Source organism: Sciurus vulgaris (genome assembly GCF_902686455.1).
Source record: "Sciurus vulgaris genome assembly, chromosome: 6".
In the NCBI taxonomy this organism is placed as follows: Eukaryota; Metazoa; Chordata; class Mammalia; order Rodentia; family Sciuridae; genus Sciurus; species Sciurus vulgaris.
The window spans coordinates 51,898,217-51,970,305 of NC_136466.1; positions in this window are offsets into that span (position 1 = coordinate 51,898,217).

The window sequence follows — 72,089 nt, forward strand, 5'->3', positions numbered from 1 at the left end:
AGATTGGGCGATGGCTGACAAAACCCAGAAGAAGAGAGGCATGTGGATTAGACCACTTTGAGCAGCCAATGGGTAGAATCAGCCAGAGGAAGCTCAGTGTGTGGTGTGCCTTGTTCTCTTTCAGGTCTCCTAAGGCAACCCAAGGAGGCAGAGGACAAAGAAAATTAGCACTGTTATATTGTCCATAAAGGTTTCCGAGATCAGAGACCATGTTGGAGAAAAGGGAGAGGAAAACTGGGAAAAAATGGAACATATCCAGTACTATGAGTGAAAATAATTGAAAGAAATTTAGTATGAATAAAATACAGCAATTGAGGGGAGCAGTGCTACACATGAGGGTGGTTAGACAGAGAAGAATTACTCGGAAGCACAAAAGGGATTTAGATCTTATTCTAAATGTTCTGAAAGTCACTGGAGGGTTTTTGAGAAAAGAATGATGTGGAACATTTTGTGCTTTAACAGACTGCTCTGCCTAGTAAGTGAAGAATAGGTTGGAATGGCTTGAATGGAAACACAGACACCCAGATGGAAGTTGTGGGAAAATTCTGGACGAAAAGTTTGATGGCATCCTGGATTGGGATGAGAACAGTAGAGATGAAGAAAAGCAGGCATGTTCAAGTTCAGGGTAGAACTGACAGTTCCCTCTCATGGTTTTTGATGTCAGGGTAACAGAAAGGGAGAGATAGATCTCCAGGTTGGAGGATGTGCTGAATATTGCTCTGTTTGGGTAAGACCGTTCAGGAACAGATTGGGAAGATAAGGAACTCAATCTTAGATATGACTCTATGACATCAGGCTAAGATGTGAAGTAAACAATAAAATACTAAACCTTTTGTGAAAGAAAATTACTGGAAACAGAGTCCTTAGAATATGGTGACAATTAATACCATGCCAAGAAAATTGATGAGATCACCCAGAGTACTGTGTGGTGAGGGATTATCTCTGATTTATTTAGACCATTTTCAAATAAATCAATTGGATTTAAAATACAAACACTTATGTTTTCCGCCATAGACCTCTTTGGTGGTCTGATGCAATATGAACCCCATCTCATAATAATATTTCTTAACACATAAATTAAAATACATAAGATAACAAAATAAACCAGTTATTTCAAAGTGCACATATGAAAATATAAAAATTTATATCTGAGAGTCAGAGGCTTATTTATTTTTAATGCATTAAAGAACAATAAGTAAGTCTAGTAACTACCATAATTTCAAAGTAGTATTGAGCTCAAAAGATGTTTTGTGATACCTCTGAAAACTGTCATTTTTGTCAAATATATTCTGAGTATATTAAGTGTATTTCTACACTACAATTGAAGGAAATATACATAAGTAATGAAGATGTTTTACCCACAAGAAGACCAGAGTCTTAGCTTGGCACAGTGGCACACACCTGTGATCTCAAGGACTTGGGAGGCTGAAGCAAGAGGATTGCCAGGTTCAAGGCCAGTTTAGGAAACTTAGGAAGACTTTGTCTCAGAACAAAAAATAAAAGGATTGCCGATATAAGTCAGTGGTAAAGCACCCCTGGGTTCAATCCCTACTATAAAAACAAGAAAGAAAAGAAAGAAAGAGCACCACAGTATTGATAGACTCTGTAGTATTGGTAGAGCAAGTGTGTGGAGAAGACTAAACCATTAGACTATTTCACTGTGGTGGGAAGACATTTGTTGAAAAGGATCTTCACTGAGTGCTGAGTGGTGAGACTTTCAAAGATGTCAGGTGTGTTTTTGGCATGTCAAACAAATAGTAACATGAGAATGTATATGAAACCTGAAATAGTAATGAAAAACAATAACAACAGTTACTCAGTGCACTGTATTTATCTTCTGCATTATTTTTTTCTCAGAAAAGCAGAGAAATTTCAGATATCTTTAAACTTCTAATTTTTTTCCACTCAGCATCCTGAATTGACAATAGAAGCAGGTTTAAATTATCCTTTGAATTTCCTACTCATTCCATTAAAAGCCTACTTCCCTGGACTGATGCACAGGTTGACTCTTCATTTCATTCAAGTCTCTGCTCAAATTCACCTTACCAATGAGTCCTTCAGTCACTGCCCAACATATAATAGCCATTCCCTCCATCACTGTCTACCCACTTTTTTTTTTTTTTCATAGCACTTAACCACTACCTGAAATTAAATTCTGAGGCAAGGATACTAGTTTCCTGTCAAACTACACCATCACAAGGTAAACCTCATAAACCCTGTGGCTTTGTCTTGTTCAAAACTGTTTCCACAGTTTATGAGTGATTGTGACACAGTAAGAATAATATTCATTAAGTAAATTAGTTAATCTATTATGCAATAAGGATTTGTTTGTCCTTGCAGTTGTAGCCATGATATGCAACCTTGACTCACCTCTATGTCCCTCAATATCCTTGTTTTTCATGTGACATATATCCTTTGTCCTTGTATATGCTACAGAAAATATCCCTTGCCGCTACCTTATCCTACTCCATTTCTATCTTCTTGAAGAGTTCTGCCTTTATTCACTGAAAAGTTAACAGTAAGAAGTAGAAATTACCTTTAATTATCACACTCTGGCATAATATCCTGCATTTCCATGAGATTGTGATGTCATCACACTCTCCCCCCCCCCCCCACCAGTTCACAGTGTAACACTGTCTTACCATGCTACTGACAATGTGCCTGAAGAGTCATTTGGAGACACTAACACAGGGCCTCACAATACCACCAGATCCCTGTCCTCTGTTTCTGTTTTTGCTCACAACTGATTCCTTCTTTCTCCTTCAATCATATCTTCCTTCTCTGGGGTCTAACATTTAAATTCCTTTATCTTTTTCACTTTGGAATTTCTGTGAATAGTTTATATAAGTAAGAATTCCAAGGTCATGACAACTGATGTATGAATTGAGTATGAATTCCAAAAAATATTTAGGAGGTGAGATAACAGCAAATCAAAGGTTTCTGATTGAGAAAGAAAAAAAGAAAAGAAAATAGGGTGTGGAATTTGTGGCACAGGAAAATTAGAATACAGACAGCAGGGTATTGAACAGGGAACTCTAAACCGTTGACAGTAGAGTTATGATTTTTTTTTTTGTTATGACATTTCAGTTTTGTGTAATAGAGTGAATGATCTCTGGAGAAGAAAAGGAAAAAATGAAGTTGATTTAGGATGGTTACCATTATTATTTTTACCCTCAAGGTTGTTTCTGTAAAATAGTATGCCTACTGAAGGGGTATAGCACCTTTTTTAAAAAGTCACTAATGGAAGAAATGACTACATAAAAAGGGCTGGGAACTACCAAGGCAAACTGTGCCTCCGTCGAATGAGTATTTTGACATCAATATTTGTGTTATGTTCTATTCTGGTTAACCTCTTTAAAATATTTTCAGCATTTGTTCTGGATCATCTCTAAATTCACCAGCCTTAGCCTTGAAAGAAAGTATCTATAAAACACATTTATCAATTTTTGATTAAACAACCCCTTTTGAATTGTGGATTTATTACCAAAATCCTTTTGCAGCTTTAGGTTTTCATTTTCTAACTTCGTGGTGCTTTTTAACCTTAAACTAACTTAAGAGGTGAATTGTTGAATAAAGAAATGAGTTTAGTTAGTAAAAGAATTAATATGACCTGACAAGAACATAATTTAGTATTATTACTAAACAGTTTTAATCAGTTAGTTTAAACTTGTAGAAAAGCTAATAAAAATAAAATTCTTACATAGAATACATTCTGTCCATCATTAAAAGCTGCGGAGAGTTTATTGCTATTATTATAATTAATACTTATATTACTCTTGAGAAATGTGTAAGCATATAGATCAATTCTCTTCTATGCAACAAGCTACTCAAGACAACCAAAGATTCAGTTCAATTTCCTAAACTATAAATAGAATCCAACACTTGACCACACTGCCTGTCTCTGGAAAAGGCTATAACAAGGTCCAATGAGTATAATGACAGGAGAGTTTCTATGAATTTGAACCATTTACAGAAATCTTTATGATGGAAGCTTGCATTTGTGCTTCTAATTACCATACATTTGGCAGCCATATTCAGGCAAATATTTCTGGCATTCTATTTATGGGAAATGCTAATTTGCACTAACACAATTTGTTCTTTTAATTAACGAACTAATTGGTTTTTATTATAATGCTTTAAAGATTTTCCTGGGAATTCAGCTAGTAATTTGGGAGTTCTCTATAGTTTATGTATTCACAGCAAAACTTGTAAAGTTGCAATCTGAAAGATGAAAATTCGTAAATGAGAGAGGAAGGATACACCAACCTTTGACTGAAGATGAGAGAGTTTATTAAAACTCCCAATTAGAAGGTGCTTCTTAGGGAACATGCCTGGGACAATTGGTCGAGGGTGTAGTTCAAGAAAAAGAGCACTAAAATGCATGTTTATAACAGGCCCTTGCTACCCATTGACAATAAGGACCTCCACTTGTAACAGATGAGCACTATAGCCCCTGGCACAAGGGACAATCCAACTGTTAAAATTTTTACCAGCAGTAAACAGGAAGGTTATGCAAGTGAAAGGAAGCACTTTAGTTGATGCACTGTGACAAGCATCTTTAAAATAAGAGACAAATAGCAACTGTAAGGGTCATGCAATTACTAAGAACAATTGATGGCCTAAGAAAATACAAAGCAAATCTCAGAGCCATTAGTCACCCACTGAGAGTTAAACCTGAAAGCCTGAAGCCTCTCTGTTAGCTCACAAAGAGTTGCTAATTCTTTCATAGGAAAAGAAAGATAAGCATCAGGTCCAAGACTGAGTAGTTAGTGTATCTAACTCCTAGATGGTTAAACCCTTAACCAAGGCAGTTCCACTTGGTTAAGATAGGAGAAATGTTTGTGAGAGAATGAGGCCATAAGCTTTTATGAACTCAGAGCAGGAAGGACCTCACTGCAAACAGAAGATGCAAGATAAGCAACTCAGTTCCTTAAGCAAACAACTGGCAAATGCAAGCTGTAAGAGGCTATAGTGATGGAAAAGATGGTAGGTCCAATTTTTGAAAAACCATAATGGGAGAATCACAGTGCAAACTGGAGGCCTTTAGCAATGTGGAGACACTTGTAGCTTAAATTATATACCTTCTGAAATGCACCACCGGGTATGGTGCCAAGAAAGCCCACCCATCGGTCACTAAGTGATCATGTGGTCATATCTACCCACCATGACTTGGATATTTTCAGGTCCATAAAGTCATTTGAATAGTCTAAGAAAAATCTATCCTGAGATGGGAATGGTAACTCCAGGATGCAGCACAAGCAGAACTAGAGATCATAAGCCACCAAGCATGTAGCCCACATATCATTGTCATTCGTGTCACACCAGTAATTTTCCCTCAGCTAATACCTGGCCATGTGAGAATCTTCTTACAACTTGCTGACCAAGGAAGAAAAGCCTAATCTTGGTTCGGAGCCAGCTTAGCTTGGTGTAGAGATGCAAGTCAAAAGTGGACAGCAGTTTTCCTGTCTGCACTCAGGGAGACTTGCAAGACAGTGGTGAGGGAAACCTTCCATTGTGCAAACTTTTGCATTGCATTCAGTTATTCGCTTTGTGTGAAAACAAAAGTGGCCTGAGAGAAAATTTAAATAAGCCCCCCCAAGCAACATTGAATCACATGCTTTGATTAAGTCAAATTAGCATATTCCCTCTGTTTTTATAATTAGAGATATGTGATAAATCATGTCTTCAATCTGGTGAGGAGGGACCCTAAGAACTTAGAGCTAAATTTAAAGACCTATTGTGACATCTTTCCTGGGTTATATGGTTAGCATAATTGTGTTGTTTAAATAGGATCTTGATTTTCTACAAATACATGCTTTATGCTTTTCTTTGGTTCTAATTCCCTATTTAGATTTCTTTTAAAATTTAATGCTTTATTTTGTCTTTCCAGTACGCTTTATTGAAAAGCAACTAGATAACTGATCTTCGATAAATCGACAGACAGGTATTAACATTTTATTTATTTATTTTTTATTTTATTTGTTCTAATTAGTAGTACATGACAGTAGAATGCATTTATACATTTTGATAGATCATACATAGAGTATAATATTTCATTTTTCTGATTATATATATTGCAGGGTCACATTGGTCATGCAGTAACACATGTATATGAGGTGCTAATGTCTGTTTCGCTCTACTATCATTTCTTCCCTCATACCCCTAACACAAACCCTAAGGTACAACTACAAATTGGGATAACATCTCTCTGGGCGATCTCCTAGATTCAGAACAGTCTCATCTCTGCTTTTCTTTTCCATCTCCACCTGAGAGTCTTTCTTATTTTTTTGTCATGAAATTATGGATTCAGTCAACGCTCAGCAAAGATGCTCATCAATAATGCCTTAGGAGTTACTCTTTCCTGGATCGATTTCATTTTAGTAGAAAAATTTAAAGACGAACAGGCTTAAAGCCCCCAGGAATGTTTTCACGTGATTGAATTTAACATATGCAGAGGAATATTTAGTCACCTTATCTCAATTGTATCATCCTCTGTATTTGGAGGATGATGATTATGTCATGTAAAAAAAATCAAAATTGCTTTGTCTAACTGACATATCTTGACAAATTTTGTTTTATTAAGCCCAAGAAGACACAGCAGAAGAGGCAAATATTTTGTAATTACATTATCATTTCCCTCCTCCATTAAAATAATTAGTTTGTTTTTCTCCTGTAATTTTTTTTAATGACATCAAATAATATTTTGAGTAAAAGAAAGTAACTGTATAGGTCACTACATGAACACAACAATTTTCACTTTCAAAATTTTTACTTGCGCATTTGCATAATTGAAAATATGTTGCATAGCTCTCATCTCAGTTGCAAACACTTTTTTCATCTGTTGCTTTTTGCTACTTTTAAAATACAGTTCCCCATGCTTTGATATGGTTTTCATGGCTATTCACCTTAATAACTGAATAACTTTTCATTAAGTTAAGGTAATACCATTTTTTTTTCCCCCCCTGAGGGTACTTCTAACATTTAAATCTTTTTAAAGATTGCATTTTGATTCATTGTACACAAATGGGGTACAACTTTTCATTTCTGTCGTTGTACCTGATGTAGAGTCACACCATTCGTGTAATCATACGTGTACACAGGGTAATGATGTCTGTCTCAGTCCACCATCTTTTAGACCCCTGCCCCGTCCCTGCTCCCATTTCCCTCTATGTAATCCAAAGTTCCTCCATTCTTCTCGTACCCCGCACCCAGTCAAGGTTCTTCCAATGTGTTATTTTTTTCTCTTGCATATAGCACTTTAATGAGCATTAACACAGTTTTATACTATTATTGAATCATTTCTGCAAAGTTAAATATCAGAAGTAGGTATTTTAGTCCAGAAGTGATTATGTGTTTCTTTATTGATTATAATTATTATCTTTTTATATGTACTCTCTAAAATATTTATATTAATTATAAAATAAGTCATTTTAACAGATCATTATGTCATTAAGAAATGAAATAACTTTCCAAAAGCATAGTATTGGTAACACAGCAGGTATTAAAATGCTGTCTCTTGACTTTCTGACTATTAATTACCTAGTTGTGCATCCAATAAAAAAAAAAAAAAAAATGAGTTTAGTTTGCCAACAAAATGTATATAGATTTCACTGAATTCCAAGGATAATAGGAACTTCATTTGATGATGTTGTCTGAGCATTATTACTTTTTTCTGAATTCTTTCCTTAGAATTTTTTTTTTTTTTTTTTTTTAATACTCAGGATTGAATTCAGCGGCACTCAACCACTAAGCCACATTTCCAGGCCTGTTTTGTATTTTCTCTAGAGACAGCATTTCACTGAGTTGCTTAGTACCTCTTTGTTGCTGAGGCTGGCTTTGAATTTGAGATTCTCCTGCCTCAGCCTCTCAAGCCATTGGGATTACAGGTGTGTGCCACCACATGAAATTTCTGCTCATTTTTCTTTAAAACAACTTAAATTTTACTTTAAGAAGTCTTTCCTCATTTCCAGATAATATTAGGTTTCCTATTAAACATTGTCATTATTCCAAATATACATTTCTTTTGGAATCTATTATAACTATAATTAAATCATTAATATTTAATTTAAGCAGGACTAAATTACACTCATTGAAAATACTATTATCTCTGTTTTATCTAGGAGCGTACAAATAAATTTCCAGTTCAAGATCATGAATGTTCCTATACAGTTTCCAAAAATCACAGTAGAATGATAGTAAAGTACACTGTAAATAATATAATGCAACAACTTTGAAAATAGAAAATGTGACATTAAGGAGGAAAAATTTAGAGGATGAAAGAATGTATATGAGAGTGTAATGGCAGACAAATTAGACTAGAGGAAATTCACAACTCAAAGGCTAATTCAGGGGCAGGACCTTTCCACCTGTCCATATCCAGCGAAAGTTTCAAGTTTGGAGCCAGCAACATAGAAAATACAAATATGGTGCAGAGAAGGCATTGGGTATTAATTGTATGATCACTGATAGAATACCTGGATATGGTAACAGCTAGGTCCATAAAGGAGAAATAGACTTGAAAATATTTACCATTCAGATTGAAAAAACAATTATCTTTGGAAAAGCAACCATTATAAGAATTAGAGAGGGCTCATATATGCTAAGCACTAGCATAGTGTTTGGCATGTACCTGATGTACAATTTTTAGGAGCTAGAATTTTATATTATAATTGTGTCTAATACTTAATATGAAAAGGTGTTAAGATATCAATAAGCTACTCTGATTCTTAAAGTGAGTTCATTCAAAAGGTTCTGGGAATGTGCTCTATGCAAGACAATGTGTTCAATGCTATGTAAGGAAAGAATAAAGGGTGACTTGTGCCTCCAACCTGTTGTAAATGTGGTATTGAATAGGGACAGAGGAAGACTTTGCTATAACTAACACTACATGAATTTGGTTGTGACTTTTGTGACTGAATGAATAAAAAGGAAAGTCCTGTGCATTCTGGATGTGTTGGCATGTGTGAGGCAAGTAGCAAACTTTTTCTGTAGTTTTTAAAATTTTTTCAATCATAGAAGGTATAATATAAAGGAAAATATATCTAGGATCTTTGTCCCCTCCTGACATAGAGTTCCTGAATTCCTTATTATTTTCTGAGTTATGAGGGTGGTAAGAACATTTTTGTTCTATTGAGGTGACTCTTGTTGAGGCTCTAAATAGTTTCAGACAGGGGTTAGTCACCAGAAAGACCAATAAATGATTATATTGCTGAAACTTTCAATCTTCCAACCTAGGGTCAATGATTCAATAATCGCACCAACAGTAATGCTCTCTCCCTAAAATTCAGGGCTGAGGGTGTTTCTGGGTAGGTGAATACATGGAAGTGTTAGAAAAGTGGCAACTCCATACCCCTACCTCTGCCCTTTCCCTGCGTATCTTTCCACTTTTCTTTTGCTGAGTTCTCCTTTTTATAAGAAACCATGTTATTAAGTAAAGATTTTTCTGAAGACCTGTTAATCACATTCTTCTCACAAGGTTCAAACCTGAGGCAAAGGTTAGTAGAACTCCCAACTATAGTTAGTAAGACTACAGGTAGAAATTGGGCACTTAGAAATAATGTCTGAAGTTGGGAGGAACTTTGGAGGTTAAGGAATTGAGTCCTTTACCTGGGAGGTTTGTGTTATTTCTGAGTAATTAGTGTAGAAATTAATTGAATACTAAGACATCCAATTATTGTTCAGAGAGTGAGTTGGAGACTTAGTTGATGTGGGAGTAAACCTCCACACAGCTTATATCAGGACCATTGACAGGAAAGGAGTTAGACCGTGACTCGTGTGTGTGTGTGTGTGTGTGTGTGTGTGTGTGTGTGTGTGTGTGTGTCTGTCCGTCTGTCTTGAGGGAGACTACTGGGCAGATATTTCAGGTGATTTCTAATACTTTAAAAGAAAAGAAATACTGCAGAGACAATAGAATTCCAAAACAATTTGGCAAACAGAGCAGAAAATGATGCTTTTCAAATGACTTGTTTAGTCAAGGAAGTTCAATGTGCTTTCAAGTCTCAAAAGGGTTTAGGTGTAGGGAGAGATGTTACTCATGTAAATCTTAGAGTTTTGAGATGAGACTAGATTCACCAATTTCCTTCTTCATTCTTAAAAATTGAAGAATGCAATTCACAGACAATAAAGAAAGGGAAGAGTGAATGGAATACGATTTATTTAAGTGAGAATAGAGGAAACTCCTGCCATGTGCGAGGGGGTCTGATTGCAGAAAAACCCATTTTAGTGTGATAGTTTAGGTTCTGGATAGAACACAGCAAAATCTATGTTAAATAGGTGTTGAAAAAGGCTGTATCCTTTAGCCCAAGTTTTAATCTTTCCTCCAACTACCATCTGGGTTCACTCCCACCTTCCATTGTTCCCTATCTCCTTGAGACAAAGGAGTTGCTGAAGTGTTCCCAGAGGTGAACCTTGGTCCTTTACGTTTGAAATAGGTCTTGATGGTGCCCATTAATATTTTACAGGTTATCCTCCTGGTGTAGTTTCTGCATTTGAACAGGACACCCACTGGGGTCCATCACTTGGATTGATGACCCTTGACTATTGATCCACAAAGACAAAGGATACCAGTGAAAGAATGGACATTTTTTTAAGCTGTCTGTTTTATCTCAACTCCCTAAGGTTTCCCTCCCAGTAATGGGAACAAAGCCCTTAAAGCTGTTCTCTGTTCCCAAACAGAGAGTAAAAGAGTAAATTGAGCCTGATAGCCAGATAGTGCTCAAACAGTAGGATTACCAGAAACTATTGACCAGAATCTACAGCCTGTTGTAAAACATTGTGAAACATGTTGTCAGCAAACCCAGACCCCCTTTGAAATTTCCTTTGTTCCCCCTTTTCCCCCTTTCATGTGTGACCCCTCCCGATGTGTGGTTTCTGCCTTTATAAACCTACAAGATTTTCTGCTAGGGACTCGACTCCTGGAGTTGGGTCCCAGCGCGCTGGAATAAACACCTCTTGCGGTTTGCATCAAGTGACGCCTCCTGCGGTTGATTGGGGTTGCCGTCCATCCATGGGACAGAGTTGGGGTTTCCTTTTTGGGGGCCTTACACCAGCTAATGTTTAGACCAAAGAAATGTTGAATTTTTATCTAGGGTTCTGTGTACATTTCAGTCTTGCCCCTTGTAATATAGTTTCAATGTGTACATCTGTATGTATATAATCAGTCTTTAAAAACCACACTGGTTTGTGCTTACCCTAAGCACTGCCAAGAACCTTCAGCCTTTGTAGGACTAGGTGAGCAAAGCTTACTTTGAAAACACTGCAAATGTCACAAGGAGTAATGTGAGGAATAGTAAAAGGGATAGGACTATTTGTCTGGAGAATAAGCATTTGCCTAGTCAGATCTTTAAAAGATTTATTTTAATTTAATAATCATAAAACAACAGACTTTAATTGCATCTGAAATCATTTTAAAGACAAAAAACTTAAGAGATGTCCTCTTATCATTTTGTAGAGAAATTGCACAGGGCTTGAAAAATGTAGAGATTAAACTACTTCTGGTATTTCCTGACACATTCAGGCATTTCACATTTATCTAATTAATACATAAGACATGCCAATACATCAAAACACAGGATACTCCCATTAACTAATCCGTCATATATTACAGTAAGTAGCAGTAGCAAAAGTCTGACCCATAGATAGATCAAAGATTATAGAGCAGTTTTTCAAGGATTTTTTAACACAAGTAGAAGAACAGTAAAGGTGAGTATTCCTAGAAATTCATGGTTTTTTGTCCTGGAATTGGGTCCACTGCAGGATTTCTCAGGCTGTTCAGACATTTGTAGCCCTTGCTGCAGCGGAGTCACGGGTAAGAACCACATCATTGCCCAATTGAGCAAGGAAGTCAAAAAGTGCTTTTGTCCAGGAAGTGATTAATTTTTACATCTGCTCTAAAACCAAGAATATGCAGATAGAAAATGAATTTTACTATGTATTTCCAATATCTAAATCTATAACTTCTAGAAATTTCTTCTTCCATAAGATTACCAGAAGATCAGATTAATTTGAATTTATGAGCCTGAGAGTGCACCTTGATGTGAATCTATGATGGATGGCAAAACCAGTCCCAGTTGTAAAATGTAATTATAAGAACACTGTCATAAATAACTAGTGCCTGGGGAAAGGGTTAGTTCCCCGCCCCTCTGTCAGCCCTTCTTCAGGAAACCTAATTACCCATAGGCCCCTACCTTTTGGATTGTAAATAACTACCCCTAGAGGAGTCTAACCACTCCACTTTGAAGGGTAAACATCCCTGCTGAGCCTCCTGGCACAAAGGCTAGAGATTTATCAGAGGCCTGTGAGAAGAACCAACTTTTCCCCTTATCCCACTCTGCTTCTGTAAACATACTTCCCACTATGCATGGCCTTCTATCATGTAGACTAGAAATTTTACGGGACCAGATAGCCTATAAATGTTGTGAAAAACTGGGTTATGGGCTCAGATTTTAGAGATTGATCTCCTCTGGGTCTGCTGTCATAGAAATAGAGTTCTCCCACTCTAAGTGCTGATGGCCTCTTCTTGACCAGTCTGATTGTGGCAACAAAGCTAGTCATTTGACATCTGTGAGAAGAACTTGGAGGATATGGGTTTTCAGCAATGATTTCTGACATCTATGAAATTACCCTAGGGGATTTCCATGGGATTCAGTATCAGGATGCTACTGTTTCAGTTTGGGAAAGCTGAAGGATCTGTGGACCTTCACTCATGCAGTGCCCTTGAAAGAATGAACATTTTTTTAAGCTGTTTTAAAGAGTGAACATTTCTAAGCTGTAAGCTGTTCTAAAGAATGAACATTTTTTTATCTTAACTCCCTAAGGTCTCCTGCCCATTGTCTTAACTCTCTGATGTCACCCTCCTGGTTATCTTAACTCCCTGAGGTCACTCTCCCAGTTATCTTAACTCCCTGAGGTCACCCTCCCAGTGATGGGAGCAAAAGCCCCTAAAAGCTGTTCCAGGAAATAGCCCCAAACAGAGGGTAAAAGAGTAAATTGGGCTAGATGACTAAATAGTGCTCAAACAGTAGGATTACCAGAAACTATTGACCAGAATCTTACGCCCTGTTGTAAAACATTGTAAAACATGTTGTATGTTATCAGACAACTTAGACCCCCTTTGGAATTTCCCGGCAGCTTTGTTCCCCCATTTTTTCTTTTCTTTTCCCTTTTCTCCCTTTCATGTGCGACCCCTCCCGATGTGTGGTTTTCTGCCTTTATAAGCTTGTAAGATTTTCTGCTAGGGACTCGACCCTTGCACTCCTGCGTGAGTCACGAGTCGGGTCCCAGCGCGCTGGAATAAACACCTCTTGCGGTTTGCATCAAGTGACGCCTCCTGTGGTTGATTGGGGTTGCCGTCGGTCCGAGGGATAGAGTCGGGGTCTCCTTTTTGGAGGTCCTTCACCCTCTAAGACAATTCAACTCTTTCAATGGGATGGCATTTCCTTCTTTCCTGGAAGCTTCATTGGACTATTCCAGTTTAGAAGTTTCCCTCTTCTGAATTCTTAAATTTCACAACTCAAATGACAATTCAAGTGTTATCTTGTAGAACTTCATTTATTGTTGCTTTCAACTTTATATCATTATATTGTTAATTACTTTTCCTGTGTTTGTCATTTAACTATATGCATAAATTCTAAGCAGAAAAGTATCTTTTTGCTCTAATTATTTTTAATTCCTTGAAGTGAGAACATACAATGTAATGGGCTCTCAATCCATATTTGGTAATTTAGTCCCACCCGTACTTTACCAAACTGATTTTTTTTCCAACTGCATAGAACTTTTGAATTGTTCTCAAGTTAAATTTGACAAAATTCTTTACCTTAATTGCTTTTAAAATATTCATTTATAATAAAAAACTCTACCATTTAAAATCACATTTTTCTCAATATGCACTAATAGTATAAGGAAGTAATAAAAGGCAAAATCAAAGTTGCCCAATGATAATTTCAAAGTCCATCTTATAAATCAGTCAACAAAAATCTGTAGTGCAGACCTGTATCCCCAGCCACTCTGGAGGGTGAGACAGATGGATGACAAGATCGAGATTAGTGTCAGCAATTTAGCAAGACTCTGTCTCAAAATAAAAATTGAAAAGGTCTGAGAAGGTAGCTCAGTTATGAAATGCCTCTGGGTTCAATCCCCAGTGACCAAAACTAAAATAAAATACAGCAAAAATTCATGAGGTAAACATCAATTAACTTCTAATGTTGTAGAACAGGACCAGATCATACAGGGAGCCTTGGCTCCAGTAAACTGCTGCAGTTTAGTAGCACGGGGCACTCTACTTCAAAAAGAGGAAAAGAGTTGTATCTCGGCCCCTGAGCCCAAAGAGGTTGCTGGGGGCCAATCATGGAGCCAAGGTGGGCTCAGGGTCCTAACAACTGTCTGTTCTTTGCAAATGCTCAAGGAAACATTTGGAAATTGCATCAATTGGCAAGCATAAGTTTGTTGCTAAGGTAACCTGTCCCAGGAATTGTCCCTCCCTGCAAGGAGTTACAGAAGTTGTTAATTAATGCCTCCTGGGCTGCTACCTACCTGGATCACTCCATTTGGCCCTTCCCCCTGCTCATCTGTTTCTCACCTTTTGGCCATCCCATCAACATCTCCTGGGCCTAGTCACATGCAGGAAGGAGAGATATAAGGGGAAAGAGGACAGGAGAACAAAGAAAATATAAAATAACAGGGGTAGGACACTCCCACTTCTGAGAATACCAGGACACCAGCTATGACCCCATTCTCCCTCCCAGGAGAAGTCTATTGCTATTTTTTACATTAAAACTAGATTTATACACTTGTCTCAGCTGCTTCTCTTATGTTCCAACTTCAACATTTGAAAAAGAACTTGTCACTGATAACCAGCGGTTACACCTGTTACTCCCTCGTTAAGACTGATGAAACTGGCTTGCTGGATGTTTGAGATCAAAACTTGGAGACAAAAAGCAAGGAAGTAAAAGGGCCAAGGAAAAAGCGGCTAATATTTGTCCCTTGCCCTCTAACGTCAGCCAGTACCCAGAGAATGATGTGACCCCTCTAAGGGCTCTGAAACTCTTGTGGGTCTCCTGATCTGCCAATCAGGGAGATTGAGATTGTTAGGAACAGAGAACCAACTGGTGGTGCACATTCTGCAAAAAGGAGGGTCACTGGAGAGTGAAATGCCTGAAACTTCCAAAAGAAGTCACATGTGTGGTCATCAAGACCCTGACCTGACCCATCCTGGCACATGGCACCACTGGAAGAGGAAACCTAAAGGAGCCAGGAGGCCTCCCACATGTCCCTAAGAGGCATCTCAGCTGACTCTTTAGATAGGAACAAGGTCAGTTTTGACCAACTTGGTCTTAAACATCTGGCAGAAGAGTATCGCCTGAGCGCAGTTCTACATGGACATTTTAAAGGAAAAACAATCTTTTTTTAATGTAACTTAAGATGTACACTTTTGTCAGCCCTGCCAAAAGTAAGTAAAGCTGGAGGCTGTAAAGGAAGGGTTCTTGTGGGAGTGCCTGATATTTAACTATCACAAAGGACTGTAGAGACACGAGTTTGTCCTGTTTCAGAAATACTAATTGAAATACTGGTTGAAATACTAATTGCTTTTGTATTAATTGTTCACAAAAGAAAGTAATGCTTTGCTGTCTTGTTTATCGTTGTCCTAGCATGAAATTTGCCTTTTGTATACGTTGTTCAGTCTCCTGCCAAATGACATCAAGGACCTCTGGATTGCTGTGATGTTGAATGCCATTAACTTTTCAAACCCCACCTGACAGAAAACAAGGGCTTTGGGTCATTTCCACTCCCCTTCTTTGCCCTTTCTCAGCAAGAAGCAGCTTGGAAATCTCATCACCCTTTTTTCCATGGAAGTGGAATGCAGAAATTGACAGTGGGGAAATGTAACAGTGGCCCACTTCACCTTTTGCATATAGTTCTCAGGCTTATTTTTTTAAAGGGATCATTTCCTCTTTTCCCTTTCCCTCTTCCTAACCTGAGGGTGGGGAACAAGATTACCCTGAGTTATCTGTGCTTCACAGGAGAGGGATATCTGCCAGAGGATCTAGGAAGTGACTATCTCCCAAAGTAACAAGTGAATGTTAACACACCATCAGGGGCCCTGGCCCCCCCTGTCAGGGCACACCTGGAATGCAGCCTTGGAAGAGCTCCTTTAAAATCTGCCTGACTGGCAGAATCACAGCCTCTGGGACAGGAGTCCCCTCTGTTTTTCCTTTGCTAGCAAAGAAATAAAACAACTTTTTCCTTTTTTTCAAAACCATGTCCTCATTATTAAATTGCCATTAATAGGCATTAGGGACAAGGACCAGGTTTTTGGTTACAAGTTTATTTGCGAAAATAAAAATAAGAGATAATAAGTGTAGAGTATTAAAGATAGACAGGCCTGAACTTCCTCCAGAGAGAACAACTTTTTTTTACAGAGCCCAGGCCTTTTAAAGGGTCTGAAACTAGCTGAATTTGGAAACACTCAGGAGGACACAGATGGGGGCCCCAGGAAGTCTAGCTCCCTTTGATATGATAAGGAAGGCTTCAGAAATTAGGAAGGGACCAAAACTGTAAATTTTGTCTTTCTGAATCCTGAAATCTTTGGTCCACAAAAAAGGTCACACATTTTTCCTGCAGATAACAGTTTGTTTGCTGAGAATGTAGCACATCCAATTTACACAAGGCAGCAGGTAGATGCTTTTCAGAAGAATGCCTGTGGGAGTGCAGGGGTCATCTTTCTCCTAGCTGTGATCAAAAGACCTCGCAAGAACAATTAAAGGAGGAAAAGTTAATTGGGGCTCATAGTTTCAGAGATCTCAGTCCATAGATGGTCGACTCCATATCTCTGGGCCTGAGCTGAGGCAGAACATCACAGAAGGCCCAGGTGGAGGAGAGCAGCACTAGATAGCCACCAGGAAGCAGAGAAAGAGCTCCTCTCACCAGGGACAAAATATAAACCCCAGAGTCATGCCTCCAGTGACCCTCCTCCTCCAAACACTCACCACCTGACTAGGTACCACCCAAGTTAATCCATATTAATGAATGAATCTATTGATTAGGTTACAACTTTGACAATCCAACTGTTCCGCCTCTCAATGATTCTTGCATTGCCTCGCACATGAGCTTCATATCCAAACCATAGCTGGAGTAAACACAATGCACCCAGTCTACAGAATCATCTCCTTAACCCCCTGTTCCCACCACTCATGTCTGTCTATTACCTATTATTGAGAATGCCTTAAAATGTAGAAATGAGAGATTAAATATTTTATATACATGGAAATTGAAGATATATAGTGTTAATGTTTATCCTTCAAAATAATAAACCAATAACGATTTTATTGTTGTGTGCACCAGCTTTTCATTGCTGTGACCAAAATATCTGAAAAGAACAACTTAGAGAAGAAAAAATTAATTTTGGCTCATGATTTCAGAGATTCAGTCATGGTTGATCAACTCTATTGCTCTGACCTCAGGCAGAACATCATGATGGAAGGATGTGGCAGATGAAAATCATCAGTTCATGGCAGCCAGGAAGCAGAGGAGTGGGGAGAGAATGAGTGAGAGGGCAAGAGAGAGAAGTACCAGGGACAAAATATAAACACAATGCCAAAGTCATATCCCCAGTGATCTACTTCCTCCAGTCACAGCCTACAGTTACCACTCAGGTATCCATTCAAATTACTAATCCACAAAATGGATTAATCCACTGACTAGGGTTATAGCTCTCATAGTTTAATCTACACTTCTTAACACCAACACATGCCTAACATGAGCTTTCTGGGGAGACAATTCATATCCAAACCATAACAATTTTTAACTTGTTATAACAAAACAAACAGGAAGAATTTTCTCACACTCATTTAAAGAGTCAAATTCATTATAAATAATATGGTAGGAAAACCTGTGCATATGAGTGAATTAGAAAAATATTTTTGGCACATATTTATTTTGTGTCAAACAAAAGTCTTAACCACAGTTTCTAATTCCAAGGCAAGATGAATCTTCATGTGGAGTGAGGACATCCTTAGGACATGTGGCATATAAGGAGAGCTCATTACTAGTGATTTATATTTCAAAAGCTTCCATTAGTTGAAAGTGACACAGGTAGTAACAGAAGGAAATGATTTCTTTGATTAGATTAATGTAAGGGCACAGGCTCACTATTGGAGATGGTGTTCATATAATTTCATTCACTTGAAAGAATCGTGTGCTGTGATTTTCTCTTCACTGCTCTTCTCTCCCCTTGCCCTTTCCTTTTTTCCTTGTCCCCTTTCTGATTTCAATTTTCCATCTCAAAACATCCCACCTGCTATGTCAATTAAAACACTCCCTTACACAGAACTTCTTTTCAAAATATCCCCACTTCAAAGGGCAATAACAGAAATAAGACTAGGAGAGAGTATGTAATTATTATAGTTGAACAGCACTGCCTGAAAAATATCATCATAATCGTCACTTGTATAAAAGTTGAATATTAAAAAGGAAAACCACTTTAAGCATGTGTAATAAAACCCAATAATCAAAAATGTATGCAATAATAAAAGTAATATATATTTTTGGATAAATAAGAACAAATATTTTATGTACAATAAAAATTGAAATTGTATATGGTAATAGGTTGCTTAAAGATTTTACAAATATGGGTTGGGGTTGTGGCTCCATGGTAGTACACCCACTTAGCATGCTTGAGGCCCTGGATTCGATCCTCAGCACCACTTAAAAATAAAGGTATTGTGTCCACCTACAACTGAAAAACATACTTTAAAAAAAACAAGATTTTACAAATAATTAGGTGTAGTTGTGCACACCTGTAATCCCAGATACTCAGAAGGCTAAGGAGGAAAATCACAAGTTCAAGGTCTGACTGGGCAGTTTAGTGAGGACCGGTCTCAATTTTTAAAAGAAGTGGGTGGGGATGTAGCTCAGAGGTAAAACACTCCTAGTTTCAATTCCCAGTACTGCAAAAGAAGCAAAACAAAACAAAAATTATACAAAGAAAACAAAATTTTGTATTTAGCAAGAATTAATGAGGGTGTATCAAGTATTAAGTCAGCAGAAAAGATGTTAATTTTCATTATAACAAAGGAATAGTTTTCTGTTAAATATTTCAACCAAAAATAGGAGACAATTAATTTGTTAATGGACAGTACTGTATTATTAAGTGGTTTTCTCTAAAAAAAAAAAAAAAAAAAAAAAAGTGCTTTTGTTTCATTGTTTCTACATTCAAAAGAATATACAAAATGTATTTGTTTACCTAGCTCTCAGTTAACCTCAAAGACCCCTGAGTGTAAACAAAACTTCCAAAGGTTGAACACAAGAAATGATTAGATTCTCTCAACTTTATTGCAAGAAGATTTGCGAGTCTGATGTCTACCTCCCTCATAATTATTATGATTGCATCTAAGAATAGTTGAAATAGAGAGATGGGGGAAATACCAGGAATAATAAGAAAAGTAACTCCAGAAGTTGAGTTGTCACTATTTACCGTGAAGATGGCAGTGCTGATTAAAAGTGCTGAGAGTGCCATCAGACCCTGACAGTCAGGCGCATGGATTTTCAAGTCACAGAAACACCACACAGGCATTACATTTGAAGAGTGCATGTTCCAGTCCCCAGGAAATGTTTTACTAATTTATTTGCCCTGAACTCAATTCAGCTGTTTTTTTTTTTAATTGAAAAGCCATGATTTCAGGATATCTTTTACAAGAAAATGTATTATCATAGTAGTTTTACACTGAAGATCTGGGCAGTGAACCATGCATGGTGGTGCACACCTGTAATCCCAGCAGCTCAGGAGCTGAGGCAGGAGGATCGCAAGTTCAAAGCCAGCCTCATAAGCTTAGTGAGACCCAAAGCAACTTAGGGAGACTCTATCTCTAAATATAAAGGTCTGGGTATGTGACTCAGTGGGTAAGCGCCCCGGGTTCAATTCCCAGTACCTAAAAACAAACAAAACAAACAAACAAATAAATGAATTGGAACCTTCTAAGTAGCAGCATATGGTGGTTAAGTCTAAAATATGTAATAAAACCTAGTTTCAATTCACATACTGATATCACCTTTTAGCAGTGACGAGTTCTGCTCCCTCTAATGTTGAAGATTGAACACTAGAGAAGCACACCAAGGCAAGCATATTAAGCAGGTTTTATTTAAAGGAAATAATACAGACTTCTCCAGGGAGGAAGAAGGGGACCATGGCTGATGTTCTAAAGTTCCCAGAAGTGAGCACACCCTACATCTTTTATAGGTTAAAGTCTCTTTTGTGGGAGATCCAAGATGGCGGACTAGAAGGAGACTGCGTTCCTTGTTGCTCCATAATGCCGGTTTCAAGCAGAGGATATCTGTTTCTCGGTGAGGCAGTTTTTGCTGCTTATCGATCCCCTGGTGTTTACCCATTTGTCTGCTATGATGACCTGCAGTCTGCCAGCATATAGACGCCTTTTTTGAGAGCAGATTGCTCACTATCAGGTGTCTATCATCCGCCATTTGCCTGCCTCTCGCCTGTCCATTGCCTGCCTTACTCCTATCCATCACCCAACGCTCCATGTTCACCTCCCAATTGTCCGACAACAGTCAGCAAACTGATCGCCAACCGCCAGTGGAGCACCAGCTGCCTACTGCTGCCTGGAAGTTCACTGTTACAGTACCTGCAGGTTTGATTACACAAGGCTGCCACCATTTTGAAACAACAGCCAGGCCCCGTAGGACCCCTGGCCGGAATGACTGAGCCCCATCTCCAGGATCCCTCAGCCCAACCGATCACTCCCTGCCTCTGGGGACCTCACATCAACTGACTGCTCCCTGCCGCCAGGCCCCCCAGACTAACTGACTGCACACTATTACTGGAACCCCAGACCGACTGATTGCACCTGGCCTCCAGGATCCCACAACCACACCAAACACACTGGACCTCCAGGACCCCTGCCGGACCAACCGCATCCCATCTCCAGGACCTCCAGCTGACCACGTCCACCCCTGAGCTGCAGCTCCCCATTTGCCAACACATTTCGAAGCCAGAGTGGCCATCTTGGATAACCCTGTAAGCCGTAGCTCTGATCCTTGGGTGGGGCAAATCCCATCATAAGACGCCTGCTGGAGGCTTGAAGCTCATTGTGAGGTACCTCTCATGCATCAGGCTACTGAACACTGGGAGGTTTCATTAGTATATGACTGTTATACAGTAGATTTTCTTTTTTCTCCTTTTTAAAAAAAATTAAGTTTTTATTTCTTTACTTTTCTTGCTTTCTTTTCCTTTTGTTTATCTGTTCCCTCAGAGTCTCTTTCTCCCTTTTTGCATGCTAACATCCAATTTCTTTTGATTACAGTCTCTTTTGTTCTCCAGTTCTCTCACCCCCCCTTTATCTCTCCTTCCTGCCTATGTGACTTGGCCTGGTTTTACCGTGAGATGTAAAAAGTGAGAAGCGGATGGGCAGGGGGAGGACCAAAGTGATTTAGCCAGGCAAGGGTCCAGGGGGCATTAATTAGCTCCATGCTTGCAGTCCTTGATAAAGGCAGGTAAATTTGGTAATCAATGAGCTCCGGAGATCCTTGACATTCCATTCTTCCAGGGACAGTCTCCAACTTCCAGAGGCAGATGGCTTCATGGCTTCACTTCCTCGATTTGACCCAATCCCCTAATTCTACACTAACTCCCTGTCCTTATTTCTGGCTTCATTCCCCCCTTTTGCTTTAGGAACTCCTTACTGCTGTAAAGAAAAGGGGGCACTGAACGTTCTGCTGCTTCAAAGCTGGAAGTGAGCAGCGAGGGGGCAAGCAGTTTGGAGTTCCCTTTTAAAAATTGGGTCAATTGAAGGGTCCAAGGTAGAAGTCTGGTTGGTGAAGAGCAGGTTGTGAAGTCATCTGGGGGTGGGTGCTTCTATGAGAGAAGAACAAAAATACATGAGTACTGAAAAGAGATTAGTACAAAGTAAATGTTGCAGCATCTGGAACATGTCAGTGAGTATCATGAAGATGACAGAAGTCAATCTCTCACCAGGAGGTGGAAGAACTGAGAAATTGTTCCCATAATAAGGCCTAACAAAGGCTGGAGAGGACAAGGCCTTTATTTGGGGACTTTAACATTGTCCAGGTTGTCAGGAATGTAAACACAACATTTAACTCTTAATGTCATTGATGTCCCCAGAAAATATAGTTAAGCTACTTAATGTCATCTGATTTTTGTAAAATATCGCTTTATTGGTATAACCTGTGTTTAATAGAGCTGTCTATAATTCTGTTACTTAGGGCTAGGTAATCATACTAGCGGCAAACATAATACCTGTGTAAACTGACTAAAAATTTCTGACTCTGGCAGTTTCTCTTGATAGTTATCAGGCACATTTGCCTAAGAGTCTTTCATTTGTAGCTTCCAGTCTTTATTCTAGTGGGATAACACAAGTGTACATCTTAAGTTACATTTAACTATTATTTCTTTTAAATGCCCAAGAATGGCTATATTTTGGTTTTAACTGTTTTGCTGGGTGTCTAAGATCAAGCTGGTCAAATTGACCTGTTCCTGTCTGTTAAAGAGTCAGCTGAGTTCCCACGGGGGTCACTTGTAGAGAATTTAAGAGCAGCTTCTTAGCTCCATTAGTGCCATTGGTTAGGCAGGATCTCCTTGATGAGGTGGCTTCCTTTGGAAGCATCAGGGGTGTCTCCCTTTTCTATGACCCTCCTCTGCAGCAGGTGCAATGATTGGCTTTTCATCCTCTAGTGGCCTCATTAATCTCCTTGATCAGGAGGTTGTGTGACCCACCCAGAGTTGCAAGGCTCCTTAGAGAAGTCCTCTTGTTCCCTGGATTCAGGCTGACTGAGGGAGGGCAAGATTCAAATACTGGTCTATCTTGGCCTCTGTATTTAATATCAATCTCTAAGTTTGATCTTAACCATCAAGCAAGCCAGTCTCACCAGTCATAAGTAAGAGTACTGGGCTTTAACTTCAATGTCTATAACTTTACAGTTATTTACCCTTTTATTTAACTGGAGTCTGTATTAGTACTGGAAGTTATCACTATCTGTTCTATAGGTGATGGCTTATTATCACAAGTTACCTAGGTTGTGTGTTCTTGAAGCAGTTACTTTTACAAAACATTAACAGGTAACAGTTTTACAAAATGAAATTAGCAAGAGTAAAAAAATATTCAAGAATAGGTATCTTGAATTTTGACTGAGCACATTATATCCCCTATTTGAGATCACAGTACTTTTACAACAAGAACCAATCTTTTGACTATAACTTTAAATAAGCTGAAGTCTGACTCATTTTGGAGCCGTTCTAATATGCAGTAAGGTGGGAGGCAGAGTCTTATCTCAGGTAAGGCATGGCTCTTTACAAACCTTAAGTGAAGTGTTCTAATTCTGATATTGATCTTTGCTTCTTTCTTAAATGTCATTTGAAGAAGTTGACATATATTGATTCCTGAATCTATATGAACACTTGTTAACACAATTTAACATTATATCTAAAACATGAATTAAAGAAAGACTGAGAGAGCTTTTAAATTTCCTTTTGTGTGGCAAAGAGGCAAAATGCTTTTATGTTTCACAATATTAACCTTTAAACAAATCAGGCTCTAACATTTAGAAATACATTTACATTTAAAATTTTTTATCTCACTGTAAAAAGTAACAAATTTTACATATACCCTATTGATAACAGGTTCCATAATAGAACATTAAATGATAGAAATAAATCCCCAATAAAATTTACTCTTTATAAGTTTAAAATTACCGTTATAGACAAGTTTAATTTGGAGAATAGCAGCTTGATAAATTCCCTGCTTCAAAAACTTGTATACCTGGAAAATATGAACACATTTAATATACAAAGAGTGACCATTTCACAATTACCTTGACACTATTATATTACCAAATTTAGTTTTTAAAGAAAAATTTAGACTCTGTAACATAGTACAATACTCTAACAGTTGTTTAACCATAATTGTATAAATCCCAATTTTTAAGACTAATTGTTCTAAAGAACAAAACTTAATAAACACAAAGTTAAGAGTAAATTTGTGTTTCTAAGAAATCCTTGTCATTTTATCATATAGATTAAACTTTGGTTTATATCAGAACATTAGAATTTCACCTTAGGAAAAACCTTAAATAGCTTTAACTGTCTCACATACATACAACCATCTTAGTTACATGCAAATGTGTTGAAATTTGCCCTTTACATACACAGACTTTCTTAGCACTTACTTAGACCCTCATGTATCTCATCACATAAACACTTTCTTACCCAGAAAGATTTTGTTCTTCACTAAATATATTTCCATATCTAGAACCTTTTATTTTTCTCTTTCCTATCTGTTGACCCCTTTTTGTTCACATTCTGAAACAACTCTTAAGAAATTTCTGAATTTAGATAAATTACTCCATTTTAATAAGATTAAATATTTTGTTATTTATAGTACTCTAATTGAAACACAGTTGAAACTTTCGGAACCCTTTGTATATAGAATTGTACCTGTTAGGACATAACTCTTAGTAAGCTTGTTTTTAGTTTAGTGATGACACAAAGCAATTTTACACCCTTTTATTTACCAACCTATGAAAACACCAGTAATGTTTAAGTATGTTACCCCATGGAATTTAAGGAGTTAAGAGTACTCAATGTCAATTAATAATTAGCATTTTAACTTTGTAAATTAATCAGATGTCTCTACAAGCACATTTGAGTAATCCCATACATGTCAAATCTAATTTGCTTATTTTCTTAAAAAACACAAGATGTTAGACAAGTGTCCTGAACAGTATTTGCCATCTCTTTCTTGTTGAAGAAAAGTCCCAGAATCAATTGATATTAGACATTTTATTAACATCAACATTTTATTAGTTTGACCACCTAGAGACTTGCGAGTTATTTTCAAAGACATTTTACTTTTATTAGTTTACCCAATTTGAATTGAACCTTTTTACATGAATTAAAAGTATCTGGATCCATTTTTAAATTTTAATTTTAGGAGTGCTCAGTTTTGATACAGACAAAACATAACATCAGATAGCATGACATACAAATAACACAAAATCAAAGGCCTTGTAACTTTATAAGTGAATCTCCATTGCAGTGTAACAGATGTTCAAAAATTCTAGTTGAATAAAAAAAATAGAACTGATCAAAAAGTCATGAGCTCAAAAAAATATAGAATTCAAAAAAAAAGAGTCCTGGAAAAGTGATACGGCCATTAACTACTTTAGTAAAGCACCATAAAATTTACTTTTGCTGGAGTTCAGTTAAGACTTTTTACCTTTTTTTTTCATCCTTGGGTTTGAGACAGGTCTCCTACTGAGCCTTCAGGCTTTCTCTATTTACATTTCAATGTAAGCCTTGCCTGACATCTGAAAGGAGCTAACAGGTTTTAGCAGAAACTTTGTGCCTAGGGCATTTTAGCCATTTCTATCTGGACAGGCTTGAATGTCAAAGAAAATTATGAGACCTTATTTTCCATTACTTTTAAGAATGAAGCTACTATGCTAAGCTCCTCACTGAGATATGCCATTGGTTGTTGAGCTGCCTATGGCTGCCTATCCAGGATTTATTTTCCCCTCTGTGACAAACAGGTTAAATCTTGCTTCATAGTAAGCTGAGGACAGGGGATTAAAGTAAGGCCCCTTTTTGTTATTCCTGGGGCAGAATATTGTCCTATGGTGGCCATTTCCTGTAGTATTGAACCTGTTGATGGCATAATTAAGCTTTATTTTTTGAGATCTTATAATTCCTATCAGCTAAGAAGTTCAGGAGTTCTGCAATGGCCTTTTGATATTCCTCCTGGGTGGAGGCACATAAAGGATGTCATTTACATACTGGAGAACAATTACAGATGTTTTATCTCTGAATTTTGTTAAGTCCTTAGCTAAGGTTTGTTCCAGGTGAGGGCCATCTCTAAATCCTGAGGCAACACTGTCTAGGTTAGTTCAGATACAGTATCTGGTTCCTCAAAGGCAAACAGAAATTGCTATTCAGAGTCTAGCATAAACAGGAAAAGCCATCTTTTAAATCTAACATAGTAAACCAAGCAGCAGCTGGAATATCAGATAACAGAGTAAGAACTACAGGGTGGGGGAAAATTACTGCTTCATTATTCTAAGGTTTTAGACTAGGCAGTTTGCTTTTTAACTCCTAAAATGGGTGAATTGCATGGGTTGCAAGGCATTAAAAGTTTCTATCAATTTGAATGATCTTTAATAAGCCCTTTTTCTTGTCTTTATGCTCCCTTTTCTTTCTTTTTGATGTCTATTAAAAAATGGAAGATGCAAGCTGGAGAAGACCATCTGAGGATTGATCAGGGCCACGTGCCAATTTTTGTAATTTCCTCTAAATGTTTGACTGAATGATAAATTTGTACCTTAAAAGTAGGTGGACCTTTATGGATTTAGGATTCAGGGTGGTGTGTTTTCTTATTGCTTTCCTAAGTCTCTCCATGAAAATAGCAGGGCTTTCCTGAAGGCCTCATAATTGATTTTTTAGGCATCCTACTCATTATTTGAATCCCAGTTAGGATGGTTTCTGGGAACTGCCTGTGCTCTAGATGGTAAATAACATAATTTCCCAGGTGAAGTCAAATACCTGGCATAAGTTTTGAAACATCTCAATATTTATTAGGATCCTCCAAAAACCTCCCTAAATTTATTTTTGTCTGTCTTAAGTTGGGAGGGTCCCCTTGATCTTCCTCCCTTAGTAGGCAATTCCTCAAGCCTTTCTCCTCTCATGGTAGAGATTATTGACGTCAAACATGGTAACATATGAAAGGCACTTTTCTTGATCATTTGCAATTTAGCAGTATGCAGGCTAGTGGTGAACCTGGCAAAACTGTTGAGAGAGAAGCTCCCCTCTGAGTTAGAAGTATTAGGGACATCTCCCTAACTTTGAATTTCATTATAACCCATTTCTCACTACCTGGCTTTGCCAAAGTTATTTCTGGCCTTCTTCAGTAAAGTGCTGGGATCTGAGTTTGCCCTGTGCTAGAGACCCTGGGAGGATTCAGACTTAAGGGCATTACTGCTTTCCTCTCTGCCACTATAAACTCCTAATTATGAAAATAATGACAAAGGTAAAAAGTGTGCCTTTTGCCTATCTTTTTGCCCTGTAGACTAAAGGAATCTCCGGAGGGCGAGGGGACATCTGTTGGTTGTTAGGTGTATAAGGCCCTTTGCTTAGAGGGTCTCATGGGAAAGGTTTTTAAATGCCTCCCTCTTGCAGTTTAAAAAGAACACTGTGAGTACATTTAAGCACAGAAACAGTAATGGGGAGACTCTAGATATCTAGACTAGTGAAGGCTAACTATGCAAACAAAGGGAACCTGGGCATTTTCATACTAATCATCCCAGGCCTTAACCCTACAGTTTGAATTCCTAATGTCTGACCGGCAAGGGAAGGGGAGCATCCAGGAGGGAGTGGATGTGTGGAAGTGTTGTGCAGCTCATAAGGAGGCAAATGTAATTGGCTTGGCGCATTCCCTTAGTGCCATTCGTCTACTGACCACCCTGGATACCCCTTAGGGCGGTCAGGAGGGGTTCCAGAGAAGGAACATTTGGGGTCCACCCGAGAGTTGCCCGGGTCAGAGAACCCCTCAGTTGTTCCAATCTTTCCTCCTCCTCCACACATCCTGGGTAGATCAGAACTAGAGACACTGTGTACTGATGGCAATTGCTCTTCAGGCCTGGAAAGAAAAGTAGGAACCGGCTTCGGCAGAGTCCAACATGCCTGATCTGTACAGAGCAGGTGATTGGAAACTGCCTGGGCCAGGAACCTCTCACCCGAGTCTAGAAAAATGGCAGCTGCACTAACTGCGTTTAAGTAGTTGATGGGTGCCCATTTTGCCCTCCAAAAATAAAGAGACAGAAAGTGTTAGGGTCCCATTCTGACTAATCCCCGGAGAGTCAAAGTGAACACACGGTAATGCAAATCACACAACGAGGTTTTATTAAAGCAAGCTTGAGCCTGGACCTCAACCAGCCCCTCAGATCCATACAATGGCTGGGGGGAGGGAGCAGCCTCAGGTGGCGAGCAAGTGTTCTATTTAAGAGCTTTTTCCAGCATTCATACACAAAGACCTGTACATTATTGGTTAAAATTCACAAATTGGTTAAATACTTGTCCTCTTTTGGTTTGATCCCTCCACTTTATTTGAATCTTATTGGATCCCGCCAAAACTGAATGGTAAGGAGGGAGCAGGGAGGAGGGAAGGAGTGAATTATGAGGGAGAGGGGTCAGGGCTAGGTTCCCCTGTCCTTGATAGATGGGGTCTCCAGCCAGCTGCACATTCCTCAGGTAGATATCTCTGAACAGCCTTGATAAGCCCGGGGCCCAGCACATCCCATTTGACCCTTTATTGGCCCTCGAAGGTGCCGCTGTGGCTGCTGGCATCCTCAGTGCTTGCACGCCCTTTTCCTGGGGGTCCGGTTCACAAAATAGCTTGTTTATACAAGAGGGTTGCATGGATGGCACCCCGTTCTCAACAAAAGATGCACCTCAAACAGATGTGGGGTGCGTGGAGGGAGAAGCTCACTTACCTCGGCGTTAATCTCAGTGGGACCTCCAACTCTGATACCGCCATTTACCGGTGACCAGTTCTGCTCCTTCTAATGTTGAAGATTGAACTCTAGAGAAGCACGCCAAGGCAAGCATATTAAGCAGGTTTTATTTAAAGGTAATAATACAGACTTCTCCCGGGAGGAAGAAGGGGGCCAAGGCTGATGTTCTAAAGTCCCCAGAAGTGAGCGCACCCTATGTGTTTTATAGGTTAAGGGCTCTTTGGTTCTCCAGTTCTCCCCCCCCCCATCTCTCCTTCCTGCTTATGTAACTAGGCCTGGTTTTGCAGGTGAGATGTAAAAAGTGAGAAGCGGATGGGGCAGGGGAGGACCAAAGTGATTTAGCCAGGCAAGGGCCCAGGGGGCATTAATTAGCAGCTCCTTGCTTGCAGTCTTTGATAAAGGCAGGTAAATTTGGTAATCAATGGGCTCTGGAGATCCTTAACATTCTATTCTCCCTGGGGCAGGCTCCAACTTCCAAAGGCGGATGGCTTCATGGCTTCATTTCCTCAATTTGACCGGATCCCCTATTTCTACACTAACTACCTGTCCTTAATTCTGGCTTCGATACCACAAAAAGTTAATTTACTAAAGAAATCTTAGTCAATTATAAATATTAAAAATTATGTGTGCTACTAATGAAACTTTAATATTTTAACTCAGAGCATCATTAACATTGGTTTAACACTGATGAAAAGACCATTATCAAAATGTCATATTTTTTTGAAAAATTTTTTTTGTGAGGCAAGCACTCAACCAACTGAGTTATATCCCCAGACCCTGAATTTTTAAAATTCAAAATAGAATCCAAAGTACTATTACCATACATGATGTTTTTAATTAAGAATTGTGCATACAAAGCAAATATTTTTCACTGGACTCATCATTAGCTTTTATTCAGTGTTACTGTCTCACATAGTTGAAAATTCAGTATTGTGTACCTCAGTTTCTTCCTATAAAACAGATGAAAGAGTACATACTCAATAAGTTTGCTGTGAAGATTAAATGAGCTACTACATATAAAGCAGTCACTCTTGTACCAAGTAAATACTCATATGATAGTGCATATCAACACCCTAATATGGAGAAAAACACCATTTACTGTATACCCTATTATATTCTGGATACATTCCAGTAATTTTTATACATTATCACTAATAATTTAGCAACTAAAGATTGTTATGATATAATATATAGGGGAAGGGGGGACTGTTTCATAGCACCAGAAAAGGATGAGGTGATCCCCATGAATTTGTATCTGTAGCAAGCATGTGAGTGATGCCAATGCTCCTGGTCATAATGACAACCAGACTATATTGTCTCTCAGAAAAGGCAAAATAAATTGGTATGGACTGTACTGCTATTTGGGGAAACTATGCAAATCTGCAGACAAAATGAACAAAGGAGTAGATATGATATTTATAATAAATTCTATCATTCAAATACTTAGGCAAAAACGTTGGGTTTTGCATTGTATCTGGGTAAATTGCATTTCTCCTTAATGATCTGAAAACTGAATCCTCCCTCCAATACCAAAAAAAAAAAAAAAAAGTCTTAAAATCTTAAAATCCAAATCACATTTTCAGAGAAGCCTCTACATAGAAAGATTTTTTTATGGACTCTTATCTTCAAAATTAAATAACAGTACACTATGCAAATAAACACAATATTCGGTATGCTGTTGTGTCCACTACTGACACATAGCACACTCAATATACATAATGATTCAGAGGATCTAAGAAGGATTCATGTTGGATGTTTCTGTGTAAGTAGTTTTACTTAGATAAAGGCATTCATTTATTCTAGTCTTAACTACTTCCAGGAAAAGATTCGGCAAGTTTTCTGAGGGGAGCTGTTAACATTTTGTGCTATTTCTGAATATACTCTTCGACAAAGGAGCAATATAAAGGACTGGCGGTGAAAGGAAAGCATACTGTTGATTAGACAGTCCTTTCTGTGTATCTGAGATGGATGATCGTGTGTCCCCTCCAGTGTTCATGAACCCTTTCTGTGATGGAAAATTCATCAGACTCTGCCTTGTTTTTCAACAATTCCATCTGTCAGGAAGTTTTCTCTTTGGCTCTAGAGGTCCTCATTCTGGATTTCATTGACTTTCCTCCCCTAAACTAGTCCATTTGTGAACCCCAAATCCTAAGCACACATTTACATATTGTGGAAGTGTACATCTACCATCAACCTGGCCATCAACTCATAAGTTTAAGTGCCATCTAATTACCTGAGGTAGACTGCCTCCACACAATCATCCCTTCTCCTGGTGCCACTGGATTTCCTTAAGGCTCAGTAGGGCAGGTGGGAAGCGTGGGGAGGTGGTGTGGCGGTAACGTGTGGGGGAGGCCAGGATGGGATCCAGGAGCTCCCTATCCCTAAACTACACTCCCAGTCCATTTTAATTTTTTTATTTGAAGACAGGGTCTCAATAAGTTGCTGAGGCTGGCCTTAAACTTGTGATCCTCTGCCTCAGTACCACCCACGCTACCAACTCCCCATGCTCCCAGTCCTCCGCCAGGGATAACAGACATTGGCCACCACACTCTGCAATAATTTTATAATCCACAAGTTTGAAAACTTTTGGACATATCAGCTTTTCCATGAATTTGAAAGTCGACATCCAGTCCTCCCCCCAGTTGATGTCTTCTCTTTACTAAACATTTCCAATTGTCTCCACCATTCAAATTTGCTGTGTTCTCTGAGTGCTTGTGGGTTTTCTCTTCTACAGATTTGCTAGATATGTATTTTTGAGGCATATTAATAGCCACAGTGTTTTTATGAAACTCAATTTTACATAACTGATAAAACATTCGGCCTTTGGTTTTTTGGAATTGCCTTATTTCACCTAGCATGATGCTCTCCAGCTCCATCTATTTACCAGCAAACACCATAATTTTATTCTTCTTTATGACTTTATGACCACTGTAGTATGCTGATTTTAAGTCCTTTGGGTATAAAACTGAGGAGTGAGATAGCTGGGTCAAATGGTGGATCCATTCCAAGTTTTCTGAGGAATCTCCATACTGCTTTCCAGAGTGGCTGCACCAATTTGCAACTCCACAAGCAATGTATGAGTGTACCTTTTTCCCCACATTCTCGCCAACAATTATTATTGCTGGTGTTCTTGATAACGGGCATCATTCTAATTGGAGTTAGATGAAATTTAGGGTTGTTTTAATTTGCATTTGTCTAACGACTTGAGATGATGAGTACATTTTCATAAATTTGTTGATCACCTGTATATCTTCTGTGAAGTATCTGCCCAGTTACTTAGCCCATTTTATTGATTGGGTTCTTTGTCATTTTGGTGTAGCTTTTTAAGTTCTTTATAAATTTTGGACATTAGTGCTTTGTCGGAAGTGTGTGTGGGAAAGATTTTCTCCCTCTCTGTAGGCTTTCTTTTCACCTTATTGATTGTTTCCTTTGCTGAGAAAAAAAATTTCTAGTTTGAATCTATCCCATTTATTGATTCTTGCTTTTATTTCTTGCACTATGGGGGTCTTGTTAAGGAAGTCTGGTCCTAAGCCAACATGATGGAGATTCAGACCTACTTTTCTACTCTTTGGTGCAGGGTCTCAGGTCTAATTCCTAGATCCTTGATCCATTTTGAGTTGGGTTTTGTACAGGGTGAGAGATAGGGGTTTAATTTCACTTTACTGCATATGGATATCCAATTTTGCCAGCACCATTTGTTGAACAGGCTATCTTTTCTCCATTGTATATTTTTGGCACCTTTGTCTAGTATGAGATTACTGTACTTATGTGGGTTTGTCTCTGTGTCTTCTATTCTGTACCATTGGTTTGCCTGTCTATTTTGGTGCCAATAACATGATGCTTTTGTTCCTATTGCTCTATAGTAGAGTTTAAGGTCTTGTATTGTAATACCTCATGCATCACTCTAACTGCCCAGGAATGCTTTGACTATTTTGGGTCTTTTGTTCTTCCAGATGAATTTCATGATTGCTTCCTGTATCTCTATGAGAAAGTCATTGGAATTTTAATTGGAATTGCATTTACTCTGTATAGCACGATTGGAAGTATGGCCATTTCGCTATTATTAATTCTGTCTATCCAAGAACAGGAGAGATCTTTCCACCTTCTAATGTCTTCCTCAATTTCTTTCTTTAATGTTGTGTAGTTTTCATTGTAGAGGTCTTTCACCTCTTTTGTTAGATTAATTCCCAAGTATTTTTTGATTTTTTTAGGTTATTGTTAATGGAGTTGTTTTCCTCATTTCTCTTTCAGAGGATTCATCGCCTATGAATAGAAATGCATTAGATTTATGTGTGTTGATTTTATAGCCTGCTATTTTGCTGAATTCACTTATTAGCTCTACAAGTTTTCTGGTGGAGTTTTTGGATCCTCTAAATATAGAATCATGTCATTGACAAATAGTGACAACTTGAGTTCTTTTTTTCCTATTCATATTCCTTTCATTTCTTTGGTCTAATTGCTCTGGATACTACTTCAAGCACAATTTTGACTAGAAGTGGTCAAAGAGGGCATCCCTGTCTTGTTCCAGTTTTTAAAGGGAATGGTTTCAGTTTTTTTTCCATTAAGAATGATGTTGGCCATGGCCTTAGCATAAATATCCTTCGCAATGTTGAGGTATGTTCCTACTATCCCTATTTTTTCTAGTGTTTTGAGAATAAAGGGTTGTTGTGCTTTATCAAACACTTTCCCTGCATCTATTTAAATAATTATGATTCTTAAACTTAAGTCTATTGATGCAATGAATTACATTTATTGATTTCCAGATATTGAACCAAACTTGCACCCCTGGGATGAACCCCACTTGATTGTGGTGCACTATCTTCTTAATATGTTTTTGTATGCAACTTGCCAGAATTTTGTTAAGGACTTTTGTGTCTATATTCATCAGAGATATTGGTCTAAAATTTTCTTTCTTTGATGTGTCTTTGTCTGGTTTTGGTATCAGAGTGATACTAGCTTCACAAAATGAATTTGGAAGGGTTCCATTCTTTTCTATTCCATGAAATACTTTGAGGAGTATTGGTACAAATTCTTCTTTGAATGTCATGTAGAACTCAGCTGAGAATCCACCTGGTCCTGGACTTTTCTTGATTGATAGACTTTTGATGGCTTCTTCTATTTCGTTGCTTGAAATTGATCTGTTTAAGTCATGTATGTTCTCCTGGATCAGTTTGGAAGGATCATATGTCTATAAAATTTGTTCATGTTTTTGGAGATTTTCTATTTTGTTGGAGTATAGATTTTCAAAGTAGTTTCTAATTATGTTATGTATTTCAACGCTGTTTGTTGTGATATTTCCATTTTTTTTTTTTTTTTTTTTTTTACTAATTTTGGTAATTTGAAATTTTGCTCTCTTTCTCTTTGTTAGTGTGGCTAAGGGTTTATCTATTTTGTTTACTTTTTCAAAGAACAAACTTTTTGTTTTGTCAATTTTTTGAATTGTTTCTTATGTTTCAATTTAATTGATTTCAACTCTGATATTAATTATTTCCTCTTTTCTACTATTTTGGGTGATGTTCTATTCTTCTTTTTCTAGGCTTTTGAGATATAATGTTATTTCATTTAGTTGTTGACTTTTTATTCTTTTCTTGAATGCACTCCATGCTATGAATTTTCCCATTAGTACTACTTTCATAGGGTCCCAGAGATTTTGATATGTTGTATCATCATTCTTATTTAGATCTAAGAATTTTTTTACATCCTCCCTGATATTTTCTGTTATCCATGCTTCATTCACTAGCATATTACTTAGTCTCCAGATGTTGGAGTAGTTTCTGTTTTTTATTTTGTCATTTATTTCTAACGTCATTCCATTATGATCTGATAGAATACAATGTAGTATCTCTATTGTTTTGCATTTACAAAGGGCTGCTTTGTGGCATAACATATGGTTGATTTTAGAGAAGGATTCATGTGCGGCTGAGAAGAAAGTGTATTCGCTCATTGATGGAAAGAATATTCTATATATGCCTGTTAAGTCTAAGTTATTTATTATGTTATTGAGTTCTATGGTTTCTTTGTTTAGTTTTTGTTTGGAAGAACTATCCAGTGGTGACAGCGGTGTCTTAAAGTCACCCAGAATTATTGTATTGTGGTCTATTTGATTCCTGGAATTGAAAAGGATTTGTTTGATGTACATGGATGCACCATTGTTTGGGGCATAAATATTTAGGATCATTATGTCTTCCTGATTTATGGTTTCCTTAAGCAGTATGAAATGTCCTTCTTTATCCTATCTGACTAACTTGGCTTGAATTCCACTTTATCTGATATAAGAATGGAAACCCCACTTTTTTACAGAGTCCATGTGTGTGTTAGGGTTTTTCCCATTCTTTCATCTCTAGTCTGTGGATGTCCTTATCTATAAGATGAATCCCTTGAAGGCAGCATATTGTTGGGTATTTCTTTTTATTCAATCTGTCAGACTATGTCTTTTTATTGAAGAGTTTAGGCCTGTAATGTTCAGGGTTATTATTGAGACATTTGTATTCCAGTCATTTTGACTCATTTTTGTTTTTTAACTTGACTTGGTTTCTCCTTTGATTGGCTATTCCTTTAAGATAGTTCCTCCCTTTGCTGACCTACATTGTTGTTTTTCATTTCCTCCTCATGGTATATTTTGCTGAGAATGTTCTGCAGTGTGAGCTTTCTATTTGTAATTTTTTTAAACTTTTGTTTGTCATGGAAGAATTTTATTTTATCTTCAAATCTGAAGGTTAGTTTTGCTGGGTAATATTCTTGGTTGGCAACCTTGTTCTTTCAGAGCTTGAAATATGTTGTTCCATATCCTTCTAGTTTTTTGGGTCTGGGCAGTGAAATCTGCTGATATTCATATTGGTTTGCTCCTATGTGTATTCTGATGCTTTTCTCTCCCAGTCTTTAAAATCCTGTATTTATTTTGTATGTTAAGCATTTTTATTATATGGATCTGTTATAATTTTGTGCACTTGATGTTCTGTAAGTCTCTTGTAAGCCATTTCATTCTTCAGGTTTGGGAAATTTTCTGATATTATTTCATTTATAGGTAGTTCATTCCTTTAGTTTGTATCTCTGTGCCTTCCTCAATCCCAATCATTCTGGAAATTTGGTCTTTTCATGTTATCCTATAGTTCTTGGAGGTTCTGTTCATGATTTATTATCATCTTCTCTATTTGGTCAACTTTATTTTCAAGATTAAATATTTTGTCTTCATGTCTGAGGTTCTGTCTTCCAAGTGATCTAGTCTGTTGGTAATGCTTTCAATTGAGTTTTTTATTTGGTTTATTGCTTCCTTCAATTCAAGAATTTCTATTTGATTTTACTTTTTCAGAATCTCTCTTTCTTGAAATGATCTTTTGTTTCCTGCAGTTGCTCTTTCAACTGCTTATTGGAGGGATCATGCATTGCCTGCATTTTCTCTCTTATCTCATCCTTTGCCTCATGAAATATTTTTATTTATTTATTTATTTTTTTATTGTAAACAAATGGGGTACAACTTTTCTCTGATTGTACATGAAGTAGAGGCAGACCATTTGTGTAATCATACATTGACATAGGGTGATGGTGTTTGATTCAGTCTGTTACTTTTTCTTTCCCCCATACCCTTCCCACCCCTCTTTTCCTTCTACACAGTTCCACCTTCCTCCATTCTTGCCTTCCTCCCACCCCCCATTATGTATCACCATCCACTTATCAGTGAGATCATTCGTCCTTTGGTTTTTTGAGATTGTCTTATTTCAATTAGCATGATATTCTCCAATTTCATCCATTTGCCTGCAAATGCCATAATTTCATTATTCTTTATGGCTGAGTAATATTCCATTATATACATATACCACAGTTTCTTTATCCATTCATCAATTGAAGGGCATCTAGTTTGGTTCCACAATGTGGCTATTGTGAATTGAGCAGCTATGAACATTGATGTGGCTGCATCACTTTAGTATGCTGATTTTAAGTTCTTTGGGTACAGGCCAAGGAGTAGGATAGCTGGGTCAAATGGTGGTTCCATTCCAAGTTTTCTAAGGAACCTCCACACTGCTTTCCAGAGTGGCTACACTAATTTTCAATCCCAACAGCAATGTATGAGTGTACCTTTTTCCTCACATCCTCGCCAACACCTATTGTTGCTTGTGTTCTTGATAATCACCATTCTAATTGGGGTGAGATGGAATATTAGGGTAGTTTTGATTTGCATTTCTCTTATTACTAAAGATGTTGAACATTTTTTCATGTATCTGTTGATTGCTTGTAGATCTTCTGTGAAGTGTCTGTTCATTTCCTTAGCCCATTTGTTGATTGGGTTATTTTTATTCTTGGTGTAAAGTTTTTTGAGTTCTTTATATTCTGGAAATTAGTGCTCTATCTGAAGTACAAGTGGCAAAGATTTTCTCCTACTCTGTAGGCTCTCTCTTCACATTGCTGATAGTTTCCTTTGCTGAGAAAAAGCTGTTTAGTTTGAATCTATCCCAGTTATTGATTCTTGCTTTTATATTTTGTGCTTTGGGTGTCCTGTTAAGGAAATCTGATCCTAAGTTGATATGATGAAGACTTGGACCTAATTTTCTTTAAGGAGCAGGGTCTCTCATCTGATTCTGTGGTCCTTGATCCATTTTCAGTTGAGTTTTGTGCAGGGTGAGAGACAGGGGTTTAGTTTGATTCTGCTGCGTATGGTTTTCCAGTTTTCCCAGCACCATTTGTTGAACAGGCTGTCTTTTCTCCATTTCATATTTTTGGCACCTTTGTCAAGTATGAGAAAACTATTTATTTGGGTTTATCTCTGTGTCCTCTATTCTGTACCATTGATCTAGCTGTCTATTTTGGTGCCAATGCCATGCTGTTTTTGTTACTATTGCTTTGTAATATAGTTGATAGTCTTTACAATGTTGAGGAATGTTCCCACTATCCTTTTTCTTTCCAGTGTTTTGAGCATGAAGGGGTGCTATATTTTATCAAATGCTTTTTCTGCAAATATCAAAATAATCATGTGATTCTTGACTTTAAGTGTATTGATATGGTGAATTACATTTATTGATTTCCTGATGTTGAACCAACCTTGCATCCCTGGGATGAAACCTACTTGATCATGGTGCACTATCCTTTGAATATGTTTTTGAATATGATATTGGCTTCATAGAATGAGTTTGGAAGGGTTCCCATCTCTTCTATTTCATGGAATACTTTGAGGAATATTGGAATCAGCTCTTCTTTAAGATTTTGTAGAACTCGGCTGAGAACCCATCAGGTCCTGGACTTTTCTTTGTTGGTAGACTTTTGATGACTTCTTCTATTTCATTACTAGAAATTGATCTATTTAACTTGTGTATGGCCTCCTGGTTCAGCTTAGGTAATTCATATGTCTCTAGAAATCTGTTGATGTCTTCAAGATTTTCTATTTTGTTGGAGTATTGATTTTTTCAAAATAGTTTCTAATTATGTTTTTTATTTCAATTATGTCTGTTGTGGTATTTCCTTGTTCATTCTGAATTTTAGTAATTAGAATTTTCTCTCTCCTTCTCTTTGTTAGTGTGGCTAAGAGTTTATCAATTTTGTTTAATTTTTCAAAGAACCAACTTTTTATTTTGTCGATTTTTGATTGTTTCTTTTGTTTCAATTTCATTTATTTCAGCTCTGATTTTAATTATTTCATGTCTTCTACTACTTTTAGTAATCATTTTAATTATGTATATTCTGACCTCCTTTTCTGACATTTCTCCCACCCTGCTGTCATTGGATTGTATTACTATAGAATCTTGGTTTATTTGAAACACTTTCTTCCATTGTTTTTTTCTTGTTCACATATCTTCCCCTCTAGGAATGAAGATCTGGAATATTGCAGTGTCCCCCCTAGAGGCTTATAGTGACCCTGAAGGTTTCCAAACCCTTTCTTTAAAGGGGAGATCAAATATTAGCAGCACCCAGTACAGACAATATGTATCCCTAAACCAAATAGCCCCTATGAAGATGTTAACAATATTGTCATAATAAACAGAGAGGATGAGTTTAATTTTTATGTACAGTATAACTAATAGATTTGTAATAAGGTCTGAAGTTTCTAATGGAGGACAAAGAGGATGGGGAGGGGTAGGGAACATATCTATTAATGGGATAAGAAAAGTGTATATAGAAGTTCTAGATCATAGATGAGTGAAATTGTAATCAAAATAAGTTGTTTGTAAGCATAAGAGGCGAGTGAATGAGACTCTGAGGAAACAGGTAAACAAAGGGAAAATAAAGAGCAAGAAAAAGAAAACAATTTTCAAAAAGGAGAAAAAAATTTGCACTATAACAGTCATATACTATTCAAACTTCTCAGTCTTCAGTAACCTGATTCATGAGAGTTACCTACCATGAGCTTCCAGTCTCCAGCAGGCTTCTCAGGATTGGATTTACTCCACGTAATGATGGCAGCTTCCACTTTCAGGATAATCCAGGATGACCACACTGGCTTCCAAACTTTTTGGCAAATAGGGAGCTGCAGCGCAGGGTGTGGGTGCCAAGTTCATGTGGGGTGCTGTTGGTTAGACTGGAGATCCTGGCGGTGGGACACAGTTGGGCCAGGGGGGTCCTGGAGGTGGGGTGTGGTAAGTCAGGCTGCGGGTCCTGCAGGTTCTTAATGTTGTCCCAAAATGTTGGCAGCTATGGTAAACAAACCTGCAGGTACTGTAACAGTGGACCTCCAGGGAACAGCAGGCAGCTGGCGATCTGCTGGTGGTCTGTGGGCAGTCTGCAGGCTACTGGCAGATGATCGGAAGGTGGACCTCAGCAGTAGGTAATCAGTAGGTGAAAGGCAGGCAATGGGCAGGCAAAAGGCAGGCAAACAGGCAAATGGCAGAGGATAGGCGGCAGTCAGTGAGCATTCTGCACTCAAAAATTAGTGGATATGTTGGCAGGTGATTGAGGTGGGCAAATTGGGTAAAGAGCAGGGGATCGATGAGCAGCAAAGAGTTCCTCACAGAAAAACAGATTTTTCTCTGCATGAAACCTGAGTTATGAAGCAATGAGGAACCCAGCCTCCCTCTAGTCTGCCACCTTGGATCTCCTCTACATAATTTTTCTAATTGTAATTCATAACCACTATAAATGGCAATACGATTACAACATGAATTATTGTTCTGCCAATTATTTAAAACAAAAAATAAGTACTGTATTTTAAAAGAAAATTTTGTACATTCTCTGACTTTTCTATTTGGTCTCATGTTAGTTTTATCCTAGAAAACAAAAATCTTCAATTTCATAAGCATATTAGATTTTTCACTTGCTCTATGTTAACATATTTAAATGTCTTTCTTAAAATAAGATAGCCCTACAAAATGGAATAACATAAATTAAATGAGAAAAATGGGAATCCTCAAATAATTGAATTAGGCACTATTTTCCTTAACTGGAAAACTATTTTATATGTACTTTAAATATATTTCTTCCTAACTTGAAGAAACCTGTCAGCCAGCCTTCAGTGGCATTTTTTAAATTGTCTTTTCCGAATTTGCACATTGTGCTCTGAGGTTAGATGCAGTGACATATGTGAAAAAAATGGACTTGAGATGTATGTTTTAAGTACTCACACAACCGAAAGGGAAAAAATGACTCAGAGAACATAGAGGATAGAAAATAAACAAATGGGCTACGTATTGTGCTCTTCAGCTATAGTCATAGTAGCACATTGCTCATTGGGGAATCATCTATAAGACAAGGGAGAATTTGTTGTTTTTAGTATTACTTAAAGGCACTAAAAAATGAAATAAAAATATCTGCATAAAAAAGAAATAAAAGTATCTTAACTTTTCTGGTGCCTAAATATTATATAAAGGCATCAAATACTAGAAAATGTAAATAAAAATATTTTGGTTAACAATGAATCATACTTACCCATTAATACCTTAGCACATATTTCCAATAGCTCACTCCACTTAGTCTCAAAGGGACTTAAAATATGACTGAATTTTGATAGGAGTAAAAATAAAAGAGAGCAAAAATTTGTAAATGAAGATGATGGGTCAGGCTGAGAAACATGACAAGCATTTGACACCCTGAGTCATTGAAATATCCATAATGACATGAATAACAATTTCATTAAATACTATACTTACTGAGCTCTTGCGACGTGCGGATCACTGTGCTCAGTATCTTGAGTGCGTTATCTCATTAACTCCTCATAACCACCATCAGATAGGTCAGGGTTGTCAAGCTGGAACCTGGAGTCAAAGCCAACCTGCTCTCTCATGCATTTACAAATTGTCTATAGCTACTTTCATCCTACAATGACAGCTTAGAATTTGTAGCAGAACTTATATTCTACAAAACCTAAAACAGTAGCTTATCTATTCCATAAGAAAGTTCACCAGTTCCTGAAATAGATGCTGTTAGGCTTATTTTCATTTATTTCAATTGAGGAATCTGAGGTACACAGTCTGCTTTGGTAGGTGATGTTTCACAGTCATGCTTCAATCACAATAAAATCTCATGGAATTAAAGTGCATTCACCCAATGATACTCTCAGTAAGAAAATGTTTAGTCCTTTCTTCTATGACCCAAGTCTATGTAATATTGCAAACCATTAATGTGAATTTTAGAAAGTTTAAAGTAAATTATGTATGAAATTACATTTTCAAATGTGGTACTTGAAACTGATGAGGAAAAATAAGAGGCTTTTATCTTAATTATATGTAGAAAAGAACAAAAAGTTTAAATAGTTCTAAAGAGACAACATTGAGTGAAAAAAACAGTTTATTTATAAAATAAGTGATTCTAAAGCAATTATGGAATTCAAGGAAAATACTTCAATCAATTTTACAGAAAAAAAATGAAAGAGGATCACTAAATTTTAGTATATAATAACATAGTTACATGGAAACACAACTTAAACAGATAAAATAATGAAGAAATAATAAATTGTGAAAGCATGGATTTATTAAAATGAGACTCTTTGTCAATTTTGTTCGTACATAGATCCTGAATAAATAAGTAAAACAAATATGTGAAATTACTTTTTTTTTACACAATACCTTTATTTTATTTAGTTTTTTTAATATGGTGCTGGGGACGAAACCCAGTGCCTCACACAGATCAGGCAAGTGCTCCGACACTAAGCCATAATCCCAGCCCAAATTACATTTTTAAATATAATTTTTGAGACACTAATATAAAATCAGTCCATTTAGTCCAAATATTTCTAAGAGTCAGACTTTATTGAAGTTTAACAACTAGTATACTAAACCAGATAAATAATAATAACCCTGAAATGGAAAAAAATATAGGGTCAAGAGCATAAAATTCTGACTCATTAACTTGAAGCACATTATGCATAGAATGAAAATTACTAATTATGTGGACACAATTATTGAAGTCCCTAGATGAAACCTATAGTGATTTAAGTAAACTTTAATAAAAAAATTTCATAGTTGAAAGAGGGGATTATGCACGAAATACTAAATTATAGTCAATTATATGATTAGATAAGAATTGGATGAAGAAAAAAATCTTTAAATATAAATTTAAAAACCAATTTTTGTCATACTGCTTATGAGTTTAATGATTTTAAGGCACCAAAAAGTATAAGAAGCAGAACAGGCAATAAAAATATTAGAGCTCTGGTATTTTTAATATTCTAATTTTTTAATATTCCATAATAGAGTCATGGAAATTTTAAAAAATTAAAGGATTTCATGATTTAGCTTAAAAGAGTTCAGTTTGGGAATATATTTAAATAATAACAACTATGATAATATGAATCCAAAAGTCAAGTAAATCTCAAAAATATAAAGTAAAAATACATTAGTGATCACTATGCAGAATATTGGGCTATAATCAAAGACAATTTCAAAACCATTAAAATGAATTTAATTTGAAAAGCAAAAGTGGAATTCTCCTTCTGGCTATATGGCTGGATACAAGCAAAGAGGGATTTTTTGTTTCAGAAAAAAAAGAATTCAGAAAATAACACATTAATATAGTATTGTTGATCTCACGATGGTAGAAATATCTATAAGAATATCCATTTTTCAAAAACAAAAAAAATCATAAACCAAGCATCATGAGTTCATAAATTGATATAAATATAAATATTCATTAAATATAAAATATTAGTAATAATGAATAATTTGGTGGCATAACAAGGTGGATGGAAATCTTAATCTAAGTAACACTTGAACATAGTATTATTACAGTATAGATTCAGGGTAAAGTCAAAAAGAACTGCAAATAAACATTGAAATCTAGTTGGTGTGTTTGTTTTTCACAGATAAATGGATTAGAAAATGTGAAATAAGTTCATATACTAAAACTGAGGAGATAAAAAAAATTATTTTGAATAAGTAAGTTCAAGTTTCTCCTTGTTGTGGGAGTTAAAGTATAGAAAGGTGGAAAGCCTGAATTAAATTTCTGGTTTTGATTAGAAGTATCAACATAAACTCATTTTTTAATGTAAGCAAATAGAAATGTGTGTGAGTGTGTGTATCTGTGTGTGTTTGTATGTACATCCATGCATTATCTCTTTCTGCTTGCTGAGACAGCTAAGAAGGAATGAGCACATTTCTTGATTAGTAGAAAGGAGCACATTTGGAATCCAGACCTTGGTTTCTAAATGCCATACTCCATTAAAAAGAACCACTCTTTCTAGAAGAATGGGGTAATTTCAGAATGCACAAGAGTGCAGGTGAACCAGCCAGAAAGTCTCCAATAATGACAAGGATATGTTCAGAGGATACGGAACTCTACTGGAAAGAAGAAAGTAGCTTAGTCAAATATGAGACTTCAAGTTACACAATGATAGTAAATTTAAACTTCAAAATAGATAACACAGAAAAAGAATAATTATGGGTTCTGATATAAAGGAGTGAATGGATATACGATTGGGTGAATGTATGAGAAGGGAAAGCTCTCCTTAATATATTATAAGACATAATAATATTAGAAAATCACCAATTAACAGTCATTACCGTAATAATTGATTCAGGTAAGACATGCGTGGATGTTTAATACTACTGAACAAATATTTGATTAGTGACAGGATGTTTAAAATAGTTCCAAAATACATCCATGATAAAATAATTATAATTTAATCTGGTAAATATAGTAAGTTTATGACTGAAGAACCTGAGAGCCACCACTTCCAACAAGTGAGCCATATTATATCACCATAAATGCAACTTTTATAAAATGTGCTTCCAGATACGATGCACTGAGAACAATACGTCACTTTGATGGCACGCTGGACAATAATGCATAAACAGAATTTACATGAAGAAGCATCATCTGGATTCAAATTGAGGAAGAATCTCCAAAACAAACGCCTATGCTCATCTGAAATGCTATAGCCATGAAGACAACAAACATGCTTAATAAAATGGAGTCAGTCTTGCAAACAATTAGAGGAAAACTGTCTCAGTAAGCAGGGGGAAAAATACTTTCTTAACAGAATATTGCCAATCTTTAGATTTTGATTTTTTCTAGACAAAGATAAAAACCATCTTATTGTCATTCATTATTTCCAGAGCATTTGAGGATCTTTCCTCTTTTCTAGTATTAGGTTTTCTACTATTCTACTTTCTATTAATGTCTATGTCTATTTTATTACCCATTTTTTTACTGATTTATTTCTAAAATTTTTAAAATATTAAATTAAATTAAAGTTAAAAAAGTTAAGTTTTCCATACTCTGTCCCTGCTACCCAGAAGTTTCTACTGACATTGTGAATATATATTTTCTTTTTGAAAGAACTCATCTTGCTGTTTTGACTTCACGTTTCAGTTTAAATGCCACTCCTAAGAAAGTCCATCAGCCCTGACAGCCTTCTCTGAAGAACATCTCCAATCAAATATTAATCTCTTTCTATTGCATCACTGTTTATTTATTTATTAGCATTTTCCACAATATTTAGCTATCTCATTTATTTGCTAACTCGTTTTATGTCTTCTTATGTACATTTATGAATGGTTCCTGAAGACAAGGATGGCATCTGTCTAGTTCATCGCTATATCCCCAGTGCCTAGTACACTAAGTGCTCAAAAATATTTGAAGAATGACAGGAGAAAAGGAGCAGTGGGGAAAGAAGAGAGAGAATATATTATAAATATTAATATTATTTATAATATTATTTAGGAGAAAAAAATTTACCAGAGCAAGAGAATGAACATAGCTATAGAAAATGCTTGTTTCACTCTTCTATTGCTTATTATCTTGTAGAACAGAACAAAACAGAAAGGAATATTCAGAAAAAGATAAAATAAGAGATTCTTAAATAAAAAGTTGAAGAGAAGAATTTATGATGAATAACATCTTTCCTCTGAATGTTGAATGACTTTTCATATAAATAAGCCTCTGATGCATAAATTCTAGGATGAAACTATCTTACATAGTAGGAGAACATAGAATAATATGTTCTAATTTCCATTTGAAGTAAAACTACAATTTCAGGACATTAGTTTTTTAATGGTCTGACAGGAATAAATTTCCATTAAGAGCAACTAAAATGTAACTACTAAAGAGGGTGTTGGTCTAAAACAAAATGAGGAAGAGTAAAATGGTCTAATAAGTCCTGAAATTTTATGAAACTAGGAAAGAGCCCATAAATAAATAGCTGTCCCTAAATCTGAAAGGAGATTATCTTGTTTTCAAAAGTTGTCCAATTACCATTGAGCACTATATCAAACACCTTTTCATCACTGTGACAAAATAACTGAGAAAAACAACTTAAAAGGAGGAAAGATTTAGCCAGGTAGAGTTGTACATGCCTGTAATCCCAGCTACCCAGGAGTCTGAGGTAGAAAAATCACAAGTCAGAAACCAACCTCAGCAAGTTAGAGTTCACCCTCAACAAGGGAGTGAGACTCTGTCTCAAAAATAAAAAAGAAAAAATTAAAGAAAAGGGGCTAGGAATATAGCTTAGTGGTAAAGTACCCACATGTTTAATTACCATTATCACAAAAAGAAAAAGAAAAAAAGGTGGGAATATTTATTTTGGTTCACAGTTTCAGAGATTCTACTCCATAGTCAGCTGCCTCTGTATCTGGGCCTGCGATGAGGCAGTACATCTCAGCAGAAGGGCAGGGCAGAGCAAAGCTGCTCAACTTATGATAGCCAAGAAAGAAGAGAGGGAAACAGAGTGAGAGAGAAAGGGGCCAGGGACAAGATATAGTCCCCAATAGCATGACTCCCAAGGACCCAGTCCTTTCAACTAGATTCCACCTCCTACAGTTTCCACTATCTCCCAAAAGTTCTATCAGCAGATTAATCTATTGATGAGATTAGATCTCTGTGATCCAATAATATCCCCAAAATCCTAGTCTGAACATTGCTGTGTTGGGGACTAAGGCTTCAGCACATGTGTCTTTGGGCGACATCCTACATCCAAACCATAACAGGCATAATGAAAACTCACCATATGGCAGACATTGTCAGACATGGTGATACATCCTTCATTCCAGTGGTTTTGAGTTTCATGAGGAAGGCAGATAAATAAACAGTCTACTTCTGACTATAACGCTAAGAGTCAGTACAGATGCAGAGTTCTAGGAGAGGAAGACCTTGATAAACCTGTGGAAATGAATGAAGACTGCCTAAGTGATAACAAGCAAAGTCTATGAAGCAGAACTTCCTATAGAAAGGGAGTCATTCAAATATTGCTTGTGTCTGGTAGACCCTCAAAGGCAAAAAGAGGAGTGGGAAAGCTTTATAGGAAAAAAATGGGAAGGCATTCAATATGCCCAAATTGGAGGCTGTTGGCATGGGGAAGCTACAGGCAGTTAATGAAGTAGAGTGCCCTTTGTGGTTACGATGAGAAGCATATTTGACTTTCTCCAGTTGTCCTAAGTTGCAAGTAAAGAATAAAAATTTGGAAAGCTGTCAGTTATTAATCAAGTCCTGGCTGTTTTGGACTGAATAAAACCAGGCTTGCTAGTTGACATCCTGTACTGGCAATTGCAGACTAGGGGTCAGGAGTTCTACTTTTATATGTGATCTGTCTATTGTTCCTTGTATATGCACTCTCTCAAATGTCTTGATAATGATGAATATTTTGATTAAAAAACTACCTTCTAGTTTTAACTAATTCTATATTTTGCCTTCCCACATCTCTCCCTTTCTTATGAAATTATTCCAGTTTTAAAAAATGCTTCATATAAAAGGAGTCCTTTGCTAATCAAAGGTGGTTTGATTTCCAAGAAGAATGAATCATAATGTAAGATAATAAGTGCTGCTACAGAGAGAATAATAAATCAATAGTTTGGACAACTCAAAAGCTTATGACTTAAAAACTCATTATAAAAATTCTTAAAAACCTAAATAAACATGATCGTGCACAATGACTATACTGGTAAATCAAACACTTATCTTTCCAATCAAAAAATTATTAAGTACCTTCAGTTAACAAAAGCAGAATCACTATTACCACCCAAAGTGTCAAATAATTACATTCCTCATGTATCACCATTATTCTTATAATTTCCCTTTTAAATTTCTAGTCTGGAAAACATCCTTTCTAGAAGCACAATTCTGTAGTTTTTGGTTTTTATCTTTATCTTCATTCTTGGCAAGATAGCAAGTGTAAGATAAAAAAGAAGAAGAAGAAAATCCTATTCAACCACCTGAACACTACTGAAGTCCAGATGGTGAACTTGTAGAAATATGGGGGGTAATAATTGTATCACACACCCTTTTACTTGCCTCAAGATTATTGAAAATAGATATTTTGCATTTTTGTCATTGAAGACATGTTGCTGAAGGCTGATTTACAAATGACAAAAAGAATGTTCAAAATGCACTCATAATATACTTTCATGCGTGCATCTCCCTTATTGCATTTATTTGCTTTCTTCTGCTCACAGTTTTAAAATGTAAGCTACAATTTAATATAAATTCAATGTCTCATCTCCAATATAGTTTCCAAATATTACATGAATTGTTCCAGCTTTCGCTATCTTGTTTCAAATAGACTCCAGGAAATGAGTGACTTGTTACAGCTCAAGAACTTAAATAAAAGCAAATTATATTTTCTGATTCAAAGTCATACACTGCTCAGATTGCTGTAAACTCAGAGGAGAATGATCTGCTCTGCAATTTAGCAACTTTATAGGTATTTCAGCTTTTGTTAGCAAACTCTTTTTATATGTGTTGGTAAGCAATTCTGTCTCTAGATTGAGGCACTTAGTCTTTGGAAAAGTCTACCAACTACCCCAATATTTGATGAACTGGATGTGTGTTTGGATAACCTTCAGATGACTATAGCAATGCATAGTAGCTATGAATATGCAGCAACCACAAACCTTATTTCCTCAATAATCTCATTTGTTCATGGCTTATGATTCTGTAAAACAATGATTATTAACTTAAAGTTTACAGGTATTCTTCAAGAAGTTCATAAATTCTGAAATTTTATAGGAAGACTTTTTTTCCAGAAAGAGAATGTATATCTGTCAACATTCAAAAAAGGAGTCAGTGATAAAAAATAGAGATATTATCAATCTAAATTATAACTAATCAACTAAACATAAACATTTGTTATTCGCAGTAGATAAACAACCTACAAAAAACGTGTGATAATCTTCAAAGATGAACCATTAAACAGTTTTCTCAAACATCTAGTGGTGGGTCTTTCTTTCTCTCTTTCTTCTTGCCTTACCCAATCCGTGTACATTTCCTTGAGAGTTTTTTTTTTTTCACACATCTGGAATTTTCACATATCTGTGACAGATGGGATTCTTTGTTTCCAACAACAAGATCTCTTCTAAGCAGAAGATGATTTATTAAGGGCATAAGGTAGCTTAAAGAATTTGTGTCAGCCAAAGAATCAAATTGGAATGCTAAATAGCAAGGAAAATTGAAGTCAGAACAGAACTTTGGTACTGTTCCAATGAAACCTCTCCTGTGGCTGCTGTATGCCACCTATTATGCTATGAATTGAAAATTTGCTCTTGTAGATCTACCATATACCATTTCTTACTCTATTCTCTCTGCCATAAGGCTGGTCATCCAGAATCCATTAACTGATTATTGACCCCTATGGCTTCCTTTTGGCTAAATCATGAATACATTGGGAGAAAATGAGAAAAAATGAAAGACAGTGGTATTTGTTCATTTAGGATTCTCCCTCTTCTGTTAAGTTTCTTCAAGCTGGCTGATTCTTCAAGGGAGCTCGCCTTTCAACTTTTTCTCCCTCTTGATCCTACTAATTTTACCCATTTCTCATTCCTTTGGGATAGGGCTAATGGATATCTTTGTTACTTCCAGGCCAGGCAGGCCAGGATTATTGCTGTATTCATTCAGGCCTCCTACATACACCCAGCTGTTTACAATTAGCCCCTTTGCAAAGAGACAGTGTGTCCTTTATTTCCTGTTGGGACTTACATGCATCAAAACTATATAATAACTAGCTCAGAAAATTCAAAAGTCCCACTCAGCTTTATATCCTATAACTTCTTTCCAGTAAATCTGCCTGGTAGACTTCAGGTAACATTAAGAACAAAAATTGCAGGAAGTTAGAAAATTTAACTTTAGAGCTTTTCAACCTCAATATTTCAGGAAATTTATACCAGAAGGAGATCAAAGTGAATACTTCTTAAGCCAGCATACCACCACCACAACTACAAAAACAAGTAAATAATCTTGAAAAGTTGACCCACTGTGAAACGAGTAATAGTATTTCTACAATAACTGTCATGCATATGCTTTGCTGGCCTTTTTGCAGATATTTAAAATACCAACCAAAGGGAGCAACTCAATAATATTCAAAGAATTTAGACATTGATTATTAATAGTACAGTTAATCTTGAAACTTCAAGCAAATATTTGTTATTTTTGCAGTCAGAATATACATTTCCCATACTTAAAATACATATGATTAATGTTTCTCCTAGCAAATATTGTCTCAAAAATGTAGAGGTGAAACAAATTCCACTTTTCCTGTGTATTCCAATTTTTGTATACTAAAAATATTAGACTGCAGACATGGGACTGTAGTAATAAAGAATAGCTCTAGGATATGGTAGATTGTTAAATGAACCACAATTCTGTTTTTCCCATTAAGAAGTCAAGTCTATATCCAAAACCCTTGAATATATTGAGCTGTGTGAATTAGTGGAACCAATAGTATATTACCAAATTATGGCATAAGTAGAGGTTTGAAAGCATTTGCCCATTGGGACTTGTCCACTTTTCAATCTTAGGATGTATTGTGACCATTATAATATGAGTAAGTCTGAGATAACCCTGTATATGATGAAAACCACGTGACCTTGGTAATTTCATCTCCCTGTGAAATAGCAGACAAGTTTGTAAGGCCATTCTGGATCACCCGTCTCCCAAACAACTTACCAATTCACAGAAGAGGCATAAGCTAGCTCAACCAAAATGAGCCAAGCCACCTCAGATCAGAAAATTCACCACTGAGATCAATCCAAATTCCAGACCGACAGTAGTGTGAGCTAAATAAATGGTTGCTTTTCTCAATCCATTAAGATCTGGGGTGGTGGTTTTTTTTTTTTTTTTTTTTTTTTTTTTTTTTAATTAGCAGGTTAATTGATATAAAAATAGGTACCTAGAAATAGTATATTGTTGTTAAGTAACAAAAAATATGTGGCATTGAATATGACCTGCGCAGTAAATTAAAGGCAAAAAGGGAGTAAGGAAACTGCCTATGTTACACACTGGCAGAACAATTGGCGAAGTTGTCAGTACAATAACATGAAAGATAAGAAAAATTATCTTTTAAATGTGTGGACATTGACAAGATGGCTTCCAGGCAACATATTTAAGGTGCAGTTAACCTCTTTTATCCTCTAAGATGAAGTATGTGAAAAGAGAGATAAGCTAAAAAAGGAAAAGCTATGTTTGCAGGAAATATTTAAAGGGATAATAAAAGGGTTAGGACTTATTAAGCTGGAAAATTGTTTCTCATTATCAGTATCTTCAGCTAGTAAATTATTTTCAAAGTAAAGTAAGGACTGAGAACAAATTTCACTGAGAACAAAGATAAAATCAAGGATATGTCTATAAAACTGTTTGTTAAAAATCTCTGATAGATGGGATTGGGGCTGTGGCTCAGTGATAAGAGTGTTTGCCTAGTATCTTTGAGGCACTGGGTTCAAGTCTCAGCATCACATATAAATAAATGAATAAAACAAAGGTCTATCAACAACTAAAAAATATTTTAAAAAGTCTTTGATAGATCCAAGAAAGTGCTAAATGAGCTGTCTAAATGACACACACAGAATCTAAAAGTCATAAGGGCATGGTGTCATAAAAGCCTAATCTCTAAGAAAGCTTCTATTAAGTACAGAGAAAGCAGAAGATTCAAAAGCCATTGAGAGTTTGGATTTCATTGAAAATGGAAAATTGTAATCTGATAAATGGAGAGCCCACAGAATCTTTAAGGAATTTATATTAGGCAAAGGGCTATTAGCTTAGATTAAAAGGAGCTTAGATTGTTAAAATTTTTGAATATCCTCTGTATCTCAATCTCTAATGGCAGAAGCAAGCTGATAAATATACTTAGGACAAACAAAAGCATTTCAGAAAATGAAACCAAGAACCAAAGAGTGAAGTCAATATCCATGGATAATAATGGACTGAGAAACTGCTCCCAACACAGCGTTAGGAATTTTGGACTGGTAGCCACTTCTGTGGAGCAGAAAGGCCAAATCAAGAAATATTCCCTGGTCCCAGAATCAGAAATCCTAATAGTGCTTGTCCTGTGGGATTTCCAAATGTCTATGAGTCAGTGCCTATCTATTCACTTCCTATTCTTTCCTTTTTAAAATGAAAAAGTCAATTTAATTATCCTGTCCTTGTCTCATCATTGCATGTGGAGGGCAGATAATTTGTATTTTTAGTTCATAGTTTCCTTAGTTAATGGGAACAAGAGGAAACTATCCAAAGAGTTATATTCAGACTTTATTTAGATAATAAGACTCAGGACTTCTGGATGAAATCAGGAATTAAATAAGATTTTTGTGAAGTCTTGGAAAGAGAGATTTTAATCTGGAAGTAGTATGAAAGTGTATTAATTATGGTCAGAGCATTATTAAAATGTTCACAATTATGGTCAGAGCATTGTTAAAATGCTCACAAATATCACATCTCCCATGAAAAGCCAAATCTATTTTCCCACTTCTTGAAACCAGGTTGGCAATATAATTTAGCAACATGATACAAGCATAGAAAAGCTCACATTAAAGCTCACATACTTGCTGCTCCTGATAATTCTGCCACAGCCTCCATGTGAATAATCCCTCCATGTGAATAGCCTACTGGTTGATGAGAACCAGGTGGCCCTGTCACATTTATACCCCACCCAAGAGTTGGTCAACTGCCAGACATGTGAATAAAGTCAACCAAGATCAATCACCTTCCAAATGAAGGTCCATGACAGCAGAGGAATGTCCAGCACAAATTGCTAAACTAAACAAAGGTTGTTATTTTCAGACACTATAATTTCTTATGCTGGTTTGTTATGTAGCAAAGGTATATCAATATACAGGACCATGTTTATACATCCATATAAACAGTTGAATATAATACTGAAACAATGACATAAAAGTCTTCTACATCTCTTATTATAAGTCTGGAAACCTACATTGTTGAAGTTTAAATGTTTTCTTTGTTAAGACTTTTCCTTAGAGAAAGTTTAAATTCATTTTAAAAATATAACATTTTACTCTAGACTAGGTGGCAAAATATGGGAAATTAATTATAAAAATATGAACTATAATTATAAAAGTGGCTTAAAGTTGAAAGGTGTTGGTTGGTTTCTTTCCCACTAATCACTAATTACACTGATGACCCAGAATACATAAATCAACTGTTCTATTTCTCTGTTAAAAACCAATAAAAGAAATTGGATAAGATGACATCTGAGTTACTGTTGAGCTCGAAAATATTTTGATTTGATGACATCACTTCAATTTTTAAGGACCAATTTTCAGTCTGACCATTAACTAACAATCTTTCAAATAGTCGAATTTATAACTATATTCTCTGACTTACATAAGTCTGAAAGATTATATTTCAAGAAATAAAATTAAGAAATGCCTAGCTTGCTCACTCTACCTATTGAAAGGGAGAGATTTTTATTTTTTAATATTTTACAATTGAGGGTTTCACTAATTGATCCATTGAAAACTATTGATTAAACAGTTATTACATGTAAAATATCTGTGTTTGACACTTTGTAAATTACAAGAAGCATTAGACCTACATATTGCCCTCAAAGAGTTTGCCATTCATTAGAAAAGAAAGCTGTATACTATTTAAAGGCAAATTAAATGGTAAAAAAAATTACAATACATGACAAGGACCAGAGACCACATGGAGAGGGAAGTAAAATATGGTGGTAAAGTGGGGAGGCTCTAGAGCCAAGTTACTGAAATCCAATCCTGCCTCCACAGTTTACCTTCTGGGCACCTTGGGAAAGTTATTAATCTCTTTGGATCTATTTCCTAATCTATAAAATAGATACACTCATATTCCCTACCTCATATATTATTATAGGCAATTAATATGTAAGAAATGCTAAGAACAGTTTCAATGTCAACATATTTGAACTGCCAAACACACAGTGAGTTACATAAGTGTGATGCATCTAAATGTAGACAGTGGTGTCTAGGAAAAAATAACTATTCAAAATGAACTGCTGAGAAGAGACAAAATAAATAAATCAATAACCAATTTCCTGAAAAAGCCCTCAATCTGTTAATCAGTTTTCAGAATCAAAACAAAATTTGCTGAGACTTTTACTTCCTTAAATTTTAAATAAAATGTTTTCACAGTATCTTACATTACTGATGAACTCTGATAACAGGAAGTACAAAGGGTGATTTTAATCACAACCTTCAAGTTGAGCCTACTTGGCTTTCAAAAGGCTGTTAAACTCAATCTAGCTGTATCAGATACATTGTCATAGAAATACAGATACAAACTTTGTACCTATGTTGTGTTCTGGTGTATCTGTCCCTGGAGACAGGCACACAGAAGATACTCGATGAATATCCTTGGAATAAATGAATATATTAAAAGTAATTTTAGAAGATGTTGAATACTAAAGACTGTATTTTCAATATGCAAAATCATAGACTTTACTATTCAGTCAAGAGTTTCTTGGGTTTACGATTTTAAAAGTTTAGCAGGTAAAAAAAATTAGCAACTTAGATTACTTTCAGAAATTATAGTCATTTAATAATAGATTTAGGTTTCCAGAAATAGTCCTTTTGAATTTATTTGGAGTTCAGAGGTTTATAATGCCATAAAAACCACCTTAGAAATGCTGCTCAGCAAAAGCAAGCAGCAGTAGGTCTTAAAGTGTGGCCTTTGGAAAGCAGCATCAGCATCATCTGGGCACTTATTAAAAATGGGAATTCTCAGGCCCCATTCCTGACCTGTTGAATCAGGAACTCTAGAACTGGGGCCCAACAATCTGTGTATTCTTTAGCTCTGCAGGTGATTCTGAGGCACTGCACAGTCATTTCTAAGAACCCTGGCTTGTAGGAACTTTGTGTTCTCTAATGCCTTTTCTTACAGATTCAAAAGAGTGAAATTGTTTTGGCTTGAAAGAAATAGACTATTTTAGGGTTATTTTAGAAACTAGTCTCAATGTTACAAAAGTAAAAATATAGATGTCAACTCATTCTTCTTTTCTGAAAACAATAGAACAAAACTGTTCTACTAGGGAAATTGTTTCAAACATGTGGATAGCATTTTTTAAAATAACTTTTATCATGTAATTTATACAAAATTGTGTATTTTTATCTTAGGAGCCGGTCGATTTAAGAAAATGAACAAGAAATGATAAGCATGAGGTAATGTATATGTTGATTATCTCAATACTGTCATTCCATAATGTATACATATCTAAAACAATATGTTGGATGGAGGACATAACTTACTGGTAGAGCACATGACTACCATGTGCCAAGGTCCTGGGTTCAATACCCAACCGTGCAGAAAACACCACCACCAAAGAAGACAAAAAAAAAAAAAAAAAAAACCAAACACTTATTAGGTTGAACATATACAATCTTATTTGTCTTTTAATTTGATGTTTAAGAAAAGACATATCACACAGTACAACCATAACACAGGGGAAAAAAAGAAAACTGAAGGTTGACTCAAAGTCAAACTAAATTTTATTTCAAATATGTAAAGATTTATAAAACCATGAATTTGTCTAATCTAAACAGGTTCTTGTGTAAACTAAAAATAATCGATTCTTAAAATTTGCATGTTGAAAACAAATTGACTTTCCCAAACAAGTCTCTTTTCTTTTTATTTATTTATTTATTTTTTTATTGTAAACAAATGGGATACATGTTGTTTCTCTGTTTGTACATGGCGTAAAGGCATACCATTTGTGTAATCATAAATTTACATAGAGTAATGTTGTTTGATTCATTCTGTTATTTTTTCCCTTCCCCCCACCTCTACCACCCCTCTTTACCCTCTATACAGTACTTCCTTCCTCCATACTTGCCCCCCTCCCTAACCCTAACTCTAACCCTAACACTAACCCTTCCCTGCCACCCATTATGTGTCATCCTCCACTTATTAGCGATATCATTCGTCCTTTGGTTTTTTGAGATTGGCTTTATCTCACTCAGCATGATATTCTCCAATTTCATCCATTTGCCTGCAAATGCCATAATTTTATCATTCTTTATGGCTGAGTAATATTCCATTGTATATATATACCACTGTTTCTTTATCCACTCATCAATTGAAGGGCATCTAGGTTGGTTCCACGGTCTGGCTATTGTGAATTGAGCAGCTATGAACATTGATGTGGCTGTATCTCTGTAGTATGCAGATTTTAAGTCCTTTGGGTATAGGCCAAGGAGTGGGATAGCTGGGTCAAATGGAGGGTCCATTCCAAGTTTTCTAAGGAATCTCCACACTGCTTTCCAGAGTGGCTGCACTAATTTGAAGCCCCACCAGCAATGAATGAGTGTACCTTTCTCCCCACATCCTCGCCAACACCTGTTGTTGCTTGTATTCTTGATAATCGCCATTCTAATTGGGGTGAGATGGAATCTTAGGGTGGTTTTGATTTGCATTTCTCTTATTACTAGAGATGTTGAGCATTTTTCCATATGTTTGTTGATTGCTTGTAGAACTTCTTCTGTGAAGTGTCTATTCATTTCCTTAGCCCATTTGTCGACTGGATTATTTGAATTCTTGGAGTAGAGTTTTTTGAGTTCTTTATAGATTCTGGAGATTAGTGCTCTATCTGAAGTATGATTGGCAAAGATATTCTCCCACTCTGTAGGCTCTTTCTTCGCATTGCTGATAGTTTCCTTTGCTGAGAGAAAGCGTTTTAGTTTGAATCTATCCCAGTGGTTGATTCTAGCTTTTATTTCTTGTGCTATGGGAGTCCTGTTAAGGAAGTCTGATCCTAGACCAACAAGGTGAAGATTTGGACCTACTTTTTCTTCTATAATCTGCAGGGTCTCTGGTCTGATTCCGAGGTCCTTAATCCATTTTGAGTTTAGTTTCGTGCATGGTGAGAGATATGGGTTTAGTTTCATTCTGTTGCATATGGATTTCCAATTCTCCCAGCACCATTTGTTGAAGAGGCTATCTTTTCTCCATTGCATATTTTTGGCCCCTTTGTCTAGTATGAGAAAATTGTATTTACTTGGATTTGTTTCCGTGTCCTCTATTCTGTACCATTGATCTACCTTTCTATTTTGGTACCAATACCATGCCGTTTTTGTTACTATTGCTTTGTAGTAGAGTTGAAGATCTGGTATTGCAATACCCCCTGTTTCACTCTTCCTGCTAAGGATTGCTTTAGCTATTCTGGGTTTCTTATTCTTCCAGATGAATTTCATAATTGCTTGCTCTATTTCTGTAAGGCACGTCATTGGGATTTTAATTGGAATTGCATTGAATTTGTATAGCACTTTAGGTAGTATGGCCATTTTGACAATATTAATTCTTCCTATCCAAGAACATGGAAGCTCTTTCCATCTTCTAAGGTGTTCTTTAATTTCTTTCTTTAGTGTTGTATAGTTCTCATTGTAGAGGTCTTTCACCTCTTTTGTGAGATTGATTCCCAAGTATTTTATTTTTTTCGAGGCTATTGTGAATGGGGTAGTTTTCCTAATTTCTCTTTCTGAAGATTCATCACTTATGTATAAAAATGTGTTGGATTTATGAGCATTGATCTAGTAACCTGCTACTTTACTGAATTCACTTATGAGTTCTAAGAGTTTTCTGGTGGAATTTCCAGGTTCCTCTAAATATATAATCATGTCATCAGCGAACAGTGATAGTTTGAGTTCTTCTTTTCCAATTCATATCCCTTTAATTTCTTTGGTTTGTGTAATTGCTCTGGCCAGAGTCTCAAGAACGATGATGAATAGAAGTGGTGAAAGAGGGCATCCCTGCCTTGTTCCAGTTTTTAGGGGGAATGCTTTCAGTTTTTCACCATTTAGAATGATATTAGCCATGGGCTTAGCATAAATGGCCTTTCCAATGTTAAGGAATGTTTCCACTATCCCTATTTTTTCTAGTGTTTTGAGCATGAAGGGGTGCTGTATTTTATCAAATGCTTTTTCTGCATCTATTGAAATAATCATGTGATTCTTAACTTTAAGTCTATTAATATGGTGAATTACGTTTATTGATTTTCTGATGTTGAACCAACCTTGCATCCCTGTGATGAAACCCACTTGATCATGGTGCACTATCTTTTTAATATGTTTTTGTATGCGATTTGCTAAAATTTTGTTGAGAATTTTTGCGTCGATGTTCATTAAGGATATTGGTCTGAAATTTTCTTTTCTTGATGAGTCTCTGTCTGGTTTAGGTATCAATGTGATATTGGCTTCATAGAATGAGTTTGGGAGGGTTCCCTCCACTTCTATTTTATGGAATACTTTGAGAAGTATTGGAATGAGCTCTTCTTTAAAGGTTTTGTAGAACTCGGCTGAGAACCCATCTGGTCCCGGACTTTTCTTTGTTGGTAGGTTTTTGATGACTTCTTCTATTTCAGTACTTGAAATTGGTCTATTTAAATTGTTTATGTCCTCCTCGTTCAGTTTAGGCAATTCATATGTCTCTAGAAACCTGTTGATGTCTTCGAAATTTTCTATTTTGTTGGAGTATAGATTTTCAAAATAGCTTCTAATTATGTTTTGTATTTTAATCCTGTCTGTTGTGATATTTCCTTGTTCATTCCGAATTTTAGTGATTTGGGTTTTCTCTCGTCTTCTCTTTCTTAGTGTGGCTAAAGGTTTATCAATTTTGTTTATTTTTTCGAAGAACCAACTATTTATTTTGTCAATTTTTTGTATTGTTTCTTTTGTTTCAATTTCATTGATTTCAGCTCTGAGTTTAACTATTTCCTGTCTTCTACTACTTTTGGTGCTGTTCTGTTCTTCTTTTTCTAGGGCTTTGAGCTGTAGTGTTAGGTCGTTTATTTGTTGAGTTTTACTTCTTTTATTAAATGCGCTCCATGAAATAAATTTCCCTCTAAGTACTGCTTTCATAGTGTCCCAGAGATTTTGATATGATGTTTCTTTGTTCTCATTTACCTCTAAGAATCTTTTAATTTCCTTCCTAATATCTTCTGTTATCCATTCATCATATAATAGCATATTGTTTAATCTCCAGATGTTGGAATAGTTTCTGTGTTTTACTCTTTCATTTATTGCTAACCTCAATCCATTATGATCTGATAGAATACATGGTAGTGTCTCTATCTTCTTGTATTTGCTTACATTAGCTTTGTGGCATAATATATGGTCTATTTTAGAGAAAGATCCATGTGCTGCTGAGAAGAAAGTGTATTCACTCTTGGTTGGATGGTATATTCTATAAATGTCCGTTAAGTCTAAATTATTGATTGTGTTATTGAGATCTATGGTTTCTTTGTTCAATTTTTGTTTGGAAGATCTGTCCAGTGGTGAGAGAGGCGTGTTAAAATCACCTAGTATTATTGTGTTATGGTCTATTTGGTTTCTGAAATTGAGAAGGATTTGTTTGACATACATGGATGAGCCACTGTTTGGGGCATAGATGTTTATGATTGTTATATCTTGCTGATTTATGCTTCCCTTAAACAGTATGAAATGACCTTCTTTATCCCTTCTGACTAACTTTGGCTTGAAGTCCACATTATCTGAAATGAGGATGGATACTCCAGCTCTTTTGCTGAGTCCATGTGCATGGTATGTTTTTCCCCATCCTTTCACCTTTAGTCTATGGGTATCTTTTTCTATGAGGTGAGTCTCTTGCAGGCAACATATTGTTGGATCTTTCTTTTTAATCCAGTCTGCCAGTCTATGTCTTTTGATTGATGAATTCAAGCCATTAACATTCAGGGTTATTATAGAGAAATGATTTGGTTTCCCGGTCATTTGGTTCATTTTTAAAATTTTGTTTATTTATTTGTTTGACAGAACTTGTTTCCTCCTTTATTTGACAATTCCTTTAGGATAATTACTCCCTTTGCTGATTTGCTTCTTTGTTTTTCATCTCTTCTTCATGGAATATTTTGCTGAGAATGTTCTGTAATGCTAGCTTTCTTTTTGTAAATTCTTTTAGCTTTTGTTTATCATGGAAGGATTTTATTTCATCGTCAAATTTGAAGGTAAGTTTTGCTGGGTATAAGATTCTTGGTTGGCATCCATTTTCTTTCAGGGCTTGAAAAATGTTGTTCCAGGCCCTCCTAGCTTTTAGGGTCTGGATTGAAAAGTCTGCTGATATCCGTATGGGTTTCCCCCTGAATGTAATTTGGTTCTTTTCTCTCACAGCCTTTAAAATTCTGTCTTTATTTTGTATGTTCGGTATTTTCATTATAATGTGCCTTGGTGTGGGTCTGTTGTAATTTTGTATATTTGGAGTCCTATAAGCCTCTTGAACTTGATTTTCCATTTCATTCTCCATATTTGGGAAATTTTCTGATATTATTTCATTGAATAAATTGTTCATTCCTTTGGCTTGTTTCTCTAGGCCTTCCTCAATCCCAATAATTCTTAAATTTGGCCTTTTCATGATATCCCATAGTTCTTGTAGATTCTGTTCATGATTTCTTACCATCTTCTCTGTTTGTTCAACTTTGTTTTCAAGGTTAAATATTTTGTCTTCAATGTCTGAGGTTCTGTCTTCCAGGTGTTCTGTCCTACTGGATATGCTTTCTATGGAGTTCTTAATTTGGTTTATTGTTTCCTTCATGTCAAGGATTTCTGTTTGGTTTTTTTTCAATATCTCTAACTCTTTATTGAAATGATCTTTTGCTTCCTGTATTTGCTCTTTTAACTGTCAATTGGTGTGATCATTCAATGCTTGCATTTGCTCTTTCATCTCATCGTTTGCTTCTCTGATCATTTTAATTATTGACATTCTGAACTCCTTTTCTGTCATTTCTTCTGCCATGTTGTCATTGGGTTTTATTGATGTAACATGTAGATTTGTTTGCAGCATTTTCTTTCCTTGTTTTCTCATATTGTTCAGGTATCAGTAGACCGCTGAGATATTGCAGATTTCCTCTATTGACTTTCAATGTCCCTGAAGATTTCTATATATATCCCCCCTTAGCCTTCATTAGGCTGAAGTCCTGGAGGAAGTTGATAATGCGGTGCTCCACAAGGAAGCTGCCTCTCTAGGAGTGGTGGCCTTCAGGTGGGGTATAATCCCTGCTAGTGGGCAGAGGTGCCTCTACTTGTCGACCAATGGTCATCCAATGGGGTCCTAGGCTGCGGGCTGAGGCAAGGTCTGTTTGGGCCTGAGTCTCTGGTTTTACTGTCCTTGTGGGGAAACCTCACCCAGCAGGGAAGACTCACCTAGTGGGGAGGTCTCGCTGGTCAGTTCCCTCCTAGAGGTTTCCCTCAATTTACAGCTACCGCCTGGGCTGGGCTGCCTTCCTCTGCAAAGTTCCCAGGGGCCCGGCCCTACCTCCTGGGCCTGGGAGCCTCACCCTTCACAGATGAATCTTCTTAGGCTGCCCCTCCTCAGAGAATCTGCCCGCAGGCCTGGAACCTTCGCTCCGCCCTAAGCCTGTCTCTGTGCGGCTCTTCCACCCAGAAGCCTCCTAGATCCTGGGACCCTGCTCTGCACCTAATCACCTGGCTATGCGGCCCCTCCTCTGAGCAGCCACCTGGGTCCCCGAACAATCACTCTGAGTCCCAGAGACCCGCCACAGGCCTCTTCCTCCAGACAGCCGCCCAGAATTCCGGTGCGGTCACTAGGAGTCCAAGAAACTCACTTCGTGCCTCCTCCTCCCACCAACCACCCGTAGCCCTGGTCAATCAATCACTCCGAGTCGAAGTGGCCCTCCCCGTTCCTCCTCCTTCTCCAGATAACCCCCCGGGTGTTCAGGAGCGGTTGCTCTGAGTGGCTCTGAATCCACGTGACCCGCTGCACGGGTCCTCTGGGCAACCGCCCGGAGCTCTGGTGCGGCCACTCAAGACCAAGCGACCCACCACGCTTCTCCTCCAGGCAGCCCCCCTGTGTTCAGGAGCTGTCACTTTAAGTCCAAACAACTCACCACTCGCCTTCTCCTCTGAGAAGCCGCCTGGAGCGCTATTGCAGTCACTGCGAGTCCAAACGCCCTGCCGCGCTCCTCCTCCTCCTACTACTACTCCTCCGGGCAGGCCCAGGGGTTCAGAAGTGGTCTGAGTCCAAACAGCTTGCCACGCAGCCCCTTCTCTGGCAACCGCCTGTAGCTCTGGTGTAGTCTCCCCGAATCCAAGCGGCCGCGTTCCTCTTCCTCCTCATCGTCCTCAGGGCAGGCCCCGATGTTCAGAAGCAGTCGTTCTGAGTCCAAACAGCTTGCAGCGGAGCTTCTCCTCTGGCATCCGCCTGTAGCTCTGGTGCAGTCATTCCGAATCCAAGTGGCCACACTCCTCCTCCTCCTCCTCAGGGCAGGCCCCGGTGTCCTGAGTCCACACAGCTCTCCTCGCCACTCCTCCCCTGGGCAGTCGCCTGAGCCCCAGTGGTTGCTCCGAGTCCCAGCGCTGTGCCTAGCGGCCTCCTTTACAGCGCTCCCAGTTGTCCGAGTTCACTGCTCCAGCGGGGGGAGGGGTGTCTCGCCAGCAGCTCTACTTCACAACGTTCCCTGCGTTCCGGGACCACCGTCCCATCCGGGACGCCTTCCCAACGGGTGAGAGTCACCCGGCTGCTTTGAGTTGGTCCCAAGTCTCTCAATATCTCCTCTTTTGAATCCTGAGTCCTGGAGCAACATGAAATGCAGCCACCCTCTAGGCCGCCATCTTGAAACCTCAACACTCCAATCAAGTCTCTTGAAAATTAAAAGTAAAAATTACATTTAAAAAAAAGGAGAGAAACAAAGGGAATTAAGAATCACAGTCTAAAATAATGCTAAGTCACTATTTGTGCTACAATTCTTAACAGTTACTGAGCATCTGTCTAAGGAAAAATATTGTTTTAACCACTCGGGATTAGAATTTAGGTGAATATAGTACCCCTTTTCACAGAGATCACAACGTAAGGGAGGAACAGTATACTGACTTTTAAGTGATAGTGAAAAACATAAAGCCCTAGGGAGAAAATAGAAATTTCATTGTAGTAGATACAGTTATAACATTGAGCTCCAAATAACAATTTTATAGCCAGTCTTTTCAGATGGATAACAAAACTAGACCTCCAATGAGGTAAAATGATGTTGGCACAAGCCTAATAAAGTGTCTCAGACATATTAGGCACTCTGCAAATGTTTGTTATTCAACCTTGTGATACATTCCATTATCTTTATTTTCAAAGCAGAATATTGTAACCTTAAATGACTGTTTATTTGCCAATCAGAAGGAGTCAGTGGACAAGAAAAGAAGACACAATTGTCAACTACACTAAAACAAAGTTTCAGAGGTTATGTTATAAGAGGGTTTAAGTGACTCAAGGGGAAAGATCGAGATACTGTGCGTGTACAATAATAGAACTGTTAATACGAATTCTTCGGTCAGGAGAATTCACTGAACTCCAATATTAGGGAAGAAACTCTGGAATATGTAGTAAAGTGTTGTGGGAGGAAACAAAAACTTTATAAAACTAAATTTTTAGCTGCAAACAGGAAGAGAAGATATGGGGAAGAGCTGTATAAGAAGAACTGGTAATTGTCACTTTTATAATAGACAGTGAGGGTTTGTTCAGCTGGATGTAAAGGATAAAATAATTTCCTCCCTTGCTTTCTCCCTTTTCTTTCCTTTTCCACGCTTCCCAAACTAAGTATATTGATGAGTTTATGATGGCAGAGTGGAGGTTATAAGATTAGAAAAATTAACAAAGACAAGATAAAAAAAAAAAAAGTTATCATCTGTAATCTGTTGAAACAATCAAATATGTGGATGGGGGAGGGGAATTAACAATTCTTTTCAAGATATCAATAGTTCATTATAAAAACAAAACTCAAATCTAAAAAATTAATTTAATGGCCACCAAATTTGCTAAAGGAATTGTAGTTGTTTTTATAACTCATTTTCACCTATCCTAAATGGTTTGAAAAAGTGATTTTGCACACATTTTTTCATGAATTTGCACAACAAACATAGGTAGAAAACAGCTGCTTAGAGAAGAGCTTGAGTAAAGTCTAATGGAAGTTGGATGAAATCAGGACTTGAATGTAAATATTTAAAATAGTGCTGTTTGAAAAACCAGCCGTTAAGTAGAGAAAGTTCTGTTGTTCTGAGTAACTATATTTATTAAGCTGCTATGTGACAAATTTTACTAAGAGGTTTGCTGGTCCAGCTGGTGGATCCTGTAACCCACATATTACATGAGGTTCTCTGCTTATGTAGTCAATACAAAACTATTACACCTGTCATTACAAGAACCTCAGGTTAAATTCTCCTGATATAATTAGCCTACTTTTGAGTTTTTTTAGGGAGTTCTAGAAAAAGGGAGAATACTCAAACTTTTCCCACAACCTTTGCATATCTCTACTACCCTACTGTTCACTAGGGTTCTGCTCTTTCTCATTAATGTAGTCCATATACCATATTCTAATATGCCACTGAAGTTCTTAACCACATCTCTGTCAATCATCTCATGCCGAATGCAGTGGCACATGTCTGTAATCTCAGTGACTTGGAAGACTGAGGCTGGAGGATCACAAGTTAGAGGCCAGACTTAGTCACTTAGTAAGACATTGTGTCAAAAGAAAAAAAGGTTAAAAAAAAGGGCCTGGGGGTGCAGCTCAGTGGCAAAACTCCCTAGTTCAATCCCCAGTGCTGCTGCTACTACTACATAATTGACAAATTATGAATCATCATCATCATCATCATCATCATCATCATCATCTCTGATTTCCACTTTGCCCAGAGGCAGTGCCCCACATCACATTACCAACCTCCCATGCCTTTGAGGCAACTTGCTCCATCTACCCACTTCTTGGATGTCAATCGCTCACTCTTTAGCCAATAAATGAAGTTTTGCTCCACCTAGTGAACAGTTTCCTAAAAAAGTTCTCTATGATATATTTGCCAGAGCCCCTCTTAATTATTTTTAAAGCTTCACTACCTAGCTTTCCTTGGTAAGGAGAAGAAAGTCCCCAGCCGTGTGACTTGGACGCTCCTGATGCAGGCTTTCATCCTCACTCGCCCCTGCCCCCACTCACCCAGTCCCCTCACACACAGCTTTTTCTTTCATAGAGAGTATAGGTGACACTAGAGAACAAAGTCATGAGTGTTCCATCTCAGCCGTTTGTAATATGAATTGAGTATATTGACATCTCCACTCACAGGCAGCACTGATTCCGAATTTCATTCCCACAGTGACTCTTCATTTCTCACAGGAGCCTAGTTGACAATCTCTCAGTCCCTCACTTCTGCTTTTCTTCTTCCCTGTCCATCAGACATAACTATGCTGAAACCTAAATGCAAATGGTTTTCAAGTTCTTATGGTCTCCTGCACCTCTAGCAAAAGCAAATCAAGCAGTGTGGCCTCTCACTTCTTTAAATATCCCCAATGTCCTATGAGTACTATTGAAGTTTTATCTTTGCAGAACATAGGCCCTCAGATGCAATGGCTTTCAAATGGGAAGTAACATATGCACCTCAGACACAGATACATGTATCTAAAATAAATATTTTATGAACCTTATCCATGTCCACAGATGTTTGATATTTTCTGCCCTACTTTATTCTTTCTCATTTTTTAATGACAGTCAAATGCACTAAAGTGATCTCATGTGTCACTAATGGGTCATACTCAGTTTAAAAGAGCATTTTCTAGCAGAAAAAAATGGAAAGATACATAACTCCACATTCTCGAGTACTCTCTAATCCCACACAGAAAGAAACTATGATACACATATATTATCTTAATCCTTCTCCAACTCCCTCAAAAAGAGTTGTTGATATGCCTCAATGACAAAGTCCAGGGTCATACAGCCAGTGGATGGTGCTTCCTCTGATCTCATTCAGATTCATCTGAGTTCAGTCCATTCTCCACATGACAACAAATTTTTACTCATGGTTCAAACAACCATAAGGAAGAGTGAAGGATGTGAGGTCCATGTTGCAGGGCTTATAGGATTTAAAATCCAAGCTTTCTGTGAGCTGGGCTTTGTCAATTATGTATATAGTTATTGTTTGGGCCCAATTTACTAGACACTGTTATATAAAGGCAGATTCTATACCCCTTTGTCTCAGAAAACCCAAAATTGTGAGCTGAACTATAATTATGGATGTGATCTATACAGACCGAAAAGATGAGGCATTCAAGTTAATGATATAACCTGAGCAAGGAGAAATAGCAACAAGAACAGTATGCAACAATGAGGGGGGAAAAAAGAAAGGTACAAAAAATACCCTAGTGCAATCGCTAAATGGGATTGAGAGGTAGGCGGAGACCCTGTCAAAGGGCACTGACTGTGTGCATCATGGGGCACTTCATGAGGAAAAAGGACACCCTATAAGACCATATCCTTGACAAAGAAATAGTAAGGAAGAAGAATAAAACAAGGTGCAGCTTTTTGTTTTGTTTTGTTGGCAAGATTAGGAGAGCTGCTTTACTTTCTTTGAGCGTTTGATCAATGTGCCAAATATGGTTGTTTGAAAACATGCCCACAAATTCTTGCATATTCCTCCCAGCAGAAGATAGAATCTAATTTCCTTCCTCTTGAATGAGGATTGCCCTTCATGAGTCACTCCAAGGTTATTTGTAACACAGAGAATGATAAGGAAACAATGCTATGTGACCTTCAAAGATGGGACAGCGATCAGGCCACAGTACTGGTTCTGCTTCTCTATCTTTCTCTCTCAAGACCTTATCTGTCTGCCTATCTATCTATCTATCTATCTATCTATCTATCTATCTATCTATCTATCTATCTATCTATCTATCTATCATCTATCTATCTATCTATCATCTATCTCTACTCAGGCAGAAGGAAAAGCACGGATCATACTATTATCTCTTGAATTCTAATTGTACAAGTAACATATACCCAATGCTAAAAAAAATTAGCAGGAAAGACAGTAGGTGCTGCTAGACGCATGAGATTGTGGTGACTTACAACTGGAAATCAACAGTGCTGTCTCTAGGGAGGAGCCTCCAAAAAGAAACACAAGAATCTCCCCCCACCGTGCAGGTCAAGATGAGGATTTGGATACAAGGAGTATGATATGAAAGTTCTCGTTGGAAGACCAGTGAGGCAAATAGGATTTAAGGTTTCCTGCAAGTGAACTTCAGGGCTGGCCAAAGGGATGACTTGGCTGGGGCACAGGGTCCACTACAGTATCAGAGTGGATCATTGAGTTGTGAGTGAGAGGTAAAGAAATGGAGATAATGATAAAAGCTAATTCTGGAGAAGATTCACTTTGAAGTAAAGGGAGAGATCGGGTAATAGCTAGTGCTTCAAAAGTCTCACACTTAACTCAGAAATTCAGAGCACTTTAGCACTCAGTATTTCAACTGTTATCACACATGAGAAAATTGGACCCAATAGGAGCTAAGTTGTTTGTCCAGAGTTTCACAGCCACTATGGGAATGAGTCTTCTAATCTTTTCTCCGACTTTCTCTTTATGTCACGTACCTCTTCACTAATATTCCTTTTACTCTATAAAGAGGGAGAATGAAAGAGAACAAAAGGGGAAAGATGTGACGATCTGCATCCAGATGGGCATAAGCAGTTCCTGGAAAGTGGATTTACAAGAGAAGTTAAAATACATCCAGCATGAGATGGCCTCTGTTTCTTCAAATGTGTACAAATAAACTTTCCCTGAAAACACACATTTTCTTCATCTTTAGCACTTCTACTCCTCTTGAAGAAGTAACAGAAAATTTTACACTGGATAATTCTTTGTGTTCTATATGTGTGTTAAGGCATATCATATATAATAAATGAGTAAAGTTGAACTTCCCCAGTTTCATAATAGTGAGACTGTTATCAAATGCAATAATGAATCCGTAATCCCCGAATAATAAGCTGGCACATATTCCAGAAGAACAAAATTCTATTCAGTTCAGATACATCCTGGACTTCTAGGAAATGACCTAGAGGGCTTTTAAAAATCAATATTAACACACAGCATTTAATCATTTTGAGGGGGACAATATTCTCAGAACTGTATTTTAGTAGCAGTCTAAAATTAAAACCCCTAATAAAAGAACATGCCTTTAGTCACTGAGAGATACTGTTGGCACAGAGTGATTTATTTAGAAAGTGTAGGAAGGTTTGAGAGATTAAAATCTTACATTTGAAAGGTTATCTTTTCAGCCTGGTCAATAATTATATATGAGGGTAGAAACATGACATGAAATATGAAGACATTGACAAATAAGGCTTCATTATAAGGTCAATGAAATGTTAAAAATAAAGTCAGTTGAAATTTTCATTAAAGATATCTAATGCACTGAATACAGACCTGAGAGAAAATATAAAGTAACTGTAACTGCTTCCATAAGCAATTTTGAAAGTAAAATGCTACAGAAGAATTATTTTAATATTACTTAAGTTTTCTACAGAGCAATGTGAGTTGTGGACATATCATCCAACCATCTCTAAAATCTTCCCCAAATGGTATTCAGTGCCCAAACCTTTCTATTTAAACAACTTCAAAGAATCACATTCAATCTCAGACCACTCATACATTTTTAAAATTTGACTTTTGTCAAACTGATTTATGATTTTGAATTAGATTTATGTCAACTTGATTTATGTTTCTTCTCTTGGCCTATAGTATGTACACTTACCATAATCAGGTTGTCACCAAGAAAAGAGGATCTTCAGGATAGACATGATATAGCTCCCAGAGAGTCATTAACAGGAAATAACAAAGCAAATCTATCCTTTGCTCTCAGTGGCCCATGAGCTCTAAGAAGCATACATCTTGCAGTGCCAGCCACAGATGAGAGTGTGGACTCCCTTATAATAAGCAGACATGTCCTGTGTTTTCCAGGAAGGTGACATCTCCCAATAAAGTCCTTCTGCAACAACTTTTAAAGAGTGGCTGAATTAGGAAACCATTTAAGATTCATCACCCATGACCATTAAGTGATATCACAATTCTGGTCAACTTGTCTTACTGCCAAGAGCCTTGGTAGTTGTCCTAATTTTCCCCACTTAATAGAAACATTTTTCTTGTCCCAAGACAACACAGCTATCAAAGTTTGTTGGGAAAAAAAAAGTAGGAGGCAAGTATTGCATTATCAATATTCACAAAAAATAAAGTTCTTAGCCAACATACTTAAAGATTTGATACCAAATTATCAAGCTTTTGTTTTGCTTTGTTTGTTTGTGTTTCTTTTGTTTAACAGGAGCAAAGTTGTGATTCTACTATTACTAACTGTCAGTCAGGACAGGAGTCCTATTTTCTCCCTTTGTGATCAGTCATACATATTCTTTGAAATATTATTACTGTTAAATGTTATGATTAATTTATTTATTTCTCTTTTATTGTTAGTTCATTAACCAGATTTAGTTTCTATAAATCTAAAACTAAGAGTAAAGACCAAACTGTAAGGGTGTATTTTCTTGGATCATCACCAAATCATTCAATAACAAGGTTTCCAGGTTGATTATTTGCTTATCTTTTCTTTATAGTGTATCAATCAATATGCCTGGTCAACAGACAATATGACATCATCCCTCTGTTTCTGAGGGTATCACATCATCAGATCCAACCAATCATGGATTGAAAATATTCAGAAAAAAAATTGCCTATATTAACATACAGAGACTTTTTTTTCCCTCATCACTATTCTTCAAGCACTAGAGTAAAACAATAATTTACTTAACACTTACATTATTATAGATATTATAAGTAATCTACAGATGGTTTACACTGCACAGGAGGAAGTGTGTAAGTTATATGAAAATACTAATACATTTTATATAAAGGATTTCAGCATCTATAAATTTTGGTATCAAAGGGTAGTCCTAGAAACAATTCCCTGAAGATACCAAGGTACAAATATAACATTATTTCCAAGAGCTGTGTAACTGCTAAAAAACATGCTCTCTAGATAGACTCTGAGCTACAACCTGAGACCATAAATTTTACATTTTCTGTAAACCTAAAGCCATAGTCACCAGCAACTCTCTGGTCATGATCTTCTCTGGTAAGTAACCCTCAATAAGTTATTCAGAGAGTTACGAAAACTTACTCATTAAAGATCATTAATCAAGAAAACATTTTTATCTTTCCTAAGTTTGTGTTCTAGAATTGAAGACAATATTCTAAATCAATCATAAAGGCTTTATCTCTTAGTAGAGTTTTACAGATAAAAGATACTAAGCCACTGAAGATAGTTCTATTGGTTATAGTGGACGTCTGGCAACCTGGACCCCTGACAGTAGCCTTAGTATTCTTTTTTTTTTTAATTGTTTTATTGTAAACAAATGGGATACATGTTGTTTCTCTGCATGTGGAGTAAAGACATACCATTTGTGTAATCATACATTTACATAGGGTAATGTTGTTTGATTCATTCTGTTATTTTTTCCCCTTCTCCCCACCCCTCCCTCCCCTCTTTTCCCTCTGTACAGTCCTTCCTTCCTCCATTCTTGCCTCCCTCCCTAATCCTCACCCTAAACCTAACCCTAACCCTAACACTAAACCCTCGCACCCCCATTATGTGTCATCATCCTCTTATTAGTGAGATCATTCATCCTTTGGTTTCTTGAGATTGGCTTATCTCACTTAGCATGATATTCTCCAATTTCATCTATTTGCCTGCAAATGCCATAATTTTATCATTCTTGGTATGACAGAGTAATATTCCATTGTGTATATATATATATATATATATATATATATATATATATATATCACAGTTTCTTTATCCATTCATCAATTGAAGGGCATCTAGGTTGGTTCCACAATCTGGCTATTGTGAATTGAGCAGCTATGAACATTGATGTGGCTGTATCTCTGTAGTATGCTGATTTTAAGTCCTTTGGGTATAGGCCAAGGAGCAGGATAGCTGGGTCAAATGGTGGTTCCATTCCAAGCTTTCTGAGGAATCTCCATACTGCTTTCCAGAGTGGCTGCACTAATTTGCAACCACACCAGCAATGTATGAGTGTACCTTTTCCCCGCATCCTTGCCAACACCTATTGTTGCTTGTGTTCTTGATAATCGTCATTCTAATTGGGGTGAGATGGACTCTTAGGGTAGTTTTCATTTTCATTTCTTATTACTAGAGATGTTGAACATTTTTTCATATATCTGTTGATTGCTTGTAGATCTTCTGTGAAGTGTCTGTTCATTTCCTTAGCCCATTTGTTGATTGGGTTATTTTTATTCTTGGTGTAGAGTTTTTTGAGTTCTTTATAGATTCTGGAAATTAGTGCTCTATCTGAAGTATGAGTGGCAAAGATTTTCTCCCACTCTGTAGGCTCTCTCTTCACATTACTGATAGTTTCCTTTGCTGAGAGAAAGATTTTTAGTTTGAATCTATCCCAGTTGTTGATTCCTGCTTTTATTTCTTGTGCTATGGGAGTCCTGTTAAGGAAGTCTGATCCTAAGCCGACATGTTGAAGATTTAGACCTACTTTTGCTTCTACAAGATGTAGGGTCTCTGGTCTGATTCCAAGGTCCTTGATCCATTTTGACTTCAGTTTAGTGCAGGGTGAGAGATAGGGTTTAGTTTCATTCTGTTGCATATGGAGTTCTAGTTTTCCCAGCACCATTTGTTGAAGAGGCTATCTTTTCTCCCTTGCATATTTTTTGGCACCTTTGTCTAATATGAGAAAATTGTATTTATTTGGGTTTGTGTCCATGTCATCTATTCTGTACCATTGATCTACCTGTCTATTTTGGTACCAATACCATGCCGTTTTTGTTACTATTGCTTTGTAGTAGAGTTGAAGATCTGGTATCACAATACCCCATTTCACTCTTTCTGCGAAGGATTGCTTTAGCTATTCTGGGTTCCTTATTCTTCCAGATGAATTTCATGATTGCTTGCTCTATTTCTGTAAGGTACATCATTGGGATTTTAGTTGGAATTGCATTGAATCTGTATAGCACTTTTGGTAGTATGGCCATTTTGACAATATTAATTCTACCTATCCAAGAACATGGGAGATTGTTCCATCTTCTAAGGTGTTCTTTAATTTCTTTCTTTAGTGTTCTGTAGTTCTCACTGTAGAGGTCTTTCACCTCTTTTGTGAGATTGATTTCCCAAGTATTTTCCAAAGATTCATCACTTATGTATAAAAATGCATTCGATTTATGTGCATTGATCTTATACCCCACTACTTTACTGAATTCACTTATGAGTTCTAAAAGTTTTCTGGTGGAATTTCCTGGTTCCTCTAAGTATATAATCATATCCTCAGGAAATAGGGATAGTTTGAGTTCTTCTTTTCCAATTCATATCCCTTTAATTTCTTTGCTTTGTCTAATTGCTGTGGATAGAGTTTCAAGACAATGTTGAATAGAAGTGGTGAAAGAGGGCATCCCTGCCTTGTTTCAGTTTTTAGAGGGAATGCTTTCAGTTTTTCACCATTTAGAATGATATTAGCCATGGGCTTAGTGTAGATGGCCTTTACAATGTTAAGGAATGTTCCCACTATCCCTAGTTTTTCTAGTGTTTTGAGCATGAAGGGAGACTCTATTTTTTCAGATGCTTTTTCTGCATCTATTGAAATAATCATGTGCTTCTTAACTTTAAGTCTGTTGATATGTTGAATGGCATTATTGATTTCTGGATGTTGAACCAACCTTGCATCCCTGGGATAAAACCCACTTGATCCTGGTGCACTATCTTTTTCATATATTTTTGTATGCGATTTGATAAAATTTTGTTGAGAATTTTTGCGTCAATGTTCATTAAGGATATTGGTCTGAAATTTTCTTTCCTCGATGTGTCTCTGTCTGTTTTAGGTATCAGTGTGATATTGGCTTCATAGAATGATTTTGGGTGGGTTCCCTCCTTTTCTTTTTCATGGAGTACTTTGAGGAGTATTGGAATGAGCTCTTCTTTAAAGGTTTTGTGGAACTCGGCTGATAACCCATCTGGTCCCGGACTTTTCTTTGTTGGTAGGCTTTTAATGACCTCTTCTACTTCATTGCTTGAAATTGATTTATTTAAGTTGTGTATGTCCTCCTGGTTCAGTTTAGGTAATTCATTGTCTCTGGAAACTTGTTGATGTCTTCGAGGTTTTCTGTTTTGTTGGAATATAGATTTTCAAAATA